Source organism: Aegilops tauschii, chromosome 6 (assembly GCF_002575655.3).
Source record: "Aegilops tauschii subsp. strangulata cultivar AL8/78 chromosome 6, Aet v6.0, whole genome shotgun sequence".
NCBI lineage: Eukaryota > Viridiplantae > Streptophyta > Magnoliopsida > Poales > Poaceae > Aegilops > Aegilops tauschii.
In genome coordinates, this window is record NC_053040.3 from 281,967,889 (window position 1) to 282,039,977 (window position 72,089).

The following is a 72,089-nucleotide window of genomic DNA, read 5'->3' on the forward strand; positions in this document are numbered from 1 at the left end:
GATGATCGTGATTGGTTTGAGTTGCATGTTTTATTATTGGTGTTGTCCTATGGTGCTCTCCAAGCGTGAGGGATCCCCACTATAGGGTTTGCAATATGTTCATGATTTTCTTATGGTGGGTGGCGTGAGTGACAGAAGCACGGACCCGAGTAAGTAGGTTGTTTGCATATGGGAATAAAGAGGACTTGATACTTTAATGCTATGGTTGGGTTTTACCTTAATGATCTTTAGTAGTTGCGGATGCTTGCTAGAGTTCCAATCTTAAGTGCATATGATCCAAGAAGAGAAAGTATGTTAGCTTATGCCTCTCCCTCAAATAAGATTGCAATAATGATTACCGGTCAAGTTATCGATTGCCTAGGGACAAATAACTTTCTCGTGACAAAAAGCTCTCCACTGAAACTAATTTAGTTGTGTCTTTATCTAAACAGCCCCTACTTTTTAGTTACACGCTCTTTATATTCTTGCAAACCTATCCAAAAACACGTACAAAGTACTTTTAGTTTTATACTTGTTCTAGGTAAAGCGAACGTCAAGCGTCCGTAGAGTTGTATCGGTGATTGATAGAACTTGAGGGAATATTTGTTCTACCTTTAGCTCCTCGTTGGGTTCGATACTCTTACTTATCGAAAGAGGATACAATTGATCCCCTATACTTGTGGGTTATCACACCCGAGGTGGGCACAACCCACCAGGGCGCGCCTGGGCCTCCTGGCACGCCCTGGTGGGTTGTGCCCCCCTTGGGGCACCCCCCCAGGCGCAGCCAGGGCTCATTGTGTTCCTTCTGGTCCATAAAAATTCTCCGTAAAGTTTCGGAGCATTTGGACTCCGTCTGATATTGATTTTCTACGATGTAAAAAAATATGGAAAAACAACAACTGGCACTTGGCACTATGTCAATAGGTTAGTGCCAAAAAATGATATAAAATGACTATAAAATGATTATAAAACATCCAAGATTGATAATATAATAGCATGGAACAATAAAAATTATAGATACGTTGGAGACGTATCACCCCCTATCGCAGTCACTCACTTGGTGACGGTTCCAAATACCGTTATGGAAAGGGGTTAAAAATTGTTTGTATAGCACCTCGCTGTACGAGTGATGACCTTCACGGAACGTCCATTTATGCCCGCTTTGGTGTGGAAGATGTGGCAACGTTGGTCTTCGTCTTGTTGGTGTTGAAGTGTCAAGACCTTCGAGATAACGAGAGCGGGGCTCGAATCATTGTCACAAAAGACTTGGTCATCTTCGTTCACCCGCTGGTGCATGGCCACGTGCTCAAGCGCTTCCATTTCTTCCTCACTCATCGAGTCATAGGTGTCGTCGTCGTTGGCGATCATGGTGCGCCGAGTGGGGCACTCAAATGTCTTGTGGCCTTGGCCTTGACATGTGAAGCATTTGATGGAACTTGTCTTGACGGTCTCATCCGGTGGAGTTGTAGATGATGAAGCTCTCGGCCTGAAGTTGCTTGTAGTAGGAGGACGACTAAAAGATGTCGAAGTTTTCTTGTAATTTGACTTGTTGCCATTGCTTGTAGAAGGTTTGGTTGAGGTGGAAGGTGTCGTAGTCGTTGAAGCTTGAGTGTATGAGCCATATGTCTTGGATGAGTACTTGGCATACTTGTAATCATCTTGAACTTGTCGCTCCGCCTTGGTAGCTTGGTGCACTAGCTCGACGAGGTTGGAGTAGGGTTGGAAGTCAGCGATCTTCTTGATAGGATGGTTGAGTCCATTCAAGAAACGTGCCATAGTTTGATCATCGTCTTCCGTGACATTTGCTCTTATCATGGCAATCTCCATTTCTTTGTAGTACTCTTCAACAGACTTGGTGCCTTGCTTGAGGAGTTGTAATTTCTTGAAGAGGTCGCGGCTATAGTACGTGGGTACAAAGCGCACTTGCATGACATCCTTCATTTGATTCCATGTTGTGATGGGTGGGTCACCTCTTTCCGCTCGACGCTCAGTGACTTGTGCCCACCAAATGAGGACACATTCTTGGAACTCAAGAGATGCCATGGCCATCTTCTTCTCTTATTCAATTGTGCAAGCGAAAGATCTTGTCAACTTTCAATGCCCATGAAAGGTAGTCTTCGGGATCGTTTCTTACAGAGAACTTAGGCATGGTGAACTTGAGCTTGTCGTAGCGTTGCTCTTCATTGTGTTGGGGTCGATGGTGATGACGCGCTTGCCGTGGTGGAGGGTCTTGAGCTACTTGCTCCTCGTGCTCCTCTGGATTATTTTGTCGTTGAGGTCGCGGAATTCTTGCACGGTCCTCATTTCTTGGCGTTCCTCAAGACGTGCGACTTCTTCTTGGAGCTCTCGGCAGATGGCCTCGTCTTGTTCTCGGTTGCGTGCACAGACGGCTTGTGTTGCTTCATTGAGGGCACATTGTGCTTCAAGAGCTTGTTCTTCATGGCGTAGTCGCTCTTGTCGAAGGGCATCGCCATCTTGTTGATCTTGTTGTAGGGCGTCACCAGCTTGTTGCTCTTGGTGTATTGGAGCTTGCTCTTGGGCCGGAGGATCATTTGCTTAGCGACGTAGTCGTTCACGTTCCCGGAGGCGGCCTTATAAACCATTGTCGTGAAATGGGTTTTGTGGAGCTTGATGAGATTCATGATCTTGACGACGTTGTGAACGAGATCGAGGAGGACTTGCATCCAAGAAAGATTGCGAAGAATGTCGACTTGAGTGGCTCCGTCTTGAATAGGATGCTAATGTCAAAGAACGGCTGAGCAACAAGGTACGAATCTCGTGCATCCTTGCATCATTCTCCTCCTTTTGTGCAGCAAGCTTGTTGTCAAAGTAGTTTCTTGTACATTGCTCAGATTGTCACAAGTCGGTGGCGAGTAGGTCGATGCGGTCACTCAATGCTTCATTTTCTTGGTGCAAAGCTCTTTGCGCACCGAAGAGGTGGTTCTTGGTGACGTAATTGTTCGGGTCCTCATCTTGCTCGATGAAGAGTAGGTTGGTAGAAGTAGTTGGCCTATCCATCATCTCAAGCAAATATGTGAGTGGAAGAAAGGACAGAACTAGACCAAATGTACCTTTTCCGATGTTGAAAATGGATCAATGATCCCTCAATAGTGTAGCAAGGAAATAGCACAATTGATACCGGATCTTGTCGATTCTCACACCTACACAAGTAAAGCTTTTGGTGGAGCTTGGTTAGGATGGTAGCACAAACTTTATGCAATTGTTAGCGAGACTCAATAATGTTGCAAAAGATTCACAAATTTGCAAATGCAACAAGTAGACCAATAGCAATATGGTAGAAGGAAACACACGCATGGATAGGTAAATGGGGTCGTGCAACCAAGGAACAAGCTCAAAATGTGGAATCCACGGAAAATGCTCTTGTTGCACAACACAAGAGAGACGCTAGCACGATTGCTGAATAGGAGGATACGGTAATTGTGCACGACCTACAAAGCAAAAATGCAACGACTTCTATCCCAAGTATGCTATATATGTATGATGTTCCGGTGATTAGATCCAAGATGATCGAGTATGACAATATTAATGTAGTATGATGCTATGGTTCTTGCTTAAAAGCTCTTTGCTTATGTTTCTCTTTTGCTTAAAAGCTTGTTGGCTCTTTCTCTTTTGAGCTCTTTCTTTGACCTCTTATGCAAAACTTCACAAACCAAGATATCAATTGTCTATATGCGGTGACACGCTTGTCACACAAGAGATGATATCAAGATGCTTGTACCAAGATGATATAGTATGTATGCAAAGGAAAAAAAGATCACTAATGTGCACAAGTAACATTGCCGATAATACTCAATGGCTAGTCCCGATAGGCAAGTGACGCAAAACGTAGGTTCGGGGGTTCACAATGTAATGGCAAGAGATGCACAAAGTGTCGTCGAGGTAACCGTTCTTGCTTACGGTTGGGTATCAGAGGTGAATTGGATGTTGTCGATGACGAGTCCGTGGTGAAGATGAGTGGCGGTGATGTCGATGTCGAATCGTCCTTGAGTAGTTGAAACACGTTAGGAAATAGGAAACCGCAACTCAAATTCTCAAAGAAGAAAACATGTCAAAATTGTCGGAGTTTGTAGCGAGCAAGCGATGGTGGTTGCGGAAAACGGTGGTGGTACGCGGAAAACGGTGGAGGCATACAACTTTCTGTCAAGGCCGAAAGTTCCGGGTGGGGGCCAGAAGGTCCAGGTGTCGAAAGTTTCTGGTGGTCGGTACTTTTCCAAGAACAGAAAATTGGGGATCGGAAATTTGGGCGGAAAAATTTCGGGGAAAACCCAAATCAGATGGGGAAAAGAAAAAATTTTGGGTGGATGGAAGGGTGGGGAAGCTAGATCTACGTGCTACACACGAAATCGATGGATCAATTACAACAAAACTTCATCCAACCAACAAATCACAAAAAATTTGGGAGGGCTATTTTTGTGGGGATTTCCAAAATTGGGACAAAACACAACAAAATTACGCTAGAAAATGAAAGGAGAGACTCCAAAATCATGATAAACCTTGGCTCATGATACCAAGGTGATGTAGTGTGGAATCCTAGGGGCCGATCTTTCATGATTTGAAGGGGATCTCACGAGGAACACGACAAACACACGAGCGAAAACACAAGGGGAAACGAGAGGAAACACTCAAATCAACATGGAAAGGTCACACATGTGCTAGATTCGAGAACACAAGGAGGGATACATGGTTCAAATCCAACAAAGGGGGTACAAACGGTAGCAAGTTCTTCTCCTAGAAGGAGGTCTTGAATTCTCTAGGGGATCTTCTCCCTAAGGAGGTCTTGAATCCACTTGGGGGACCTTCTCCTAGATGGAGGGCTTGGCCTCCAATGGAGAACGTATCAAGTGGATGATCAAAGCTCTATCTCTCATATGAGCTAAACTAATGCTAACCCTAAAACTGTCGGGGAACGTTGCATGGAAAACAAAAAAATTCTATGCACACGCAAGATCTATCCATGGAGTTGTACAGCGGAAGTGTTTATCAACAAGGGGGAGAGCATCTGCATACCCTTGTAGATCGCTAAGCGGAAGTGTTTATCAACGCGGTTGATGTAGTCGTACACCTTCACGATCTGTCCCGATCAAGTACCGAACGTATGACACCTCCGCATTTAGCACACGTTCAGCTCGATGACGCCCTCGCCTTCTTGGTCTAGCAAGAGAGGCGAAGTAGTAGATGAGTTCCGGCAGCACGACGGCGTGGTGGCGGTGGTGGTGAAAACTATTTTCACAGGGTTTCCCCAAGCACAACGGATTTAGGACGGATGGCGAACTAGAGGGAGAGGGGTCGCCGGCACATGGCTTGGTGAATCGTGGTGTGTCCCCCAGGGGCTAGCCCTGCTCCTCTATTTATATGTTGAGCCCTGGGGTCGTTTCTTGGAGAAAGAGCCCCCTCAAACTCGGTTTGGAACACAAGGAAGAGTCCTTCTTGGTTTCCAGTACCAGACGCCAGGGTCCCTGGAGTCTGGTCCCTGACCTCCGCAAAACTTCCTTTTGCCCCGACCTAAAGCCCCGTGGGCCTTACCCCTTGGCCCAACCATATCATCCTATATATCAATATTTACCTCCGGACCATTCCAGAGCTCCTCATGTACGTGATCTCATCCGAGACTCCGAACAACATTCGGTCACCAACATACATAACTCATATAATACTATATCGTCAACGAACGTTAAGCTTGCGGACTCTACGGGTTCGAGAATCATGTAGACATGACCGAGACGCTTCTCCGGTCAATAACCAATAGAGGGACCTGGATGCCCGTATTCTGCGAAGATCTTTATCGGTCGAACCTTTATGAAAAATACGTAGTTCCCTTTGTCCGTCGGTATGTTATTTTCCCGAGATTCAAACGTCGGTATCTTCATACCTAGTTCAATCTCATTACCGGTAAGTCTCTTTACTCGTTCCGTAATAAATCATCTTGTAACTAACTCCTTAGTCACTTTGCCTGCAAGCTTCTTGTGATGCTGTATTACAGAGAGGGCCCAGAGATACCTCTCTGTCATACGGAGTGACAAATCCCAATCTCGATTCACGCCAACTCAATAGACACCTTCAGAGATACCTATAGAGCATCTTTATGATCACCCAGTTACGTTGTGATGTTTGATAGCACACAAGGTATTCCTCCAGTATCCAGGAGTTGCATTATCTCATGGTCGAAGGAATATGTATTTGACATTTAAGAAAGCAGTAGCAATAAACTGAACGATCATATGCTAAGCTAACGGATGGGTCTTGTCCATCACATCATTCTCCTAATGATGTGATCCCGTTATCAAATGACAACTCATGTCTATCGTCAGGAAACCTTAACCATCTTTCGATCAACGAGCTAGTCTAGTAGAGGCATACTAGGGACCTGGTATTTGCTTATGTATTCACACATGTATTTAAGTTTCCAATCAATACAATTCTAGCATGAATAATAAACCTTTATCATGATTAAGGAAATATAATAATAACCACTTTATTATTTCCTCTAGGAAATATTTCCAGCAAAAACGTAGGTAGAAGAAGAGTAAATATAGTCTAGGGGGCGAAAGGGTACATGCACTACAGGAATCAGCTATTTTGCCGTCTGCCATGGCGGACGGCAAAGGCATGAACGGTGGACGGCAAAGGCCTTTGCCGTCAGCCGCGGACGGCAAAAGGCTCCGGCAAAGTAGGCTACGGTAAACAGCTACTTTGTCGTCTGCTTCCTGGCGGCTGACGGCAAAGGCCCTTTGCCGTCTGCCGCGGACGGCAAAGAGGGCGGACGGCAATAATTGTGCTCTCAGTCCGTTAAGTGGCTAACGGCAGGCCTTTGCCGTCCGCCGCGGACGGCAAACTTTCTAGTGCCTTTGCCGTCTGCCAGCGGACGGCAAACTTTCTACTGTCTTTGCCGTCCGCCGTATGATGTCATCTACACATCACTACATGGCAGGCCTTTGCCGTCCGCCGCTGACGGCAAACTCTTTGCCGTCTGCCACTGTAGGCAAACTGACCAAATGGGTCAGCTCCCAGGAAGCACAGCTGGATGCCACGTGTCCTCTTTGCCGTCCGCGGCAGACGGCAAAGAGCCCTTTGCCGTCGGATGCAGACGGCAAAGAGCCTGCATATTGGGTCTTTTTTCTGTTTTTTATTAAATCCAACAATTTTCACAGAAAATATATATGACATGTATAGATATATTTCACAAGGCAATTACAGAGCAAACATATAAGATATCCAACATGCATAGTTCCATCATACATAGTTCCATCACATAACTTCATCACATATGTTCCATCCAACTACCAAGTTCCATGCATAGTTCCATCCAACTACCAAGTTCCATGCATAGTTCCATCATACATAGCAAGTTCAACATAGAGGCATCCAACCATATATATTACAATAGTTTCATCCAACGATACATGCATAGTTCAACGATACAAAAGAAACAGAGAAAGGGATAAGGAGCACTCCATCTATGCAAGCTTTCGTCAAGTGAATGAAATCTGCAAAATGAAAAATAAGAAAGTTAGAAATAGGTGACTAGAATAAGAAGACTAGAACAAGAAGAGTAGAACAAGAAGAAGACTAGAACAAGAAGAGTAGAACAAGAAGAAGACTAGAACAAGAAGAGTAGAACAAGAAGAAGACTAGAACAAGAAGAGTATGTCATTTATGAGCTAACTTACGTGAAATGGATCATATATGAGCTAACTAAGTTGAAATGGGTCGTTTATGAGCTAGCTAAGGTGAAATGGATCATTTATGAGCTAACTTAGTTGAAATGGGTCGTTTATGAGCTAACTAAGGTCAAATGGATAGTTTTTGAGGTAACTAAGGTGAAATGGATCGTTTTTTAGCTAACTTAGGTGAAATGGATCATTTATGAGCTAACTTAGTTGAAATGGATCGTTTTTTAGCTAACTTAGGTGAAATGGATCATTTATGAGCTAATTTAGTTGAAATGGATCTTTTTGGGCTAACTTAGGTGAAATGGATCATTTAAGAGCTAATTTAGGTGAAATGGATCGTTTTTTAGCTAACTTGGTGAAATGGATCGTTTATGAGCTAAATTAGTTGAAATGGATCGTTTATGAGATAACCTAGGTAAGATGGGTCATTTTGGAGTTAACCTAGTTGAAATGGGTCATTTTACAGCTAACGTAGGTAAAATGGATCATTTAGGAGCTAATCTAGGTAAAATGGGTCATTTTTGAGCTAACTTGGATGAACTGGATCATTTATAAGCTAACCTAGGTAAAATGGGTCATTTTAGAGCTAACTTAAGTAAAATGGATCGTCTATGAGCTAACTAAGCTAATTATGCAATTTTTTACATAAGTAAGCTAAGTACATATCGTTTTAGAGCTAACTTAGGTAAAATGGATGGTTTTGGAGGTCAGTAAGCTTATTAAGTCATTTTGGAGGAGAAGAAGCTAAGTCTAGGTCATTATGGTAAGCATTGGAGGAAATAAAGCTAAGTCTAGGTCTTTATGCATGTGTTAAGCAAAACACTAGATAAACTTACCAAGATCCAGGAGGTGTAGGAGCGGGGTGGCTCGTGTCGGTAGCTGGAGAAGGATCATGCGATGCTTGTCTGGAGTTACGCTGCACCAAAGATCATTTCCAATGTCTTGTTAGCATGATGACACTCAAATGTTAAGACTAGCAAGTAATGTCCATTCAAATAAAACTCACCGTGGTCCCAGGAGCAATCACTGGCATCGGCGGAGCGGTCTGACCTGTCTTCTCGCACACAGACTGCACATTTGGTTTTGACGACTCAGTCATACTAGTTAGTAATGAGACAAACACTACATGAATGTTTTGGCTAATCTGCAGAAGAAACTTACCACAAGGAGCTCGTACATGGCCCTTGCCTGCATGTCATTCCGTGCCCTCTCCTCCTCCATCATCTTTGTCGTCCTCTCCTCCAACTCCCGCTGCCTCTCCGCCGCCTCCGCCAGAAGTTTCTCCGTTCTATCTCTCTCACTCTGTATAGCAGCCTACAACACCACTCACATGACCATTTTTAATCATTTATGGAAGCGCACACAATGTAATGGAGAAAGATAACTGAGTACGTATCACTAACCTTGATGGCGAGTTGCACTGGCCGTTCACGAGGCCTTATCTCAGGAGCGGAGCTCGACTGGCGCGCCTTGATCTCCGGGAGAGTGCTAGGACAACGGATAAGTCCATCTCCAATGGCTATGGAGCCATGGGACCTCCCGCCACCAGATATCATCACCAGCTCTGGATCAATGGGACCCTGGCTCGGGTTAAAGTCCTCCCCTTTCCTCGCCTTCCCCTCATCTCTATATCTCACGAGCTTGTTGTGGGAGGAGATGTTGGTGAAGTTGTTTGCATCATCGAGGTCAGACTGAGAGAAAGCCTTGACTTTCTTGAAAGAGGCAGTGTGGGCCATGGCATACAGGTCGTACACCTCTAGCACCTTATCCACCTTATTGTGGCGTGCCTGAAAGAGAGAAACAATGAAAATTAGTAATTAAAGGGCTCAAGCTAGCATGATGAATGAATTGCATGAATCATGAAGCAAACCACATACCCAGTTGCGCCCGAACTGATATAAGTTGGAGCTGCCTTGATGGTGTGGCACACCTTCCATTTGGGCACGTTTGTCCTTGGCCTCGTTGTGGAGGTCTAGCCATTCTTTTGAGCACCACTCATCGACCAACACCTCCCAACAATCCATCCGATCCGCACACCATCTCGGAGGCGCCTAAGTTAGCAAATAGAAACTTGAGCGCTACGGCTAAGAATTACTAAATGAAGGAACTTAAGTAGAAGGCCTTAAGAATTACCTTCATGTACTGCTCCTTACTCAGGAACTTATCGCGGCACGCCGGCTTGGTCTTCTTGATACCACGCAAGGCGTAGTAGTCTCGAACAGCCTGCACCCGAGCCTCGTGCCGTAAGTTCTGGAGTAGGCGCTTGCAAACGTTCTCGATAACATGTGCCGCGTCCTCCTCGTATCCCTCCTCACACCTGTAGAATGTCTGCAATCAAATGAGACAATATTGATTAGTACAATTAATAACTAGCTAGTTGAAGATTTTTAAATGTGTAAAGGAGAAATTACCCAGAACTTTCTGATCACCATGTCTGCCCTTGTGTCGCACACTACACCGTCGATAATCTCATCCGGCGGGGCTGGGGCAGCCACGTAGTGCTCCCAGCTCAATCCAAGCTCTGGAAGCCGACCCTCACCAGGCAACGTGACAAACCCCGGGAAGTTTTGCCGGCAAAGAACTCCAAGGACGGAGTTGGGCCGGCGGACACTATGATGGTGGTCCCAACCCCTGCAGCATGACAAGGCCAACGCATTAGTTATTTGAAGAAACGTGAATGCACAAGGTACAAAAATATTAAATGCACTTACGTACCTCTCCCCATCAGGGAAAATCAACCACCTCTGCTCGCGGGTCGCCGGCACGGACGGGAGCCGTGTAGCACCACGCTGGTAGACGGTGCCCCCCTCCTCCTCAAGATCAGTCGGCTCCCCGCCATCATCGGCATGGCCACTTGGCTCCTCGGGCTGATCCGGCCAGGTACCCCATCCGGACGTGTGCTCCTCCGGGGTCTTGTGGGCCGAACTCTCGTGGGCCGAAGGCCAGTCGACCCGAGGCTCGTGGGCCCAAGACCCGTGGACCGGAGGCTCGTGGACCGGAGTCCGTGTAGCCTCGTCCTCGGACGAGTCCACCCTAGCAGTCACGTGCTCGGGTGAAACAGCTGGGGGTGGCGGCGAGGAAGGCGCCGTAGCAGTCACCCTACCTCCTCTCCCACGACCACGTGCCCCACCTCCTCTCTTCCTACCTCGTCCCCTGCTGGGCACCGCGGTCGACGAAGAAGGGCCCGGCGGTGTGGCCATACTGTCCAGCAACGCTCGGCGGAGAGGTGCGTCTGGAATGGAAGACCTCAGACCACGCGCCGACGAAGAAGGGGCCTTGGCGCGCTCCCGACCAGCGCCCACCATCTTTCAACACCTGCCATGACAAACAGTAAACGAAATTAGTACAACATAAAAAAAGACCGACATGAATAATAATATGTGTATCACTTAAGTGTATCATCATCAAGTACAACATAAAAAAATTTAATACCTGACACTACTAATAATCTCGATCAGTATCATCAATAAATGCATAATCATCATCATCACTATAATCAATGACGGGCTCATAGGGTTCAGTGGAATCAACATGTGGAAGGCCACCTTGACGTAATCGGTCAAGCAATGACAGGTCATCCGCAGCAGTAACCTCTTCTTGTTCCGGCTCTTCTTGTTCCTCCTCTGGGGTGATGTCGGATTCACTGTCGCTGTCTACTTCAATGTTTTGGGGTGAAGTATAGTGGTTCTTGAAACGCTTTTTGGAAAGACGTGTCTCTTGGAAGAATTCTCCTTCATATGTGTCTGGGTTAATGTGAGGTTCATAATCCTCTTCCTTTGGGGGAGATAGTCTAGCACGTGGCGGCACTTCATAAACGACATCCCAACCTTTCAGATTTGGATTAGTTTGGCAGGCCCACGGTAGATAGAATACTTGGGTCGCCTGTTGAGCCGTAATATAGACATCAGGAACATCTAAATGGGTGCTTTGGTTGATTTCAACTAGCCCTATATGTTCATGAGTCCTTCTAGTCTCCTTCGGCTGAAACCAATAACATTTGAAGACTACGACATTCGGTGGGTTTTCACCATAGAATAGAAGTTCATAAATTGCTTCAACTCTCCCATAATACTCGGTACCTCCTTCGCCGATAGCAGATACACAACAATTTGTAGACTTTCGGTCGGCCATAGATAGCTCTTTGCCATAGGTACGAAAGCGATACCCGTTGATGTCGTATTTGTCAAATGAGCGGACCTTATAGTCAAAACCATTAGCGACTTGTCTCAGTTCGGCGTCCATAGACTCTGAATTAGCCTACAAGTTTAATATGAAAGGATTGTTGCATTACGCACAAATTAGCGAATGAAACCGGGATAGCCGCCTACAAATTAGCCTACAAGTCTAATAGAAATTACCGTTTGTTTGAACCAAGAGATGAAACCGGGATAGCCGCCTCCTTGCTTTGCGAGAAGCTCATACTCTTCGACAGAATCCTTTTGGATCACCGCTCCATACGAGAATAAGGCGACGTATCGACTGTATGAAATATCCAGGAATAAGAGCAGTTCAAAGGAAATAGAAGTTGCGAAACTATGTACCGAGAACTTACTTGATGTACGGCTGCACTTCTATCAGGTTGTTGAAGATATACAACGAAATGGTCCGCCATTGTTCGTTATCCAAAGATACTGGATTTGAAACACTGGCTGGTGCGAGATTCCCTTTGAATAGGCTGAGGTTGGATCCACCCTTTTTAGGGTCGTCAGCATTGTACCGAGGCTTCGGATTATGCAAATGACGATTTTTGGCTTCGTAGTGTGCTGTCACGAAGTTTGCCGCCTCCTCAGTGATGAATGCCTCAGCCATCGATGCTTCAATTCTACGTTTATTTTTACATTTTTGTCGAAGCGTCTTCTGCATCCTCTCGGTTGGGTAGCACCAACGATTTTGCACGGGCCCCCCCAATCTTGCCTCGGTCGGGAGATGCAAAATCAAATGTTGCATTGGATTAAAGAAGCCCGGTGGATAGATCTTCTCTAACTTGCAAATCAACTCCGGCGCCAACTCTTCCATTTCTTCTAGCACGCCAGGCGATAGTTCTTTCGCACAAAGAACACGGAAGAAATAGCTGAGTTCTGCCAGTACTAGCCAATCATCCTTAGGGATGAAGCCACGCAACATCACCGGCATTACCCGCTCAATCCATATGTGCCAATCATGACTCTTGAGACCAAATATCTTCAATTTATCAAGACTGGCTCCCCTCTGTAGATTCGCTGCATACCCATCGGGGAACATCAACTGCATTTTCACCCACAAGATAATTTCCCTCATAGCTGGCCTTCCAAGATTGAACCATGCCTTTGGCTTCGTCCAGTTCTGCTTTCCTTTCGGTTCTTTCATGTTTTGTAACGGCCTATCACATAGCGCCTCCAGATCGACTCTAGCCTTAGTATTATCCTTTGACTTCCCATCTATGCCGAACAATGTACCAAAAAGTGCCTCGGCGATATTCTTCTCAGTGTGCATCACGTCGATGTTGTGTGGGCAAAGGAGGTCTTTGAAATAAGGCAGATCCCATAAGCATGTTTTGTGAGTCCAGGCGTGCTTAGAATTATACCCCTTGAAGTACCCTGGACGCTCTGGATCTGGCTCGAGAGCGTTTAACTGATCCAGGGTCTGTTGGCCTGTCAATGCAGGTGGTGCAGAGTTTTTGACAACTCTACCTCTGATGAAGTTCTTCTTGTCTTTCCTGAACTTATGGCGAGGATTCAGGAACTGTCTATGCATGTCGAAGCAAGAAAACTTGCGACCGGCCTGAAGCCAACGAAACTCAAGAGCTCCCTTGCATGTGGGGCATGGGAACCTTCCATGCACACACCAGCCAACGAATAGCGCATACGCCGGCAAGTCATGCGTCGAGTACATGTACCAGACATGCATTATGAAGTTCCGTTTGCTATAGGCGTCGTATGTCTTGAACCCATTATCCCAGGCTTCTTGCAATTCGTCCTTAAGCGGTTGCATGTACACATTCATATTTTCCCCCGGATAGTTGGGCCCTGGAATTATCAACGTCAGGAAAATGTTCTTTCTTTGCATAATCTGTCCGGGGGGAGATTGAGTGGAAAGACAAATACGGGCCAACAACTGTATTGGGCTGCCGTCATACCAAACACACTGAACCCATCTGTGCTGATGCCGACTCGAGGATGCCTCGGATCTGCCGCTTTGTCACCATGTAATTCATCAAACTTTTTCCACGCAACACCATCCGATGTGTGTACAATCATCAGATTCCCATCTGCATCTAGTTCGGTTTTTTGCCCGTTTTGTGCCATGTCATCTGTCTGGCCGTCTCTTCGACCATGAAAAGACGTTGAAGTCTTGGTACGATTGGCATATACCGAAGAACACTAACGAGGATTTTGGTCTGTGTCTTCTCACCCATACCATTGTCTACCACAACATACCTGGAAGACTTGCAAATGGGACAATAGTTCAAGTCCGCATAGTCAAGCCTAAACAAGACACATCCTTTCTCACAGGCATGTATCTTATCATAGGGCATCTTCAGTGCATGGAGGATTTTGTCCGACTGGTACAGGTTTGCAGGCATTACATGGCCTTTGGGTAGAAAGCATCCAAATACTGTCATCATTGCATCGTAGCATTCTCTGCCCAAGTTGAACTGAGCCTTCAGAGCCATTACTTGTGAGATGGCATCCAACTGACAAAGCTCAGTGTGCTCATGGAGCGGACGTTTTGAAGACTCCAACATTTCATTGAAGGCCTTTGCAGATTCCTCCATCTCCTCGTCCGAATCCCGAGCATCATCGAAGTCTTGCACCATGTTTTCCATCCCGGTACCATGCTCGTCGGTGCGACGACGATCCACCTCAGCTCGGTCACGTTGGGCAGACTCACCATGAAATGTCCACACCGTATAATCGGGCGTAAAACCACTCTTCTGCAGGTGTTTGCCCATTTCAGCCTCTGTCCTCTTTTCCCAATTGCCGCACCGTAAACAGGGGCACCAGGTTTTCCTCTGGCCATTTGCAAATGCGGCTCGCACAAACCCCTTGGTTTTTGTGAACCATTCAGTGCTCCATTTGTTCTGACCAGTGTGACTGGTGTACATCCACGCACGATCACTCATCTTGACTTTCAGAGCTACTAGACACACAACAAATATATATATATATATATAATTCACCATGTATATATTCATCAGTTGATCTACTTTGTCAATTTTATTACGTCCATGCAACCTACACTCTAATAGGTAATGATAGGTCCTAATCCCACCCGAGTATGTTTAGATTGGGTTCATTTTCCCATGCTATGCTCCGGATCCTACGCAAAATTTCGGCAGCACCTCCCCGCTGTTCTCCTGATACACATCTCTGCAATAAACAGAGAGGATGTGTACCCGGAGAACAACAGGGGAGGCACTGACGAAATTTATGCGTCGGATCCAGAGCAAAGCATATGGGAAAACGAACCCAATCTAAACATACTCGGGCTGTCCATGGATAGCGTTGGACAATTCGAAAGAATCAAGGTTATAAATATGCAAATGCATGCATATTTATAACTATGACGCTTTCGAACAGGAGACACATATTGGTTACGCATACTGATGATTCAAGACACATATATAGCTAGCTATCAAGTTTCATCGGAATATATCAAATAATTAATGGGGGAGGAGGACATGTCATTTGTGCTCACCCACGAACGAAGGGGCAGAGCTCGTCAAACGCACGGCGAGGTCGTCGAACACCAAACCTCGCAGCGATGAAACAACTGCACATTTAAAACTACCCGATCAACACAATTATATATGATGTTTTTCATAACAAAATCGAAAAATATATGACCTAACTAATAATTCACAAATATATGACCCCGTCGGCTTCTGGAAGGCCAAAGAACACCTTTTCGGGAGGTGTCGGGGATCGGGGTGTCGTGTCGGTGTCGGGGTGCCGTGTCGGGGTCGGGGTCTCGGGGTCGGGGTGTCGGGTCGGGGTGCCGGGTCGGGGTCGGGGTGCCGTGTCGGTGTCGGGGTCGGGGTGTCGGGTCAGGCTCGGGGTCGGGGTGTCGGGGTCGGGGTCTCGCGGTCGGGGTGCCGGGTCGGGGTCGGGGTGCCGTGTCGGTGTCGGGGTCGGGGTGTCGGGTCAGGCTCGGGGTCGGGGTCTCGGGGTCGGGGTGTCGGGTCGGGGTGCCGGGTCGGGGTCGGGGTCTCGGGGTCGGGGTGTCGGGTCAGGCTCGGGGTCGGGGTCTCGGGGTCGGGGTGTCGGGTCGGGGTGCCGGGTCGGGGTCGGGGTGCTGTGTCGGTGTCGGGGTGGGGTGTCGGGTCAGGCTCGGGGTCGGGGTCGGGGTGTCGGGGTCGGGGTCTAGGGGTCGGGGTGTCGTGTCGGGGTGCCGGGTCGGGGTCGGGGTGCCGGGTCGGGTCGGGGTGCCGTGTCGGGTCGGGTTTTTTTCCTCTTTTTTCCTTTTCTTCTTCTTCCTATTCTTCCTTTTTTTCCTTCTTCTTCTTCTTCTTCTTCTTCTTCTTCCTCCTTTCCTTTTTCCTCTTCTTCTTCTCCTCCTCTCCTCTTTTTTCTTCTTCTTCTTCCTCTTCTTCCTTTTTCTTCTCCTCCTCCTCTTCTTCTTCTTCCTTTCCTTTTTCCTCTTCTTCTTCTCCTCCTCTCCTCTTTTTCTCTTCTTCTTCTTCTTTCCTCAAACTAAACTAAACCTAAAACTAAACCTAAAACTAAACCTAAATCTAAAACTAAAACTAAAACTAAAACTAAATCTAAACTAAACATACCTAAAACTAATAAAACAGAAAAAAAAAGAAGGAAAAAACTAAATCTAAACCTAAAACTAAACTAAAACTAAACCTAAAACTAAAACTAAATCTAAACTAAAACTAAAAAGGAAAAAAACAGAAAAAAAAAAGGAGGGGGGCTCACCTGGGGCAGGGCCGGTGGAGGAGGGGGGCGGGGCGGTGGAGGAGGTGGCCGGTGGAGGAGGTGGCCGGGGCGCGGGGGCGGCCTGGGGCGGTGGGGCGCGGGGCGGCGCGGGGCCGGGGCGCGGGGGGGCCGGGGCGCCGGGGCGGCGGGGGGGCGACGGGGCGGTGGGGCGGCGGGGCCCCGGGGCGGTGGGGCGGCGGGGGCGACGGGTGGTGGGGTGACGGCGCCGGGCGGCAGTGGTGACGGGGCGGGGGGCGGTGGGGCGGCGGGGTGGTGGGGCGACCGGGCGGCGGCGAGTGGTGGGGGCGGCGGCGACGGCGGTGGGGTGGGAAGTGGTGGCGGGGCGCGTCGGCGAGGAGAGAACAGAGTAACGGGCGGGGGGTACGGGCCGTTAGGTAGTGTCCTCTTTGCCGTCCGCCTCTCTTTGCCGTCCGCCCTTTTGCCTCTTTGCCGTCTGCTGGCAGACGGCAAAGAGGTGGCCCGTTAAGTTTTTTCCAAACGGGCGGGGGGTGGGGGCCACCTCTCTCTTTGCCGTCTGCCAGCGGACGGCAAAGATTCTTTGCCGTCTACTGGCAGACGGCAAAGAGCTCGCGGACGGCAAAGAGCTTCTTTGCCGTCTGCATTTCTTTGCCGTCTGCTTTTGGGTAGCTGATGGCAAAGAGCTTCTTTGCCGTCAGCTAGCAGACGGCAAAGAGCTGGCAGATGGCAAATTAGCTGATTCCAGTAGTGATGGGCCTCGGCCTGAGTCACTACGCGCAAGCAGGGCCGGAAGTTCTGGGCTAGGACGGAAGTTCCGGGCACCGGAGGTTCCAGGCGAAGGACCGGGCAGGGTGGGCTATCCAGAGAGTGGCACAGCGTGAGCGAGGCTGGAGTCCGGGGGCCGGAATGTCCGGGCAGACCGGAAGTTCCGGGGGCTGGAAGGTCCGGGTGAGGTTCCGGGCTAACCAAAGAGTTCGCACGCCCGGGTTCGTCTGGGTCGTCGGAGGCCGGAGGTTCCGGGCGCTGGCCGGAAGGTCCGGGCTGACCAGAGAGTTGGCGCTTGTCCCTTCTTCAGCTCTCGGCTCCGTAGCTTGTGTGTTGTACCTGATCACACATAGTGTTTCTTACTTAGGCAGCAACCATGTCTCACTCGAATTTAAGGGAAGCTCAAGTATGAGAGATGTCACCTCGGATTGAATAGCAGGTGCCCAAGCTCTAGTCATGGGTCCACTTGGTGAGACGATGGTAGGTCCATGGGGATGATCTTGGGATGCTCCGCATCACAAATTATCTGCGTGTGTCCGTTTGGGTCAAAACGGACAAAAGCGTCGGCCCAACGCGCAGATCCATTTTTCCATTTTCGTGTCCGTTTTGTGTCCGCTCGGACACATTTCCATCCTAAATTTGGGCCAGAATTGGGTCGGAGGCGGACACAAAGTGGACGTTTTCCGCGCCTGCCTCGTCCACCTGTGTTCGGGCCTGACCCACCTATCACCTGCCCACCCACCTTCTTCTCTTTAATTTATTCGCTGGCCCACCCCACCCCATCCCACCTATCTTCTCCTCTGCGTCGACGCCGAGGCGCGCCTCGAGACGCTCTGCTCTGCTCCGATGCGCCTGCCGCCCTCGCCACCCCGCTCGACCACCTCCTGCTCGCCGTCGACTGTTAGGCTGCTCGCATGTCGTTCTGCATGGGCAGAGCAGCGGCGAGCTCGCAGGGTGCGGCGAGCGGGGGCGCGGCCGAGTTGCGGGATGCGCGAGGCGGGCAAGGCGAGCGGGCGCGGCCGAGCTTGCGTTGCGGCCGCGGCGCGCGAGTGGCCGAGCGGGGGCACAGCCGAGCGGCCGCGGTGGACGCGCGCGGCTAGCTGGCAAGCGGGGCGGGGATGCCGTGGCGAGTGACGCGGCACGCGAGCGGCCGAGCAGGCGCGGCGAGCAGCGGGAAAGCTGGCGCGGCGACCGCGGCGAGCTGCGGTGCGGGAAGCGGCCGAGGTGCGGCGCGGAGGCGAGCTCGCGGGTGCTAGGGCCGGGTCGAGGTGGCACGGGAGTTCGCCACCAGGTGTTCGACCGAATGCCGATGCGGACATGCCCAAAATGCGTCTGCACTTCGTTGGACGCATCGACGGACCCTAAAGAAAAAAACCGACACAGACGCGCGGACGGACAATCCAAATGAACAAAAAACGAACAAAATCGGTGTCTGTTTGGATCGGCCGGTTAGAGTTGCTCTAAGTAAAATAAAAAAAGATTGACCTCTCTTTTTTCTTTGGTAGCATATTTTAATAGCAAACGAGAGTTAGCTCTTGGATTGGTCTCATTTTTTTATTTTTACAACAAACGGAGGGGGTACTTCTCAACCGTCTGGACCAACCTGTACTTGTGCCGATCGAATAATCTTCTTTAGTTGCTCCTTTAAGTAGTCCATTCTTTTTGGCAAACTTTAATTGGTCCGCTGGATCGGCAAAGAAATGGAATTCCCGACCTCCTCGGCCAACCCGCCTCACTTTCCTTCTCTATGAACGCACTCTTGGGGTTGAGGAGTTTTGCCTTATTTTCTTGTTCGAATCTCTCTGTCATGTTCTTGGAAAGTTAGAAGGTTTCTTCTTAATGCGGTTTTCTAGCAGGTGGAGACCGCGGGCTCACCCATTGCATCCGCGCAGCTGGAGCGATGTGCGCGCGCGACCTAAACATGGCACCCCTTGTGATCGAGGTTCGAGGAATATGATTTACTCCAAGGTCTTGTCGCATGATCAAATCAAACACCTAGGGGAAATTACAAGCCGAAGCCGATCACCAATCCACTCACAAATGTTCAGACTGTACGGACACTTTCACCCATCTAACTTGGCTCACTAAATACGTCTATACTGTTCTAGACGTCCGAAATTACACAAACCAACTTTGTGTCCGCCTCCGACTACTAATTTGCCTCCGATGCACTCTTTTAGCCCTATTTCGATGCCGATTCCGGATGCATCGACATTTGAACACATCTACTATGGTGGCATGCCGCGTGATGATTACTTCAAGCTGAAGAAGGATATTGTTGGTCGCGTTGGGTTCTCTGGTTAAAAAATTGCTTTGCTGCACGACAAGAAGGTGCAGTGCTTCAAGTCTATTTCGTAGTTGTACGCAAACTTGTTAAGCAATGACATCTACAGACATTGGGGGGGGGGAAGAGGTGATGACAGTTTATATGGTCATGCACAACATAACTGTGGAGGATGAGGTTGTGGAGTTCTCCATGGTCTACAATTTAAAGGGATGGGTGATGTTGATGATGGGTTCACCGATATTAGGCATAAGGGCGATCGCCATTTATTTGTTCCATCAGGGGCTAAAGCACTCCAGAAATTTTCACACGGAGACAGGAGATCTTTTGCCGAGGTTCAGGTCACCTAGAAGGTGTAACACCCTATGTCCTGCTTCTAGTTATTCATCTGTTTATACTAGATGACCGATTGCATCATTGTCACAAATACCAACTACAACCACGAAGCCATGCAATGATGAGTCCATGTAGTAGGAGCCGGAGCAGATCCAACCACTCGAGGGGGAGGGTCCCTAATGCGTGGGATGAGGGCGTGCTCGGAGGTGCCTCGTTTGCCGCCAGCTGCCCTCTCCCTATGTCTACCACCCCGTGCGTCGGTGTTGGGGCTCGATGTTTGTTCCACCGGGTAGAGGCCATGAACAACATGTTTTATGAATAATGCACAAAGGGCCAAAAACGTATAACACCATAGGTTATAATTGGCATGTAGCTGTAGCTATTAATGCACCTACCAGTCCTTGGACTTACAGAAAGCCCGAAAAACTCCCTAGCCTTTTTCTTTTCTTTTAGTGCTCACAGAATTATTCTCGAATGCGTTTCATTGATCTTGATGCTTGGGGAAAAGCGAGCGGTCGGGAGAGGGGCCCATTCACCCCAAGACTTCTCGTGTTCCGTGATATCTTGATACTCGAAGAGCCCTGAGTACCAACATCTTTGATCCCTGGGCCACAAAGAGCCCAACCAGTCCCATCTCTAGTGGACACGGGGTACCCTGTATCCCGCCATGCTGACAGGTGATCCTATCTAACTTCTACAGCAGAATCCGACGACATTTGGGGATTTTTTTCAAATGCATCATCAGATTTGCAATCGGGTAACTCATACACAACTTTAGAATGATCTGCTTGAGCATCCGTGAGCGTTTCATATGGACAAAAAGAACATATGTCCACATAAGTTGAATTCAAATTGAACTATTTTTATTTTATAACTTTATGTTTGGATTGTACTATTTTATTTGAATTATTGTTGCATTGAAATAGTTATGGATAAATTATGCTATTTTATCTTTGATTATTTTCAGCACCCTAAGTATATGAGAAAAATATCTATGGGACATACATTTTGTGACTACGACTGGATGGCCGACATTTGGCCCGCTGTCCGACACGTCCGGACGTATCCGCGGACATTTGATAATGTTCAATAAACGATCCACATTAGAGTTGTCCTAAGTGTGTCCTTTCCAACCATTGATGATGTCGGCATACATTTGATGATGTCCAATGGGTGCTCCAAGTTGGAGTTACCTTAACTGTGTGTCTTTTCCCAACTAACATGACCCAGCTACTTCATGAATGTGATGTATAATATTGTACATTTATGTTAACGGTATACCTCCAAATCAAATTTCTTTCATTTTTCTCATTTTCCTTTTTGCGGGAGTTTCTTCATGTAGAGGTTCTTATTTTGTACTCGCACGGTAACCAAATAATTTTGGAGCAATCCAGTCAATAAAAATGTCTCAGCCTCAGTATCGTCCTTTTTGAAAGGAAAAATAAAAGAATCTACCTGTTGGCGGTGGAGAAGAATATGCAACGAATTGTCGTTGAAACTGACTGCCAAGTGGTGTGCAAGATGTGGGAGGCGAATGATGATAGATCCACTGGATACTTGTTTACTCCGTGAGATGAAATCGTATCTCACAAACTTAGAGAATTCCTTATTTGGCCCTTTATTAAATTTTGCTTCTTTTTTGGCCCAAAAAACCTTTTCCTTCCTTTTTTGACACTCAAAGTTCATTTTGTTCCCTACTAGAACAATGCTCGTGCGTTGCAATGAGATATAAATATTCTAGTGCATTAGCTTGTGATTTACCTGTCCATAATAATGTGATTGTGTAAATAAATGTACATCAAATTCTGCCCGTGAATTACCTCATAATTTGATTAGATGTTTAGTAAGTAATTTAAAATGAAATTGGTTCAAAAGATAAGTGAATTAAGGTGATTGATTATCATATACATGGAAGGTTGGACGAAGGGGTAATGGGAAGAAAGGTGAAATGTGAACCTTACATTCTTTTTAAGTAGTAGAGATATGACACTTCCATCCATTTTTCCATCCAAGGGTGTTAAATGGCATGTAGAAAGACAATTTTGCCCCTGATGATAGTATGAACAGAAAAGAGGAAAAGAAGGGGTGTGAACGACCAAAAAAAAAATATGAGGCGGAATCTACACTCTTGCCTCTTTTCCTCCTCACCACGGCTCGGGCGCTAAGCCGAGTGTTGAAGCGTGCACATAGGTAGATGTACGAAAGCTAACTTCCTAAGAGCATTTCTAGTAGTACCCCTAAACTCTCAAACCCTCAAAAATAACCGCTTTTTTATGGGTTGAGACGAAAAATTTCTAAAGAATAGAACCCCTTAACCCTTAAACCCTCAAAAAAATTTAGAGGCTCAACCCCTATTCTCCTTCCCAGCCTGTAGAAACAGGGGTTGGCCAGCCCAACCCCTCCCCGACCCGATTCCATCGCCAACGACGCGCGGGAGGGAATTTTCAGCTCCCCCTCCCCGGATCCGGCCTCCGGCCGCCCTCCCGCCGCGCCGCGCCCCGGCGCTCCATCCCCGGCCGCCCCTCCGCCTCCCCGCCCCGCCGCGCACCGCCCCGCCGCCTCCCCGCCCCACCGTGCGCCCTCCTCCCCGCCCCGGCCGCCCTCCCGCCGGCCGCCCCTCCCGCCTCCCTTCCCGCCCTGACCGGCCGCCCAGGAGCCGGCATCGAGGAGCCGCGCCGCCGCCCTGCCCTCCCGCCGGCCGCCCAGGCCGTCCAAGCCGCGCCGCCGCCCTGCCCTCCCGCCGGTCGCCCAGGCCGTCCAAGCCGCTGTTTTTGCCCCTGTTTGAGGGTTCTAGTCTTTGCCCCTGTTTTTTAACCCTTAAATGTGTCAAAAACTAGCACTTCTCAACCCTTAAAACTGCTATAAGGGTTTGAGGGTTCTACTAGTAATGCTCTAAGGAGGCAGGCATGCACCTTGATTGATTCTGGAGCACGCTTAAAGCTAGCTAGCTTGGCACTAGCCAATGACACGCACGTCAGGGCAGCTAGTAAGGGCAAAGCCGACGGGTTGCTAGGTGGACAATGGCATGAGCGTGTGCAGCAATTTAATCGTGTATATATGGGTAATGACTCGATTCATGTAAGTAGTTTAGATAATTATTTGGACTCGATGGACACATTTTTCGGAACGAGTCAATGTGCTCTTGACTTCTTGCAAATTGCAATTAACGCAATGGCATGAGCGTGTGCAACAATTGAGGTGTGAACACAGCTCAGCCACATCACCTGTTGATATGTCACGGTCTAATCTATCGCCCGTAATATTAATCTCTACAGATTTATATGCTACAGTAGAGCACGAATGGGTTGTCATTGTTCCACTCATCATATTATTTATTTATCCCCGCAAAAAAAAGATTCATCATATAGTACTGTTTTTTATTTAACCACGACAAAATATATCGCATTACTTCTGCGCTTGCACGTAAATAATCTGGTCACATACTATACTAGGGGTAAAACGGTCTTCTTAGGTCAGACTTAACACCGTTACTAGACAAAACTAACGGAAGTGTCACATAAAGCCCAAAATGAAGTTTGAGTGTCAAAAAAGGAAGAACAAAAAATTTAGGGCCAAAAAGGGAAGCAGACTTTAAGAAAGGGCCAAATAAGGAATTCTCTCCACAAACTTTTAGGAATCCATACCAAGATTTGTAAAGAGAGTGCTAATGTACCGGCACATGTCTATGTTGGGAGACACTAAATTTAGTTTTTTTAAGGTGATATTGAATCCATTAAAAAAGCGCTTCGTTCGCTCCCCAGGTGACGGGCCAGGAGCCAAACCTAGCGCCGCCGCCAGCAGTCCCCGCCATCGTCTCTCCCATGCCGCGGGCCTGAGCCACGGTGGCAGCGGACCCGCCACTGAAGGGTGGCCGAGTGTTCTTCTGCTAGCGGAGGTTGCCTCGTGTGAGGCGATGGAGGCCATGGGCGGAGGTTTCTAGGGCGGCGGCCCTGCGGCGAGTTGGTGGAAGACGGCGATTGGACGCTGCTGGTGTGCGGTGCGCCCGCAGGTGATGCCGGCAGCGCTCGTTGATTCTTCTTCTCCGACTCGTGACCCTAGATCGCATTGGCGATCCTATCCAAGATCACTCGCCCATGTCATCGCCGAACCTCAACGGTTCCGGGCGCGACTGTGTTGACTCTGCCGGGCCTAGTGGCGTCATCACAAGGTTCCGGTCTGTAGAAGTGCATGCTCTAGTCAATGCAACCAAAAAACCGATCTGATGGAAGAGACTAGGCAACACATTATACGTCAACACTCCCCCTCACATGTGGCTCCCTCATGCCTAAACGTGGACCGAAAGTGGGCTGCAATTTAATTGCGCCAGCCGGGTCTTGAACTCAAGACCTTTTGGCTCTAATACCATGTAGAAGTGCATGCTCTAGCCAATGCAACCAAAAGACCGATTTGATGGAAAAGACTAGGCAGCACATTATACGTCAACACGGTCTGCTCGTACTACACAGGGACACCGCCTCCTGCCCGGATCTGCCACGATGTGCTCCTCGAATGCGGATGCAGTGCCGACGCCGTAGAAGGCCGCATGCTGGTGTGTTTGGTGATTGTCAACCGAAGATTGTTGCCATCCTGGAAACATCGGCATCGGCAACTCCATGGACCCGATTCCAGAGTGTATACATGGGGATTCAAGGCGGTCGCGTTTGAAGATCAGTTGGGTTGTGAAGGTATTATCTCGCATGCTCGTGTTGAGTCCAGATTGGCTACTATCGGTGGCTGTCCCAGGGAGTACTTGCAGTGAATGGGAAGATGATGACGATCCACTACTCAGTGTGTGCATACGGTTTGCGGAATCGTGCACGTGATGACTATGAGTCAGACGACTGGCGAATTGCAGCAGCTCGGCAAGTGGGGGCGGCGACAAGGATGACTTCATTCTTGGTGGTGCTCTTTGAGCTCAGCGTCTCGGTTTCCAGGGTGAAAACCCTAGGTCTAGCCTTCATTGGTTGTACCTGTCAATTATGGCTCTCTAGTCGTTTCCTTGTTGAAGGCATTGTCTGGTGATCGGACCTCTCCGGGGTGAAAACCCATGTTCTGACTTTTGCGGTTAGACATGGCGACGACAGCGCTTATGCATTGTTACCTTCTTGAAGACGTCGCTTCAGAGAACCCTCCTTATATGTAGTATAGGTGTCGTTAAAGGTGGTGGTTTGTTCATGTTGCTGCGAGACTCTGATCGCTCCGGCGGGGTTTCTTTAATTTTCTCTTTCCTTTCTCTTTTTCTTTTTGGCTGTGTGTTTCCTACTTTTCTTCATGTCTAGACTAGTTCTAGACATTTTTATTGTTGCAGAGACCGGGTGTATGTGATATCTTTTTGATATTAGTATATTCCTTTATAAAAAATAAATTTATCATGCAATCACAAAATCTTGGGAGTATATGCAATCATGCCTTAGTATGTTGATCATGCTGTGCAATCGGATTGATATTGTTCCACCTGTTTTTTATAAATAAATAAAGTGATTAGATGACAGTTCTAAAAAAAGCTGCTGGCCAACATAATGCAAATGTAGAGAAGAGAACAGCTCGCCTATCTTTTTTGAGAAGAAAAAGAAAGACGGAAATAAAAATAAAAACAAAAATGTTTTTTCTCAAAAGTTACGTGAGAAGACCAACAAAACAGGCCGCCCACCACGCTCCCCGTTTCAGAATTTCAGACAGCTAAACAAACTCGGCCAGCCCAGCTTTCCTCCTCCTCCCCCTCGACCTGCTGGTGACCGCCGTCTGCCTTCTCCGACGAATCTCCGCGCGAGTTCGGCCTAGCTCCACAGGGAGTCTCGAATCTCCCCTTTGCCGCTGAGTCGAGGAAGAAGGTCGGCTCGGGTTCGCTTACTCGTTCGCTCGAGGACGAGATTCAGCGGCGGGACTGATTGATTGATTGGGCGCGAGCGAGAGCCGATGAAGGGGAAGGGCGGGGCGCTCGACAGGAGGTCGTCTGCGAGGTGGAGGCTGCTGCTGCTCTGCGCCTTCAGCTTCGGGCTCGGCATGCTCTTCACCAACCGGTGGGTCTCTCTCACTCTCTCCCTCCATGCCCTTCTCTATGTCCGCAGGAGCCATTAGATCTCGCCGCGCGCTCCTCTCTTATTGGAGGGATTGCTGGGGCTAATGACGGCGAGGCTCGGACGGCTGTCAAAAGCTTGCGCGATTTTTCTCTTGGTTTTTGACCGCTCCAGGTTGACCAAGTTTGTTTTGTCCCACCTCTAGCCAATGGCGTGCTGAGATTTGTTTTCTGGAGGGAGATTGGATTTTAATCTGTCTCTTTCTCTTTGTTCTCTCCTCTTGAGCTCATGGGGATCCGGGGTTGGTGGAAAGCTCGCATTTCTTATTTAGAACACCGGAGATCGCGTTCTGATGTGGACTGGTGCATGTTACGTTTTGGGAACTCATGTTTCATCATCGAACTAGTAGAAGATACCTCGCGGGTTGCCGCTGAATTTCTGGTTGATAAGTTCCTAAAGATTATGTGAATACTAAATAGATGCTTCTCAAACATTTGAACAAATCAAAACACTCCACTTAAGTACTTGTGGTGCCATTAGGAAGAAAAGTGCAAATATCTGTGTCAAATTCATAAATCGCCTAAAGCAGGCGAATCTCAAGAAGCATGCCAACTTGTTTATCTACCTGTGGGTCAAAATGGTATAGCATATTAATTGCCAGCTTGTTCCTGTAGGCCCTCAGCTAAGAAAGGAAAACATGTTGACAACATGAAGAGAGGAGCAACACCTGCAACTGCCGCCATATATAGGCAGTTCCCTAGAATTGAATCGCAAAAGGAACATACTCCCTCCGTTCCAAATTACTCGTCATGGTTTTAGTTCAAATTTGAACTAAAACCACGACGAGTAATTTGGAACGGAGGGAGTAGTATGCAAGATAAAACAGATACGACAAAAGGTCAAATGGGTTGACGGTATTGGATCTTATCATAGAAGTTTAAAACATGAACATGAAAAGAAAATTGCCGCATATATTTGACCTTTTAATGGAAAAAGGGGCATCCCTGTGTGCGTGCTCCCGCTTGTGCAGGGTCCGGGGAAGGGTCCGACCACTTTGGGTCTGGAAGAAAGTGAAAAATACATTTAATTTGAGACCACATGAGCATGAACAGGGAGGTAAATTGTTTCTTGCAACCTGATCATGTCGTAGTTGGATACTTTGATATTGAACAAACAACAAAGAAAGCACCTAATAATGGACTATTTAATTAAGGGAAGGGCTGTTTCGTGACATGGACATGTAGATTAGATTAAATTTGAATTCTTCACATCGATACATATGGGGACCAAGAGAAACAAAAAATAATAATATATAAACATATAACTGCACATGTACAGATATGACAAATAGTACAATGGTTCATAGGAACAGACCTGAAAATAGAGAAGTTACTAACTTACTATAAAGAGGGCACCAGGCATGGAGGATGAGGTGATAATCAGTAGCACTAAGAAAGACATAAAAAAGAAGCCCGTACAGAATTCGTACTCCGTTATTGCAGTATCAATGATAAACATCTGGCAGGAAAATATGTATCGGTAATACATTTGATCTTGGAGGTTTGTCATTGTACAAACACTTGGTGAGCGTGCCACTAGGCCAGAATGATATTGCTGAAAGGCAAGGGAAATAACATCCATCTATTAGGAATAAATCAAATATACTTTTTTGCACAAAAGGATCAACCACAACTGGGAACAATACATCTGAACGTGAAGTGGTAACTGTCGAGGGCTGTTTCATCGATCCTAATAGCGGTTCAAGGGGGAGTACGTGGATTTTGTTGTCGAGGGGACGCCACGTCAGGAGACCAGGGGGTCTTTGGACACGGATCACACAAACATACAATATACCCAGGTTCTGGCCCCCAATGTGGGTAAAAGCTCTACTTCCTGCCTTTCTCTTTACTTATATATATGGAGAGTACAAAAGATTACAATGTCGAGAGAGGATCTCGATGAGACGGAGTGCCTTGTCGAGATGAGATGGTGGAGATTCGGACGATAAGCGCCGGAGTCCTTTCTAGGTGGTCTAGACTACAATGGTGCAGAGAAGGTCCCCCTCTATGATGATCCTGGTGGCCCTTACATAGCACAACTTGAAGGCCTCCATGTCGGTGCATAGGGCGTGTAGAGCTTGGAGTCTGGCCCTTACGTGGGTGTATGACACGTGCAGGGTCTTTTCTTCCTTATTTGTAGAGTCCTTCCTTACTCTGATATGTGACATGGCGGTATTCCTCCTCCTGAGGCAGTGGCGAATCTTCTGATGTCCCGAGGGTGTCTTGGGCCCTTGGGGGCCTGTCGTGGCAGGGAAGGGAGACAAGCCGACACGTGGTTTAACCTATCGTCTACCACAACTAATTAGAATTGCAAATGAAATTGAGACAGCAAAATTAACTCCCCCAAGTCCGAGTGAAGATCCATGGCAATCAAATTCATATACAACTAGAGGAAACCCCGCGCGTTGCAGCGGGACTTTGTAGAAATTAACGATAGTGCACATGGAAAATCTTATGCAAAAGCAATCTCTAAAAGGATAATAATTTTAGAAAAATATTTAGATTCAGGATCACAAACATTAGGCTCGTGCATGACTTATTTTTTTTCCTGCTCTACTAACCAGTGACCACAGACATAGTTCACTAAACAGTCAAAGTGAGGCTTCATGGGTGTAGCCATGCAATATTAAATTTATTAATCCTGTCACAATATCTAAATGCACATAAAAGTGTTCACACATATTTTGGCATTAAACCAATGGTGTCACCAAAAATGAAGATTGCAGTTTTGAAGAAAAATATCAAATATATAATCCGGATTACACAGATGTAGGTGCACAAATGACTAAATGTGCTCCACTGTAGAAACGTTTGGCAAACAACAGCGAATGGCTGGAAAATAAATCAATCCAGTATGAATCATACAAAAAGGGTTAATGTATAGCTCATTGCAAAAGAAAAAAGGTATAGTTACCAATCTAGAACTGCAGTACCTGGAATAAGAAAATCAATATGTTTTCCATTGCATAAAAATACGTGAGCAGATAAGAAAAAAGGTCAGAAAACATGACCCTCTTTCAGTAAATCATAAAATCAGTACAGATACTATTGAGCAATACCCAGGCCAGGCAGGGGCACTCACGCCCGGCGTCACCCACCCATGCGTATGGGTCTACCCGTGCCAGCGTCCGCACCATGGAGGCCGTAGGGCGCGCTGCAGAATCCCTTGGCGACCACGCACTGGTCCGTGAGCACCACCATGAGGGCACCTTTCTTGGAAGCACACCAGCCGCGAACTGGATGATCTAGACCAAGGTCGGTGACTTGCCGTGGGAGTGGTGCTCGTCGGAGACCTGACCGGCCAGGGACGCGGGTCGCCGCATTCAAGGCCGCGGCGCTGCCACCGCTCACCATGGCGGTCGACTGCAGATGTGAACAAATCGGTGACGCAAACAATTAAGTATTATCACAGCAGGTAGCAGTGTGCAGGTCGAGAGAGAGAGATCGAGAGAGAGAGAGAGAGAGAGAGAGAGAGAGAGAGAGAGAGAGAGAGAGAGAGAGAGAGAGAGAATAGTCGGTGGGATTTTGTTAGAGAATCGGTGGAGATATATTTGTCCAGGGAGATTAAGGGACCTAGTGGTCCGACTCTTAATTTCATCGTTATCAAGTAGTTTCCTCATTCACCTCCCGTGTTAATAGCTAGGTAGATGTATTTCGATCCTATATTCACCGCATGCAGTACTAATTGCGGTTTATGGGGCATGGCTAGCGATGGGAGTTTAGCGATAATTTTTCTTTTGCTTATTATCTGTTGCATTCGGGAGACTGTTGAAATTTAAGGTCGCAATATTCAACCTCCGCACCAAGTGTATGAGTAGGGATAAATGTCATCGCCCTATTAACTGAATTTATCGGTAGGTTCAGCAGCAAAATAGCAAGCAGAGGAGAGAGGATCAGCAGCAGCAACAACATAGCAAACAGAGGAGGAGCAAGTGGGCAGCAGCGGCAACATAGCACCATCACCATGTAGAAGTCCTAAAGCAGAGGAGCTTGCTGCTTGGGGAGGCTATGGCGAGGGCAGCAGTGGAGGCAATGTTCTGGTGGCTTGGGGAGGCAGCGGACGCAGCAGCGTCGGAAGGGAGGGGGGCGATGCACTGCGGCTGGGGAGGTGGCGAAGGTCAATGGTGAGTTGATGCATGGCGGTCAGGGAGGCGGTGGACACAACAGCAGTGCATGTCGGACGGGACACGTCACACGACGGTTTGAGGCGGCGACGGAGACTGCAGCGGTGCAGGCGATGGTTCCGGCCAACGGGAAGGCAAGCTCATGCTGCCGGGGGGGGGGGGGGGGGGGGGGGGAGCACGCCCAAATCCCACAGCCCTAGGCTTGGGATTGCTGGGAGAGTCACGGGCAGAAGATTTTCGGTTTTGTTGACCCCACCAGCGTCAGTTAATCGGAGATGCCCCATTTCTTGGTCTGACACCCGATTAATGGGCTTGTCAGACCGGTTAATCCCCCTGGCCAGTTAACTCACCGTATTTGTCTCAAAAAAAGTTAACTTGCCCAATAGGGTGTATAATCGGTGTGCCTCCAAGCAGCGATTAACTGGTCAGTTAACTGATGAGTCGGCCGATTTTTAGAACAGTTCATAGACGTAGAGTAATTTAGCTGGGTAGTATAGCCTGCGAAACTGAAGGTAGAAATTGAAGTGATCAATATATAGCCTCCAGTGATATAATATATCTGAACCCAAAATAGCATGTGCAAGACTACGGCTACTTACTGGCTTGCATTGGCTTCAATCATCGTGAAGCGGATTGGTGTGATGCATACACATATCAGTACTGGTCTTCACTCCTAAGATCGGATGCATATATAGCAGGAATGAATTTAGGATTTGGAACTTTGGCAGGGATGGTAGGAGAAGAGGACGACACATGAATTGGGGGAGTTGAAGAGGAAATTAAAGAGTTGAAGCATCCATGCTGCGTTCTCGGGAGGCGAGGAGCCCAGGAAGGAGGAGCTAACGGGAGGTACGTGGAGCAAGGGGGGATCAACTCTTGGGCTGCAGACCTGAGCCACTTGTGGTCAATCAAACGGCTGAAAGAATTTATGGTGACGTGGACACGTGAGAGCGCATGAAAATCAGCTAGTGGGGGGCTCCTATTTAGATATAGTAGATACAAGCTCGCCACTGCATTTTCTTTGTTCGAAGAATGTCCTGCTACTTGCAGCCAGCCTAATAATTAAACGCCCGTGTGAGATCTATGCTGAAGAGCTTGCCTTTTTTATAAGTGAATGTTCATTTAGGTCGCGTACTACTGAGCTAGTATACATGTGCAAGACTAGATGGAGTGACGAACACTTTTGGGTGGATTCCTACTCTCTCTCCCCCCCCCCTCTCTCTCTCTCTCTTGAAGTGTGGATTTACTTTCTATTAGTAAAGCTTGGATTTGGAATAAGTACATGTTTGTCCTTGCGCTGTCAAAGTTATTCTCCCTCAGAGATTTTATCTTGACAGAAATTGTAGCTAAATATAAATTTATTGGGATTCAAGTTGAAGGTTGTTCAGTTGATCTTTAGAAAGGGCTGTAATTGAAACAAATAACAAAGAGTAAGGATAATTTTGGTTCCTAATCTCCAAGGGAATTCAAGTTATACATTTTGAAGATGAAATACTTGTTTGTTGTTGCTCTTTGGAATTTATTGACGAATCCTTACCGGTGCTTTTACAGCTTCTGGACAGCACCAAATACCAATAACCACATCATGTCCCAACACAGGAGACAAGACCAGGAGTTGCAACTTGTGTCAGAGGATTGCAATACAAAGAGGGTGGGTTTCCAAATTCAGTAAATTTGCATGATTTATCAAGTTTTATACTGCTTTTTCCTTGAACTGTCTAATTTACAATTGGATTGCAGAAGCATGGGGAGCACAAGGATATAATGGGAGAGGTAACCAGGACCCATGAAGCCATACAGTGAGCTCATTTGACCCCATCCAGTGTTAAATCTAAGAGTTCAACTGTATTGTGGTTACTTGTATCTGATTTTTTTTCTTCTTCGGATTGTTTGTGGTAGATTGTTGGATAAGTCAATCTCAACGCTGCAGATGGAGCTTGCAGCAAAGCGAAGCACGTTGGAACTGGTCCGTTCTGGTGTGCCAGTAACTTCAGAAACTAGTCAATCAAGGAAAAAAGCATTCGTTGTCGTTGGAGTTAACACCGCTTTCAGTAGCCGCAAGCGTCGTGATTCAGTCAGGGAGACATGGATGCCTCAAGGTTGGTAATACTTTGGTGTTAATTGCGATGAATAATAGCATGTTTGTGGTTACTGAATTTGGATGTTGATGATCTAGTTAGCGTATTGTTATTCAATACAGGGTACCATAAAAGAGCTCACCAAAAAACCATTTGTTTGCAGTTAGAAGCAACATCTCTCTTTTTGTTGACTGTTTTATTTCTGCAGTCACCATCGTTTACACTATCATGCCGTGATTGAATACATTTATCAGACCATGTTTCCGCACATGCACCTGATTAAGCATATGGCACTGTGGAACAGCCCCTAGATCTGAGGGCGATCCAGTGGCCTGGAGGTGCTTGGGGGCCGACGGTTCGTCGGCGAGGCGGTGCCGTCGTGCAGTAGCAGAAGGCAGTGGGGATTAGAGATAGAGAACATGGATTAGGGAAACTAGACTTTATTGATTATAATTGGAATATCCTGGACTTTGGCATATCCTGGACTCTAATTGGAATCTGATACAAACTAGATTACCTTAACAACCTGAAGACTACCAAAACAGAGGCATACCCCGGACATCAAACTGCCCTTGTCTAGCTACAGCCTAACCTGCCCCTGCTGCCTTCCGTTTAACATAAGGAACCCACATAACATCTCTCCCTTCATCGACAAGAAGCTCGTCCTCGAGCTGATAATCTGGATATTGCTTGATGAAGTCAGCAGGGGGCTCCCAAGTGGCATCCATTTCCAAAGAACCTACCCATTGAACAAGCACATGCTTCACTCTGCGTATGCTTGAGCTTAGTACTTTGGCAGGCTCTGGAATGACGCGACCATCCTGAATCAATGACAATGGTGGCTGTCACATAAGGAGCAACACCGTGTAATTTCTTCAAAAGGCTCACATGGAAGACATCATGTAGACGAGAGCCTTCAGGGAGATCCAGCTTGTAGGCAATAGAACCAACATGCTCCAGAATCTTGTAAGGTCCATAAAAGCGCTGAGCTAACTTGCCACGTGTATGGCCTGACAATGAAGCAGCTTGCCTGTGGTGAAGGCGCTGCCATGCCCACTCACCAACATCAAAGGAAGGATCCCGATGATGCTCATCGTAGTACTTCTTGCTGCGTTGTTGCCTTGTTGGGCCTGAAGCAGACGCTCACGAACCTCCTGAAGAAACTGATCATGTTCTTGCAAAGCGGTCCCTACTGACTCAACTTTGGCTTCGCCCTTGTTATAAGTCGGTAGAGCAGGAAGGTCATGGCCGTAGACCACCTTGAAGGGAGTGTCATAAAGCGAGGAATGATACAATGGACTATGGAAGCCCATGGAGCTGAACAATACCGTCAAAGAAAGCTCTGGCCATCGAGATAGCAGTGTACAGATGTGCCAATGGTATGAAGTGTGCATATTTAGAGAAGAGATCGACAACAGAAAGGATCACTGTCTTGCCATGGACACAAGGAAGGGCCTCAATAAAATCCATTGAGATATCCAACCAGACCGTTGAGGGCACCATCAGAGGCTGAAGCAGACCAGCAGGGTGAAGAGTCTCGGTCTTGTTCCATTGACAAATCTTGCAGGAACGTACCAATTCTTGCACCAATGGACACTCACTTGGTATGCGCAGTGGCTATGAAGTGTCTTCTGAATGCGCTCATGGGCTGCATTCTGCATGGGCCTCTTTTAGAAAAGATGTTACCAACGACGATGACGTAAGCACATAAACATGTTGGCAGTGCAAGATCAGATCATCAAAACACGACCAAGGGTCACTGAGCTCACTGGACAGAATACGGGCACACAAGGATACTTTTTTTTTTCACCCGCAAAAAAAGGCGAGGAGATGGAAGAATCAGTGGGAAATGGGGGCGAAATGGGTGGCGGCGACTGGGTGGGTGTGATTGGAGCCTCGTTCGCATAGTTCCAATGTTTTCGAGTCGATGAGTCGACGGGTCGCTTGGAGGGGGCGACTCTAGACTAGTCGTGACTAGTCTAGACTCACGGTCGACGAGTCGACATGGCGACGAGTCGACGTGAGTTAAGCAGCAGGCAGTCAGGGGAGGAGCACAAGTGCACAGCAGCAGCAGCAACCAGGGGAGGAGGGGAGGAGCACACCACCAGCAGCAGTAACCAGGGCCAACTGAGAGATGGGCCACTAGTTATGCACTTCCCTGTGGCCCAAAAGCCCATCTAGTAGCTATATACTCCTCCCGTGACCTAATCCACCATCCACACTCCCTCCTCCCTCACCACAGCCGCCACACATTCTGCTGCCACTCTCTTGCCACCAGTCCACCACTCCTCCCAGCGATGGATCTCTCAACTCCCCCGCAGCAGCTCTCTTGCCACCGCTCCTCCCAGCCCGCTCCTCTTGCAGCTGCAGCTTCAGCAGCAGCAGCAGCGGCGGCCAGCGCTGCAGCGGGGGCGCAGAAGCGGCAGCAGCAGCGAGGCAGCACAGCAGCAGCATCAGCAGCACGGCGGCGGGAGAGTGCTCCAGATCCAGCGCTGCCTTGAGTCGTTCGACCCAAAAACCGCGACTAGTCGTGACTAGTCGAGACTAGTCGCGCGAGTCGCTCGACTCATCCCAGGAGTCGAGTCGAGAGGCTGAGTCGGCCCTGGAACTGTGACTAGTCGAGCGACTCGAAATCCATGCATAGTTCCGCCCTGAAGCGAGGAACCCCTGGCGATGATGTGCCAAGTGGAGAGCGCCAAGATTTGTGCGTAGTATCAAACGGCTACGAAGACGTCGCTCGAACTTGGTAAAAATGTGACATTTGTTTTTTATCTGTTCGCACACGAACACGTTACCGTGTACCCTCAACGCCGGGGGTGATGCACAGCAGCTCACGTCGAAGGAGACCCGTCCGGAAGCGCGGTTCGCAAGCAATCTGGCGGGCACTTTTGTAGACCCGAAACCTCACACGCCCGGGAGGGACCCCGTCAGGGCGCGCGGTGGCTATGGGCTGCCCTAGGATCGACTTGATCGCCCCTAGGGCCTTGTGGATTGCCGCCCTGCAACTAGAAGAACAGACGAAGAACGAGGAAGAAGAAGAACAAGGGAGAAGATAAAGGTAAAGGTAAAAAGTGATAGATTGATTTGTTCGATTGTGTGTTGTTTAATCGGCCGTCACCCTTTACATATATATGAGGCGGCTGGACTTCCTGTACAAGAAAAGGACTCAAATCACGTCCAAATCGTCAAAAGTTACCCTAACTCGGACTACGAGGGCCAGAACTTCCGGGCTCATATTATATCAAGTAGCCCTCTTGCACTGAAACTGCAGGTCGCATACCACTTCGGATCACGATGGTCCCAAAAACAAAGTTGTAGATCTTGCAATGGAGAAAAACTCTTCAGTTGATCACTTTTTCATCCGAGGTCACATTGATGTTGAATTCGGACCCGCAAATGTGCAAATAATGTTAAAACTCCAGTTTTCGGGGCGCACCATGTGCAAACTTTCGGTTTAGCCCGGAGCCTCCTCGGAAGTTTTGCCCGGAACTTCCAGGGCAGACTTCTGCAGCACACCGTTTTGGCTCTAACTTATGCATACGGACACCGATTGAGACGTTTTTTATATCAAAATCGTTCGTTTCGACGAGACGAAGACAATCCGTGTAGAAACTTTTCTCATAAGAGGCCGTCTTGGAGGCTTAATTGGCCGAACAATACTCTGAATACAAAATCTTAGTAATTTGAGCATAGTTTCGGCCCTTGAGATGAGATCGGATGATGATGGCCCAAACTTGAAAGACGTCCATGTCGACAAGACGAAACTTTTTCATGTAGATCACTTCTCCATTTGAGGCCATCTTAATTAAGTTCTTGACCATGTCAAAATTGGGTGTCAACATTATCATTTAAGGATATAATTCCCATGTATCTTTTTTAGGCCAATGATTCGTCACATAGGTCTAAGCCGGGCCAGCAAGCTCTAAATTGATGGTTTTTCCTTGTAGCAAAAGTTATTCAAGTAAATGTGCATACTGTATATACTTTTCCTTTTCTTCTTTGTTATGTCAACCATAACCTTTATAACATTGTTATTGAATTCCAAATGTTGTCATAGTCCACTATTTTGTTTTTACTAAAGTTCTCTTCTGCATTTATTACATTGTTATTGAATAATAACTTTTATAACCACCTTGATATTCATTACATTGTTATTGAATTCCAAATGTTGTCATAGTCCACTATTTTGTTTTTACTAAAGTTCTCTTCTTCATTTAGGTGAGAAGCTGCTGCAGCTTGAAGAACAGAAGGGAATAGTTATACGCTTCACTATAGGCCATAGGTAAACAAGTGGTTCTTCTTGCCCCCAGGTCATTTTTACTGTTTAATCATCTCTGGTGTTGCAAAATTCTCTGCCTAGAGCCTGCAATCATATAATTTGGATGATTCTTTCTCGTCTGTTTTAGAAAGCATTCCTGCAGGCATCTATGACAACAAAACAACAACAACAACAAAGCCTTTCAGCCCAAAACAAGTTGGGATAGGCTAGAGTTGAGACCCATAAGATATTGAAACCAAATCATGGTTCCATGGATAGCCAACTTCTACGCACCCCTGTCCATGGCTAAATCATTGGTGATATTCCAGTTCTTCAGATCTCACTTTACAGACTACTCTCATGTCAAGTTTGGTCTACCCCGACCTCTCTTGACATTATCAACATGCCTTAACCGTCTGCTGTGCACTGGCGCTTCTGGAGGCCTGCGTTGTATATGCCCAAACCATCCCAAACAATGTTGGACAAGCTTCTCTTCAATTGGCCACCCCAACTCCATCATGTATATCATCATTCCAGATCCGATTCTTTCTTGAGTCGCCACATATCCATCTCAACATGTGCATCTCTGCTACACCTAGCTGTTGGACATGTCGCCTTTTGGTTGGCCAACATTCAGCGGCATACAACATTGTAGGTTGATTTGCCGTTTTATAGAACCTGCCTTCTAGCTTTTGTGGCACTCTCTTATTACACAGAACGCCAGAAGCTTGGCGCCACTTCATCCATCCAGTTTTGGTTCGATGGCTGACATCTTCATCCTTTTGCAACATTGACCCAAAATATTGAAAGGTGTTCTTCTGAGGTACCGCTTGCCCACCAAGGCCAACTTCCTCCTCGTGCCTAGTAGTATTGACACCACACCTCATGTACTCAGTTTTGTTCTACTAAGCCTAAAACCTTCCGATTCTAAAGTTTGTCTCCACAACTCTAACTTTCTATTAACCCCCGTCCCACTATCGTTGACTAGCACCACATCATCCGCAAAGAGCATACACCATGGGATATCTCCTTGTATATCCCTTGTGCCCTCATTCATCACCAAAGCAAAAAAGATAAGGGCTCAAAACTGACGCCTGGTGTAGTCCTATTTTAATTGGAAAGTCATTAGTGCCGCCATCACTTAGTCGAACACTTGTCACAACATTATCGTACGTGTCCTTGATGAGGGTAATGTACTTTGTTGGGACTTTGTGTTTCTCCAAGCCCACCACATGACATTCCGCGGCATCCTATCGTAGGCCTTCTCAAAGTCAATGAACACCATATGCAGGTCCTTGTTTACTCCTTGTATCTCTCCATAAGTTGTCGTACCAAGAAAATGGTTTCCATAGTCGACCTCCCATGCATGAAACCAAACTGATTTTTGGTCACGCTTGTCATTCTTCTTAAGCGGTGCTCAATGACTCTCTCCCATAGCTTCATTGTATGGCTCATTAGCTTAATTCCACGGTAATTAGTACAACTTTGAACACCCCCCTTGTTCTTGAAGATTGGTACTAATATACTCCACCTTCATTTTCTCTTTCTAAAGAGGGTGTTAGCTACTATCCGTAGGCTAAGGCGAAGCTTAAAATATCCTCTCTTTTTTGATTCCTGCTGCCATATCCAAAGCCCCCATGCATCCCTTCAAAACCTATGTTAGATGTACCCGCGTGGTCATTGAGGTCTCCTCCTATGAAGAGCTTCTCGCCAATAGGTACACTCCTAACCATGTCCCCCAAGCCTTCCTAGATTCCCTCATGGTGCTCTCATTGTGGCCTACTTGCAGGGCATAAGCCCTGATAACAATGCGAACTAAGTTTCCCCCAAGCCTTCCCAGAACTCCCTCTTGGTGCTCTCACTATGGCCTACTTGCGGGGCATAAGACCTGATAACAGTGCGAACTAAGTTCCCAACGACCAGCTTGACCAAGATAATCCGGTCCCCTTGCCCCTTGATGGCTACCACTCCATACTTGAGGCTCTTGTTGATCAAGATGCCTACTCCGTTTCTGTTTGTAGTTGTCCCCGTGTACCACAACTTGAAGCTGGTATCCTCTACCTCCTTCGCCTTGTGTCCCTTCCATTTGGTATTTTCGACACATAGGATGTCAACATCCCTCCTCACCGCTGCATCCACTAATTCCCGTAACTTACACTCCCTACATTCCAGCCATCTATGTGGATCCTACTAGGCTCGGCTAGCTGTCTTGCTCTTCGCACTTGTCGAGCCAAATGCGAAGACCCTTGCTCATTTTTTCACTACACCCGGGCGTCGATATAGCGTGCCACTAAGGATGCGACGACGCGATCCTTGCTCACTTATCACCGTATCAGATCAAGATATGGCGCACCACCAAGGGGGTGACGGCCCGGGCCTTGCCGTTTAACATTACACCCGGGTTCCGATATGGCGTCTCGCTAAGAGGGTTACGCCCCAACGGTGTTCTTCTAGGTTTCATCTCCGTAAGAGTGGCTGCGTTTTGACGTTGGCTCGCCAAGCCTATCACAATCCTCCTCCTTTACCCAGGCTTGGGACCGGCTACATTGAGACAACATAGGTGGAGTTGCAGGCATCCATGAATAAGCTATAATAATTTTCACCAAATTTGGGGTAAGACATGCACAAGTCTCTTGCTAAGTTGCTAGTTGTCAATTTGCCATCAGACACCTCACCTCCCTTGGTTGCAATGGATGATTCATCGACACAACTCTGATTTAATCCATCTTCCTTATCTTTTATATCTAAATAGCTAGCCCCCACTAACTATTTCTCTCAACATGCAAGCATGCCACATCATCGCACAACATGCATGAGAAAAGGCCCACCTCCACTACCATATGTCTCTCAACATGCAAGCATGCCACTTCATCATGAAACATGCATGAAAAAAAGTCTTATCTCAACATGCAAATATACATGAGAATTTTCATTCTATTATGTTATTTATATTTAATACACATTCTACAACTATATAGTACTCAAACATAATAAATTATATGTATTTTCAGTTCTGGCCTTTCATATTATTACTTCAAATATTCATGTTTCATACAACGAATCACATTTAAATATGTTGCAATATTTCCGCAACAACATGCGGGGTATCATCTAGTTCTATAGAACAGAGGTGTTAATATTAGGGTTGTTCTATGTTGCTATTCCTGTCCGCTTGAAAATCTGGTACTAGTTCCTTGCAAAATGTGAACGGTTTTGGTGATTGTGCAGTGCTACATCCAATAGTATATTGGACAAAGCAATAGATGCAGAAGATGCACAACATCATGACTTTCTTAGACTGGTAAGGCTGTATCCTTCAGTGATGTTATGACACCGATCAAACCATACTTCTATTAGAAATTTTTAGTAGCACTGACCATGTTACCTGTTGGTGTTGTTCATTTATCATTCAGGACCATGTCGAGGGGTATCATGAACTCTCCGCAAAGACAAAAATCTTCTTCTCCACGGCCGTGGGCATTTGGGATGCTGACTTCTTCGTCAAGGTCGATGATGATGTGCATGTGAACTTAGGTGCATTTTATTTCTTTGATGTTATTGCCTTCTTTCAGAAAAAAAACCCGACTTCTGTTTATCACCTTACTGGTACGCTGCACATGGAAAAACAGGAATGCTTGCCACTACCCTTGCGAGGCATAAAGCGAAACCAAGAACTTATATTGGCTGCATGAAGTCAGGCCCAGTTCTTGCTGACAAGTAATGTTAACTAGACTGTCTTGCAATTAAATTCTAGCTTTGGGGTACAAACTACGCTTGAACCTGCGCTTGTCATGTAGGAATCTGAAGTACCATGAACCTGAGGCCTGGAAATTTGGGGAGGACGGAAACAAGTATTTTCGCCATGCTACTGGACAGATATATGCCATCTCAAAAGATCTTGCGACCTATATCTCAATAAATCAGTATGTTCCATTGATGGTCATGTCATAAAATGGTCCTCCAGATAAAAATTAAAGTCAATCTGATGATGCCTTTTGATTTTGTCAGACCTATCTTACACAAGTATGCGAACGAAGATGTATCACTTGGGTCATGGTTTATTGGGTTAGAGGTTAATCATATTGATGAAAGGAACATGTGCTGTGGAACTCCACCAGGTCTGTCTCCTCACCATAAAAAACACTTATGTATACTTCTCTAACCTCTTATAATTGTGCATTGACATCTCTGCAGATTGTGAGTGGAAAGGGCAAGCTGGCAATATCTGTGTGGCATCCTTTGATTGGAGCTGCAGTGGCATATGCAAGTCCGTCGAGAGGCTCAAGGATGTACATGCTCGATGCGGCGAAGGCGATTCTTCTGTTTGGAGTGATCTAATCTAGCTAATACTCTCCCTGGCGTAAATATGTAGCATTTTCAGTAAACCCTGACGATCGTGCCTCAGTGGCTACAACTGAAATGACTGAAATTGCACAACAGGTCCGCAGATGGACTATATTTCTGGTAGTTCGGCCTGAGGCAACAGATGTAGTGTAGATGATACTTGTTCAGTCGTCGAGAGATCTCAGTAGATGGGAATTGCTTTGTGCCATCACCGGTGACTTCAGTAGTGTTAGAAGAGAGACCAAAGCGAGTGAGTAGCTGCTGTGTACCACAGATTAGGGAAAAACATCTAGTACAAATTTTGATCAATTCTTTTGATGTCGGTTCTTTTTGTTATCCTTTGCAGGAACACCTGAAAATAGGATTCAATCCTCAATTTTGTATTGAAAATCCAATGCAACATACCGTAAAAAAGTCCATGAAACTTGACATCACTCTTGTAGACCAGCGCTTGGGTTAATTTGCTTGTATGAACCCCTCCCCCCCTCCCCCCATATTTTTGAAGGCAGGAGTATCCCGCCGACACAAGCACAAATTCTTCAGCAGCGGCATAATGTAAGAGAGGGCGAGGAAAAAACTAGGTTGGCTCGGTGAAGACAACCAGTTCCAGGGTTGAGACGGCTGAGTCGCAGTTCAGAGAACACACAGTCCTCATCATATTCCTCTTGAGCTAAGGTCTGCAGACCTCTCTCAATCGCTCGTGGTAAGTTTTCAAGGTAGACTTCCAAAACCTTCACAGACTTGTTCACCGGTGCACCACAATGACTTTTGGTGTACTCAGAACTTCACGCCTAACCGTCTGGAAAAATGACAGTCTTCAAAGGTAACAGGCGTCGGATCACACACATCAATCTCTTCAGTGATGCCCAATCACTTTGGCTCTGGGCTTTTCTTCACTTAGGATTCTCTCAAAGTTGCCAGAGGATGGGTTGCTCTCAAATGACAAGTGTCAAGTTCTCTCGGAGCAGCCAACCAACAAATGGTTGTGGGGGCGGCTATTTATAGCCAGGGTGCAGCCAACATGAATTGTCATAAATGCCCTTCTCTGATTCGACCGTGCGGGTCAAATAGGAAGAACGTAAATCTTTCACCTCTGGAAAGCGCCTACACCTAATGGCTTAAGCCGCTGTTCCCATTTCCTCGCTGACCCATCATGCGAATGTCAGGATAAAAATCCACTCGACAGCTGGCACGCGGTGCATCAACGGTCGGAATTTGAACTCTCAAATTTGCTGCGGCACTCAATTTCCTAACTCCTCAGTGTGAACAAATTCGTCAACGACCAGATGAACTTTGTCACTGTCACTAGCAAATGCGTCAGCTGTACTGGAGATTTCCAAAGACTTCACTCGAAGTGGCTTTTGTGTATGGGTTTGAGTAGGTTTGAGCATCACTTTGGAAATGTGAAATATGTTTCAACTAGACCCCCCTAACAATACGGTTTTTCTTGTGACTCAAAGAAGAAAAGAAACTATGAAAACAGAAGTCTTCAAGCTTCAAAGTCTTCACATCAATTTCTTCAAAGGCCGTACCAATTTCATCACCAAATTCTTCACTTGAAGAAATTCATTTTTAGGGGTCGTCTTTCATGTGTTAAACCAAATCTTCTAGGAACCTATTTGTCTTCAATACTCCAAAACCACTAAGAGGCACTTGATGCACTTACAATCTCCCCTTTTTTGGTGATTGATGACAAATTGGTTATGATTTCAACGGGAGTAAAAATAATTGAAGTGTAAGTACATAGTTTGAAGAAACTGGTTACAAGATATTGAGGAACTCCCCCTGAAGATGTGCATATAAGGAATTTACTTTGGATTGCAAATGCACATGACAGGTTGAAATTGTGGAGATCTCCCCTTATATCTTGAAATCCAATCATGCATGCTCATAAGATATTTGAAGAATATGGATGCATGATGAAAGTTGGTGTCTGACGAAATTGTGCATGCATGAGCAGATATATTTAAGATCAGAGCATGCGCGTCAAATGTAGCAAAAGAGTCATACGACCAACAGTTATTAAGTTACAACTCATTAAAGAGCACATCTAGAAAAGTTCAAGAGTTGCAACTGAAGCAAAAACAACCCATATAACGACCCGCTTGAAGACTAACTCAGATTTCTCCCCCTTTGTCATCAAATGACCAAAAGTTGAGGAATTTGAGGACTAACACCTCTGAAGAAAAACATCAAGGAGAGGTCGAGGGAGCGCCAACATTGTCGGGATCGCGCGGTGCAGAAGGACCAGCAGCAGTGTCTTCAACATCTTCATTTTCATCAATGGAGCGTGATGAAGATTCTGAGCTCGGCATCAGAGGAGGAACTTGAGTTTTCTTGAACTTCTTCCTTGGCGGTTCAGCCCAGTCAAAGTTCATTTGAAATTCCTCAACAACAAGTTCTTCATCGGATCTGAGGTGCGAGAGTATGGCCCATGATCTGTCGAATATCTCATGAAGATAGTAGCGGTTTTTGTGCACGGCGTTGTGCGTCACAGTCATGTTGGCCTGTATAACAGCAATTTGATGCTTAACCCAGCGATGGTTGTCAACTTTCTGATGAAGACTGATAAGCAGCTCACGGTCAATCATGACACGTGGTGCTTTGGGAGAAGTGGATGGCCTTAGCTTTTGCTGCAGTATCCTGGCTAGCAGATTCATCAGCATTGGAGCTAGAAATAAGCTGACGGAATTGTCCATCAAGGGGACGAATTCCTTCATCAATGACATTCTTGCCTTTGCCAGGTACAGTGGACAGAGTGCTTTGAAGAATTCCAACTTCAGGTAGAAAGCTCAAGTGATTCTGACGATCAACCTTGTAGTGGATTGAAGACCGGGATCTGATGAATCTCATAATCCATGGTGCATATGGCTTTAATTGAAAAGGAGACTGAGCGACAGTGAACAAAGTCCTAAAAAAGAAATCATGAATGTTGATGGGAGTTCCATGAATGATGTGGAACAACAGGTTCTTCATAACTCCCACAACTTCTTCAGTGTTGGAATTGTGGCCTTTGATTGGATTGAGGGTCTTTGCCAAAATGCGATAGACAGTCTTCGGTATATAAAGCAGATCCTTCACTAGGAAGGTTGTCCTTGGAGCATTTCCTTCAGGCATTGGCTTCATGAGCATGTGCATCAGATTGTTGGGCATCTCAGTGATGGCAGCTCGAACTACGTCGGTATTTCCTCGGAGAGGGAGGGATGATGTAGCACAGCGACGGTAGAGTATTTCCCTCAGTTATGAAACCAAGGTATCGAACAAGTAGGAGAACCAAGCAACACAACGTAAACAACACCTGCACACAAATAACAACACCTCGCAACCCGACGTGTTAAAGGGGTTGTCAATCCCTTTCGGGTAACGACGCCAGAAATAGGCGAGATGACGGGAGAAAATTGTAATAGTTTGAAGTAATAGATCACAAATAAAATAAAGTGCAGCAAAGTATTTTTGGTTTAATAGATCTGAATAAAAATGCAAAGGAAAAGTAGATCGCAGGGCAAATATATGAGAAAGAAGACCCTGGGGCCATAGGTTTCACTAGTGGCTTCTCTCGAGAAAAAATAGCAAACGGTGGGTAAACAAATTACTGTTGGGCAATTGATAGAAATTCAAATAATTATGACGATATCCAGGCAATGATCATGACATAGGCATCATGTCCAAGATTAGTAGACCGACTCCTGCCTGCATCTACTACTATTACTCCACACATCGACCGCTATCCAGCATGCATCTAGTGTATTAAGTTCATAGAAAAACGGAGTAATGCAATAAGAACGATGACATGATGTAGACAAGATCCATTTATCTATATGGCGGTAGATATAGATCCCATCTTTTTATCCTTAGTAGCAATGATACATATGTGTCGTTTCCCCTTCTGTCACCGGGATCGAGCACCGTAAGATCGAACCCACTACTGGGCACCTCTTCCCATTGCAAGATAAATAGATCAAGTTGGCCAAACAAAACCCAAATATCGGAGAAGAAATACGAGGCTATAAGAGATCATGCATATAAGAGATCAAAGAAACTCAAATAACTTTCATGGATATAAAAAGATATGACTGATCATAAACTCAAAGTTCATCAGATCCCAACAAACACACCGCAAAGGAGTTACATCATATGGATCTTCAAGAGACCATTGTATTGAGAATTCAGCGAGAGAAAGAGAAAGCCATCTAGCTGCTAACTATGGACCCGAAGGTCTACAAGGAACTACTCACGCATCATCAGAGAGGCACCAATGGAGGTGGTGAACCCCATCCGAGATGGTGTCTAGATTGGATCTGGTGGTTCTGGACTCTGCGGCGGCTGGATGAATATTTCGACGCTTGTTCTAGGGTTTCTGGAATATTGTGGTATTTATAGAGCAAAGAGGCGGTCCGGGGGGCACCCGAGGTGGGCACAACCCACCAGGTGCAACCAGGGCCCATTGCCTTCCTTCTGGCCCATAAAAAATCATCGTGGAGTTTCGTGGCATTTGGACTCCGCTTGATATTGATTTCTTGCGATGTAAAAAACATGGAAAAAATAGCAACTGGCACGTGGCACTATGTCAATAGGTTAGTACCAAAAAATAATATAAAATGACTATAAAACATCCAAGATTGATAATAAAACAACATGGAACATTAAAACATTATAGATACATTGGAGACGTATCACTCAGGTTCTTCATATATTCTCCTTGCTTCTTCTTGGGGTGGATCAACTGGAAGAGCACGAAGTAATTCGTCAATCGATGCTTTGTAGTGAGTGTCTTCACTCATCCAGTCCAGAGCCCACGTTGTAGTGTCGTCAGCGTTAACAGAAAAGTGTACAGTTGAATAAAATTGAAGAATTAGCTCTTCATTCCAATTGCAAATGTTAGTGCAGAAATTGAGTAGACCTGTATCGCGAAGAACAGCCAGAACTGGCCGGAAGCATGAAATTGACTCCATATCCACATGAGGAATATGGCGATGAGGGAATACTTTCTTCTTGTCGAAGAGGAGCGAAGCATATAAATTCATCTGCGTCCTTGTCTAGAAGCGCAGGCACCTTATCTTGGGTGAGTCATAAGGAGACTTGCCAACACTTTCCATGCTAGATATGCGATAGGCGGTTCCCAAACAGAAAATAAAGTTTATTCCTTTTTCCACCATTCTTTCACTTTCCATGGCTAGCCGTATCCACGGGTGCCCTCCATACCAACACTTTCCAAGGAATTTATTATTTGACAACATAAAGTAAATTTATTTTTTTGCATTTCGGGACTGGGCGTCCCTAAGACCTTTGTCTTACTCTCGTGCAATGACAAGTGAATAAACACTCATCTTGAGAATAACACATCCAACATGGAAAATATTAGCCACCCGTTACCATTCAGCGAGCGAAACAAACACACAAAAGAGAAGTTAATTTTGAAAATTAGAGATGGCACATGCAAATTTGCTTAGAACGGCAAAAGAATACCGCATATAGGTAGATATAGTGGACTCATGTGGCAAAACTGGTTTAAAGGATTTTGGATGCACAAGTAGAGGTCATACTTGGTGCAAAATGAAGGCTAGCAAAAGATTGGGAAGTGACCAACCAAGAAACGAATAATCTCATAAGAAAGCATTAAGCATAATTAACACCAAATAATGCACCACAAGTAGGATATAATTTTCATTGCATGATTATTGACTTTCGTGCATGCATAGGGAATCACAAACCTTAACACCAATATTCCTACTAGAGCACAATTACTCATCAACATAACTCACATATCACATCATCATATCTCAAAACTATTACTAAGAATCAAGTTTATTTTGTCCAATGATCTCCATGACATTTTCTTTTCCTTTATCCTTCTTGGATATCTATCACTTTGGGACTAATTTTCATGTGTTACTTTTCATAAGCTCAAACAAATATAAGTGAAGATCAAGAGCATAACAAATTTTCTTTCTCTCAAAATAATTTAAGTGAAGCAAGAGAGAAATTTCTTCAAAATTTACTAACTCTCAAATAAATCTAAGTGAAGCAAGAGAGCATTTCTTCAAAAATAACAAAGCACACCGTGCTCAAAAATATATAAGTGAAGCACTAGAGCAAGTCCTAGCTCATAAAAGATTTAAGTGAAGCACAGAGAGCAATTCTAACAAGTCATGATATAATTTTGGCTATCTCAAATAAGTGTGTCCAGCAAGGATTGATGACTTAAAACACAAAATAAAACAAGCAAAAACACATATCATACAAGACGCTCCAAGCAAAACACATATCATGTGACGAATAAAAATATAGCCTCGAGTAAAATACCGATAGTTGTTGGAAGAAAGCGGGGATGCCACTCGGGGGCATCCCCAAGCTTAGTTGGTTGCTCATTCTTGGATAATAGCTTGGGATGCCGGGGCATCCCCAAGCTTAGGCTCTTACATCCTTCCTTCATCCATCGTAAGATAACCCAAAACTTGAAAACTTCAATCATACAAAACTCAACAAAACCTTCGTGAGATCCGTTAGTGTAAGAAAAATAAATCACTACTATAAGTACTGTATCAAACCAATTCTTATTTGGTTTTTTATTATATCTACTATATTCCAACTTTTCTATGGAAAAAACTCATCAAAGAAAACCATAGAGCCATCAAAATAAGCACACAACACAAAGAAAACAGAATCTATCAAAACAGAACAGTCTGTGGCAATCTGATTTGTTCGAATACTTCTCGAACTCCAAAAATTCTTAAGCACTAGTACAACCTGGATAATTTGTATATTGATCTTCTGCAAAAAGAATTAACATTTTATCACGTTCTGGTGAATTTTAACAATTGTTTTCGTGAGCACAAATTTTCTATCTTTTTCAGCAAGATCAAACAACTATCACCCAAGAAGATCCTATTGGTTCTACTTGGCACAAACACTAATTAAAACACAGAAAAAACACAATAATAACAGTAGCATAATTGTGTAAACACTCAAGAACATAAAGAAAAAAGAAAAAATAAATTTTATTCATTGGGTTGCCTCCCAACAAGCGCTATAGTTTTACGCCCTTAGCTAGGCATAAAGCAAGGATCTAAGTTTTGTCTTCTTTGTCCAAATCTTCAATCAAACACTTAGAATCCCTCGAAGATTTAGCATAAAGATTTTCAATAACAACACTCCTAGGAATAAATTCAAAGATTTCATTCTTGCAAAAAGGATCTCTTATCACTTCAACAAAATCAGGGTGGATACTAATCATCTTAAGATCTTCTTTATTGCCACTACTAGAAATTGCACCCTTGTTCTTGGTAACTTTGCCAAATTTTATAGGAGTTTTTTCGGTGGTTTTAGCAGAAGCAAAAGCCGTGCTTAGATTACTAAAGATTTCCTCTAGTTTATCAATCCGTGATGGGCTTTCTTCTATTCTTTCATGGATTAAGGTACCCTTTTCTTTTAGCAATTTAAAAATTTCTCCCGCTTTTGAATCTTAGCGTGGCAAAATTATGCATATTTTTATCTAAAATTTCCATATGATCTTTGGTGAGCATTTTCTTTTCAATAGCATCTAATCTTTCCATAACATGCTCAAGAGTCAAAGATGTTTCATTAATCATAAGAGGTGGTGATCCCACTAAATTTCCCAAAGCATTAAAGGCATCAAGAGAGGGACACATCAAGAAATTTCCACCGGTAATCGTATCAAGGACGAATCTATACCAAGTGGTGATGCCAACATAAAAGCAACGAAGAAGAATAACGGTAGATTGCTTACGACTAGATCTATTATGAGCGTTGCAAATTCTATACCAGGCATCTTTTAAATTTTCTCCTCCCCTTTGTTTAAAGTTGAGAACCTCATTCTTGGGAGTGCAAGCACTAGAGGAAGAACTATCCATAATGATAGTAACGACAAACAAGATTGCACATAAAGACAGATCCGACAAGAAAACGGCGAACGGAAAAAGAGAAGCGAATAAAATGGCAAATTTTTATGAAGTGGGGGAGAGGAAAACGAGAGGCAAATGGCAAATAATGTAAATTGCGAGGAGATGAGAGTTGTGATTAGGAACCTGGTTATGTTGAAGATCCTCCCCGGCAATGATGACCCACAAGTATAGGGGATCTATCATAGTCCTTTCGATAAGTAAGAGTGTTGAACCCAACGAGGAGCAGAAGGAAATGATAAGTAGTTTTCAGTAAGGTATTCTTTGCAAGCACTGAAATTATAGGTAACAGATAGTTTTGTGATAAGGTAATTTGTAACGATTAACAAGTAATGAAAGTAAGTAAGGTGCAGCAAGGTGGCCCAATCCTTTTTGTAGCAAAGGACAAGCCTGGACAAACTCTTATATAGAGAAAAGCGCTCCCGAGGACACATGGGAATTATCATCAAGCTAGTTTTCATCATGCTCATATGATTCGCGTTCGTTACTTTGATAATTTGGTATGTGGGTGGACCGGTGCTTGGGTACTGCCCTTTCTTGGACAAGCATCCCACTTATGATTAACCCCTATTGCAAGTATCCGCAACTACAAAAGAAGTATTAAGGTAAACCTAACCATAGCATGAAACATATGGATCCAAATCAGCCCCTTACAAAGCAACTCATAAACTAGGGTTTAAGATTCTGTCACTCTAGCAACCCATCATCTACTTATTACTTCCCAATGCCTTCCTCTAGGCCCAAATAATGGTGAAGTGTCATGTAGTCGACGTTCACATAACACCACTAGAGGAAAGACAACATACATCTCATCAAAATATTGAACGAATACCAAATTCACATGACTACTTATAGCAAGACTTCTCCCATGTCCTCAGGAACAAACGTAACTACTCACAAATCATATTCATGTTCAAAATAAGAGGGGTATTAATATGCATAATGGATCTGAACATATGATCTTCCACCAAATAAACCAACTAGCATCAACTACAAGGAGTAATCAACACTACTAGCAACCCACAGGTACCAATCTGAGGCTTTGGGACAAAGATTGGATACAAGAGATGAACTAGGGTTTGAGAGGATATGGTGCTGGTGAAGATGTTGATGGAGATTGACCCCCTCCCGATGAGAGGATCGTTGGTGATGACGATGGCGATGATTTCCCCCTCCCAGAGGGAAGTTTCCCCGGCAGAACAGCTCTACCGGAGCCCTAGATTGGTTCCGCCTCGTGGCGGCAGAGTTTCTTCCCGAAAGCTTGCTTCTGAGTTTTTCTCGAACGAAAGACTTCATATAGTAGAAGATGGGCACAGGAGGCCTGCCAGGGGGCCCACGAGGCAGGGGCGTGCCCAGGGGGTAGGGCGCGCCCCCACCCTCGTGGCTGGGTGTGGGCCCCCTCTAGTGGATTCTTTCTCCAGTATTTTTTATTAATTCCAAAAATAACTTCCGTGAAGTTTCAGGACTTTTGGAGCTGTGCAGAATAGGTCTCTAATATTTGCTCCTTTTCCAGCCCAAAATTCCAGCTGCCGGCATTCTCCCTCTTCATGTAAACCTTGTAAAATAAGAGAGAATAGGCATAAGTATTGTGACATAACGTGTAATAACAGCCCATAATGCAATAAATATCGATACAAAAGCATGATGCAAAATGGACGTATCCACTCCCCCAAGCTTAGACCTCGCTTGTCCTCAAGCGGAAGCCGATAACGATAAATATGTCCACATGTTTAGAGATAGAGGTGTCGATAAAATAAAATACAGACATGAGGGCATCATGATCATTCTTATAACAACAACATTTATGGATAATGTCATATGATTTCTTATGCTCAAGTAATAATCTATTCACAACGTGAAGTATGAATGAGAAAATTCATTGAGAACGAACAAACTATAATTTCAGTCATTGAAGCAATTGCAATTTATCATAACATCGGAAAGAGTCAATATAAGAGCTTTTCAGCAAGTCCACATACTCAACTATCATTTAGTCTTTCACAATTGCTAACACTCACGCAATACTTATGGATATGGAGTTTTAATCGGACACAGAGAAAGATAGGGGCTTATAGTGTTGCCTCCCAACCTTTTACCTCAAGGGTAATGTCAACAATAATGATTCATGCTAACTTACATCCAATTGGATATATATATCAGGATCTTTCCAACACAAGGCGGTTGCCAAAGGATAAAATATAAAAAGGAGAGGCGAAAATCAGCATGACTCTTGCATAAGGTAAAAGTAAAAGATAGGCCCTTTGCAGAGGGAAGCAGAGGTTGTCATGTGCTTTTAGTTGGATGCACGAAATCTTAATGCAAATGTACGCCACTTTATATTGCCACTTGTGATGTGGACCTTTATTATGCAGTCCGTCGCTTTTATTTCTTCCACATCACAAGATCGTATAAAGCTTATTTTCTCCACACTAATAAGTCATACATATTTAGAGAGCAATTTTTATTGCATGCAACGATGACAACTTACTTGAAGGATCTTACTCAATCCATAGGTAGATATGGTGGACTCTCATGGCAAAACTGGTTTTAAGGGTATTTGGAAGCACAATTAGTATCTCTACTTGGTGCAAAGAATTTGGCTAGCATGAGAGGGAAAGGCAAGCTCAACATGTTGGATGATCCATGAAAATATACTTTATTTCAGATATAAGAAAACATAACCCATTACGTTGTCTTCCTTGTACAGCATCAACTCTTTAGCATGTCATACTTTAATGAGTTCTCACAATCATAAAAGATGTCCAAGATAGTATATTTATATGTGAAAACCTCTCTTTCTTTATTACTTCCTATTAATTGCAACGATGACCAAAACTAAGTTTGTCAACTCTCAACAACTTTTAATCATCATACTCTTTATATGTGAAGTCATAACTCTCCATAAGATCAATATGATCTCTTTACTTCTTTTTATTCTTTCCCTTTTTTTCTTTTATTCCCTCACGATCATACCAAGATAATAAAGCCCTTGACTCAACACTAATCTTTATTATATATAGCTCACGGACTCGATCACATAGAAGGATCATAAAGCAAAACTCAAAACTAAATCATACTAAAACTTTATTCTACTAGATCAAGATATTACCAAAAGGATCGAACTAAGAAAAACGGTAAAGATAGGAGTGTGATGGTGATACGATACTGGGGCACCTCCCCCAAGCTTGGCAGTTGCCAAGTGGAGTGCCCATACCCATGTGATTATATCTCTTTCTTCGGGGGTGGTGATGTGATATTCTTGGCTATGATACCCCTCAGGATACGATTCTCCTCCTCGAGCTTGTTGACTTGCCGCTTAAGATCCATTATTTCCTTACGGAGCTTACCCGCGACGGTTAAAGCTCCTTGCACCCATGGATGCTGCATAGCTGCGGAATAACAAGTAACACTCCTTTTCATATTTTCATAAGAGAGAAATTTAACATTGGAGGGGATGACCGAGTTTGGGATAGCTGAGCTCTATAGTCCCCCCATCGTGAATCCTGCCCGGAAACGAGAAGTAACTTCTTGATCCTCCTCCATGGCATCTATCTTTTTCAAGTCAGCTTCCATCTCTTCCTACGCTGAGGGCCCAAAGTGATAGGCATCGCTGTTTGCCCCTGGACATGGTGTCGGATGAGACACCCGACTCTCCCTGACTGACTCTTGAGAAGACATCTTGCTCTAATCTACGGCAGAAACAGCTCGAAACAAAAACAGAGGATATTTGCGTGGTACGGTGGTCAAAACCTTCGGGAGATTATATAATGAATTTTTACCGACCAAAACAAGTATCGTGCAAGAAAACAGAGTCCGGAGAGCACACGAGGTCCCCACGAGGCAGGGGGGCGCGCCCTCCACCCTCGTGGACGCCTCGTGTCCTTCCCAGACTTCTTATTATTTTCCTATTTTCTTAAATATTCCAAAACGGAGAAAAATTGCCATTAGAGCTGTTTTGGAGTCGGTTTACTTACCGTACCACATACCTATTCCTTTTCGGAGTCTGAAACGTTCTGGAAAGTGTCCCTTATGTATTCCTCCGGAGTTAAGGTTTCAATAACATTAGTTTCAACATTTATAGGATTACCTGAGATATAATGTTTGATTCTTTGACCGTTCACCACCTTCGGATTTGTGCCTTCGAAGTTGTTGATTTTTATGGCACCTGAACGATAGACCTCCTCGATAACGTAAGGACCTTCCCATTTGGAGAGAAGTTTTCCTGCAAAAAATCTTAAACGAGAGTTGAATAGCAACACATAATCACCTACATTAAACTCATGCTTTTGTATCCTTTTGTCATGCCATCTTTTAACTTTTTCTTTAAACAGTTTGGCATCTCATAGGCTTGGGTTCTCCATTCATCAAGTGAGCTAATTTCAAATAACCTCTTCTCACTGGCAAGTTTGAAATCATAGTTGAGCTCTTTAATGGCCCAATATGCCTTATGTTCTAGTTCGAGAGGTAAGTGACATGCTTTCCCATAGACCATTTTATACGGAGACATACCCATAGGATTTTTATATGCAGTTCTATAGGCCCATAATGCATCATCAAGTTTCTTGGACCAATTCTTTCTAGATCTATTAACAGTCTTTTGCAAAATTATTTTGAGCTCTCTATTACTCAATTCTACTTGACCACTAGACTGTGGGTGATTTGGAGATGCAATTCTATGATTAACATCATACTTAGCAAGCATTTTACGAAAGGCACCATGAATAAAATGTGAACCACCATCAGTCATTAAATATCTAGGGACTCCAAACCTCGGAAAAATAACTTCTTTAAGCATCTTAATAGAGGTGTTATGATCAACACTACTAGTTGGAATAGCTTCTACCCACTTAGTAACGTAATCAACATCAACTAAAATATGTGTATACCCATTGGAGGAAGGAAACGGTCCCATGTAATCAAAGCCCCAAACATCAAATGGTTCAATAATGAGTGAATAATTCATAGGCATTTCTTGACGTCTACTAATATTACCAATTCTTTGACATTCATCACAAGACAAGACAAACTTATGGGCATCTTTGAAGAGAGTAGGCCAATAAAAACCGGATTGCAATACCTTATGTGCAGTTCTATCTCCAGCGTGGTGTCCTCCATAAGCTTCGGAGTGACACTTGCGTAGGATCTGTTCCTATTCATGCTCAGGTATACAACGTCTAATAACACCATCTACTCCTTCTTTATAAAGATGTGGGTCATCCCAGAAGTAATGTCTTAAATCATAGAAAAACTTTTTCTTTTGCTGGTATGTGAAACTAGGTGGTATAAATTTAGCAACAATATAATTGGCATAATCAGCATACCATGGAGCAGCACGAGAAGCATTTATGACAGCTAATTGTTCATCAGGAAATCTATCATCAATAGGTAGTGGGTCATCAAGAACATTCTCTAACCTAGACAAGTTGTCTGCAACGGGGTTATCAGCTCCCTTTCTATCAATAATATGCAAATCAAATTCTTGTAGTAGGAGAACCCATCTAATAAGTCTAGGTTTAGCATCTTTCTTTTCCATAAGATATTTAATAGCAGCATGATCAGTGTGAATAGTTACTTTAGAATCAACTATATAAGGGCTGAACTTATCACATGCAAATACAACTGCTAAGAATTCTTTTTCAGTAGTAGCATAATTTCTCTGGGCATTGTCTAGAGTTTTACTAGCATATTGAATAACATTTAATTTTTATCAACTCTTTGTCCTAGAACAACACCTACAGCATAATCACTAGCATCACACATGATTTCAAAGGGTAAATTCCAATCAGGTGGCTGAACAATAGGTGCAAAAATCAAGGCTTTCTTAAGTATTTCAAATGCTTCTACACAATCATCATCAAAGACAAAAGGAATATCTTTTTGTAAGAGATTAGTTAAAGGCCTGGAGATTTTAGAGAAGTCCTTAATGAACCTCCTATAAAAACCGGCACGACCAAGGAAACTTCTTATACCTTTGATGTCCTTGGGACACGACATCTTTTCAATGGCATCAACTTTAGCTTTATCAACTTCAATACCTCTTTCAGAAATTTTATGCCCCAAGATAATACCTTCATTAACCATAAAGTGGCATTTCTCCCAATTCAAGACGAGATTAGTTTCTTCACATCTCTGCAAAACTCGATCAAGGTTGCTCAAGCAATCATCAAAAGAGGATCCATAAACAGAGAAATCATCCATGAAAACCTCACAAATCTTTTCACAAAAGTCGGAGAATATAGCCATCATGCATCTTTGAAAGGTAGCAGGTGCATTACATAAACCAAAAGGCATACGTCTATAAGCAAAGGTATCGAAAGGGCAAGTAAAAGTGGTCTTTTCTTGATCATCAGCTGACACAGGTATTTGTGAGAAACCAGAGTAACCATCTAGAAAGCAAAAATGTGTATGTTTGGATAATCTTTCTAGCATTTGATCAATGAATGGCAAAGGGTAATGATCTTTTTAGTAGCTTTATTTAAATTGCGGAAATCAATCACCATCCTATAACCTGTAATAATCCTTTGCGGAACCAATTCATCTTTATCATTAGGAACGACAGTAATACCTCCCTTCTTAGGGACACAATGGACAGGACTTACCCACTGACTATCAGCAACGGGGTAAATTATACCCACTTCAAGGAGCTTTAATATTTCCTTTCTTACCACTGCTTTCATCTTAGGATTTAGCCGTCGTTGGTGATCAATAACTGGTTTGGCGTCTTTCTCCAAATTTATTTTGTGTTGACATAGAGTGGGACTAATGCCCTTAAGATCATCAAGAGTATATCCAATAGCAGCACGGTGCTTCTTCAGAGTTTTCAACAATTTCTCTTCTTCATGCTCTGAAAGGTTAGCACTAATAATAAAAGGATATATCTTCTTTTCATCAAGATAAGTATATTTAAGAGTATCAGGTAATGGTTTAAGCTCAAACACGGGATCACCCTTGGGTGGAGGAGGATCCCCTAGGATTTCAACAGGCAAGCTGTGTTTCAGAATAGGTCCCTGTTTAAAGAATACTTCATCTATTTCCCTTCTTTCATTGATAAACGTATCATTTTCATGGTCTAGTAAATATTGTTCTAAAGGATCACTAGGGGGCACGACAATAGAAGCAAGACCAATAATTTCATATTTACTAGGCAATTCCTCATCACGGGGTTGTCTACTAAATTTAGCAAAATTAAAATCATGAGACATATCACCCAAACCAATAGTAACAACATCCTTTTTGCAGTCTATCCTAGCATTAACAGTGTTCAAGAAAGGTCTACCAAATATAATGGGACAAAAGCTATCTTGTGGGGAACCAAGAACAAGAAAATCAGTAGGATATTTAACTTTCCCACACAAGACTTCAGCATCTCTAACAATCCCAATTGGTGAAATAGTATCTCTATTGGCAAGCTTAATTGTAACATCAATTTCTTCTATCTCAGCAGGTGCAATATCATGCATAATTTCTTTGTATAAGGAATGAGGTATTGCACTAGCACTAGCACCCATATCACACAAGCCATGATAACAATGATCTCCTATTTTAACAGAAATAACAGGCCCGCCTACCACAGGTCTATGTTTATCTTTAGCACCAGGTTTAGCAATTCTAGCAGTCTCATCACAGAAGTAAATAACATGCCCGTCAATATTATCAGCCAAGAGATCTTTAACCATAGAAATTTTAGGTTCAACTTTAACTTGCTCAGGGGGTTTGTGTGTCCTAATATTACTTTTGTTGACTATAGTTAAAGCTTTAGCATGATCTTTTATTCTAACAGGGAAAGGTGGCTTCTCAATATAAACAGCAGGAACAACAGGATCATCATAAGTGATAGTCTTTTCTTCAACTTTAATAGGTGCAACTACTTTTACTTCAATGGGAGGATTATATTTAAACCACTTCTCCTTAGGGAGATCAACATGAGTAGCAAAGGATTCACAGAAAGAAGCTACTATCTCAGAGTCAAGTCCATATTTAGTGCTAAATTCACGGAAAACATCGGTATCCATAAAAGATTTAACACAATCAAACTTAGGTGTAATACCTGACTCCTTACCTTCGTCGAGGTCCCTATCTTCAGAGTTGCGTTTGATTCTTTCCAATAAATCCCATTTGAATTCAATAGTCTTCATCATAAAAGATCCAGTACAAGAAGTATCGAGCATGGAGCGATTATTGAGAGAAAGCCGAGCATAAATTTTTTGAATAATCATTTCTCTTGAGAGCTCATGATTGGGGCATGAATATAACATTGACTTAAGCCTCCCCCAAGCTTGAGCGATGCTTTCTCCTTCGCGAGGCCAAAAATTATATATATAATTACGATCACGATGAACAAGATGCATAGGATAAAACTTCTGATGAAATTGCAATTTCAATCGTTTGTAGTTCCATGATCCCATATCATCACATAGCCTATACCATGTCAATGCCTCTCCCTTCAAAGATAAAGGGAACACCTTCTTCTTAATAACATCATCGGGCATACCTGCAAGCTTAAATAATCCACAAACTTCATCCACATAGATTAAGTGTAAATCGGGATGCACTGTTCCATCTCTTGCAAAAGGATTAGCTAGCAGTTTCTCTATCATACCCGAACGAATTTCAAAGTAAACATTTTCAGTAGGTTCAGTAGATTGAGGAGCTACTCTTTGCTCTACTGGTCGGGGTGAAGATACCCCGAACAAGCCCCTCAAAGGATTATGTTCCATAGTAACAAGTGACAGTAAATTTCAGCACACTATATAATTTTTTCCTTACCAAATTCCACTTACCAAAGGCGCTTCACTCCCCGGCAACAGCGCCAGAAAAGAGTCTTGATGACCCACAAGTATAGGGGATCTATCGTAGTCCTTTCGATAAGTAAGAGTGTCGAACCCAACGAGGAGCAGAAGGAAATGATAAGCGGTTTTCAGTAAGGTATTCTCTGCAAGCACTGCAATTATAGGTAACAGATAGTTTTGTGATAAGGTAATTTGTAACGGGTAACAAGTAATGAAAGTAAGTAAGGTGCAGCAAGGTGGCCCAATCCTTTTTGTAGCAAAGGACAAGCCTGGATACACTCTTATATAGAGAAAAGCGCTCCCGAGGACACATGGGAATTATTATCAAGCTAGTTTTCATCATGCTCATATGATTCGCGTTCGTTACTTTGATAATTTGGTATGTGGGTGGACCGGTGCTTGGGTACTGCCCTTTCTTGGACAAGCATCCCACTTATGATTAACCCCTATTGCAAGCATCCGCAACTACAAAAGAAGTATTAAGGTAAACCTAACCATAGCATGAAACATATGGATCCAAATCAGCCCCTTACGAAGCAACTCATAAACTAGGGTTTAAGCTTCTGTCACTCTAGCAACCCGTCATCTACTTATTACTTACCAATGCCTTCCTCTAGGCCCAAATAATGGTGAAGTGTCATGTAGTCGACGTTCACATAACACCACTAGAGGAAAGACAACATACATCTCATCAAAATATCGAACGAATACCAAATTCACATGACAACTTATAGCAAGACTTCTCCCATGTCCTCAGGAACAAACGTAACTACTCACAAATCATATTCATGTTCATAATCAGAGGGGTGTTAATATGCATAATGGATCTGAACATATGATCTTCCAAATAAACCAACTAGCATCAACTACAAGGAGTAATCAACACTACTAGCAACCCACATGTACCAATCTGAGGCTTTGGGACAAAGATTGGATACAAGAGATGAACTAGGGTTTGAGAGGAGATGGTGCTGGTGAAGATGTTGATGGAGATTGACCCCCTCCCGATGACAGGATCGTTGGTGATGACGATGGTGATGATTTCCCCCTCCCGGAGGGAAGTTTCTCCGACAGAACAGCTCTGCCGGAGCCCTAGATTGGTTCCGCCAAGGTTCCGCCTCGTGGCGGCGAAGTTTCTTTCCGAAAGCTTGCTTTTGATTTTTTCTCGGACGAAAGACTTCATATAGCAGAATATGGGCACCGGAGGCCTGCCAGGGGGCCCACGAGGCAGGGGGCGCGCCCAGGGGGTAAGGCGCACCCCCACCCTCGTGGCAGGGTGTGGGCCCCCTCCGATGGATTCTTTCGCCAGTATTTTTTATTAATTCCAAAAATAACTTCCGTGAAGTTTTAGGACTTTTGGAGCTGTGCAGAATAGGTCCCTAATATTTGCTCCTTTTCTAGCCCAGAATTCCAGCTGCCGGCATTCTCCCTCTTCATGTAAACCTTGTAAAATAAGAGAGAATAGGCATAAGTATTGTGACATAACGTGTAATAACAGCCCATAATGCAATAAATATCGATACAAAAGCATGATGCAAAATGGACGTATCAGGCAACGGCGCGAGAAATTCTCCTAGATGGCAGCTGGAACTACGTCGGTATTTCCCCGAAGAGGGAGGGATGATGTAGCACAGCGACGGTAGAGTATTTCCCTCAGTTATGAAACCAAGGTATCGAACCAGTAGGAGAACCAAGCAACACAACGTAAACAGCACCTGCACACAAATAACAACACCTCGCAACCCGACGTGTTAAAGGGGTTGTCAATCCCTTTTGGGTAAAGGTGCCAGAAATTGGCGAGATGACGGGAGAAACTTGTAATAGTTTGAAGGAATAGATCGCAAATAAAAAGCAAAGTATGTTTGTATTTTTGGTTTAATAGATCTGAATAAAAATGCAAAGGAAAAGTAGATTGCAAGGCAAATATATGAGAAAGAAGACCCGGGGGCCGTAGGTTTCACTAGTGGCTTCTCTCGAGAAAAATAGCAAACGGTGGGTAAACAAATTACTGTTGGGCAATTGATAGAACTTCAAATAATTATGACAATATCCAGGCAATGATCATTACATAGGCATCACATCTAAGATTAGTAGACCGACTCCTGCCTGCATCTACTACTATTACTCCACACATCGACCGCTATCTAGCATGCATCTAGTGTATTAAGTTCATAGAAAAATAGAGTAATGCAATAAGAACGATGACATGATGTAGACAAGATCCGTTTATCTATATGGCGGTAGATATAGATCCCATATTTTTATCCTTAGTAGTAATGATACATACGTGTCATTTCCCCTTCTGTCACTGGGATCGAGCACCGTAAGATCGAACCCACTACCGGGCACCTCTTCCCATTGCAAGATAAATAGATCAAGTTGGCCAAACAAAACCCAAATATCGGAGAAGAAATACGAGGCTATAAGAGATCATGCATATAAGAGATCAAAGAAACTCAAATAACTTTTATGGATATAAAAAGATATGACTGATCATAAACTCAAAGTTCATCAGATCCCAACAAACACACCGCAAAAGAGTTACATCATATGGATATCCAAGAGACCATTGTATTGAGAATTCAGAGAGAGAGAGAGAAAGCCATCTAGCTGCTAACTACGGACCGAAGGTCTACAAGGAACTACTCACGCATCATCAGAGAGGCACCAATGGAGGTGGTGAACCCCATCCGAGATGGTGTCTAGATTGGATCTGGTGGTTCTGGACTCTGCGGCGGCTGGATGAATATTTCGACGCTTGTTCTAGGGTTTTTGGAATATTGTGGTATTTATAGAGCAAAGAGGCGGTCCGGGGGGCACCCGAGGTGGGTACAACCCACCAGGTGCAACCAGGGCCCATTGCCTTCCTTCTGGCCCATAAAAAATCATCATGGAGTTTCGTGGCATTTGGACTCCGTTTGATATTGATTTCCTGTGATGTAAAAAACATGAAAAAAACAGCAACTGGCACTTGGCACTATGTCAATAGGTTAGTACCAAAAAATGATATAAAATGACTATAAAATGATTATAAAACATGCAAGATTGATAATAAAACAACATGGAACAATAAAAAATTATAGATACGTTGGAGACGTATCACTCAGGTTCTTCATATATTCTCCTTGCTTCTTTTTGGGGTGGATCAACTGGAAGAGCACGAAGTAATTCGTCAATCGATGCTTTGTAGTGAGTTTCCTCACTCATCCAGTCCAGAGCCCAAGTTGCAGTGTCGTCAGCGTTGCCAGAAAAGTGTATAGTTGAATAAAATTGAAGAATTAGCTCTTCATTCCAATTGCAGATGTTAGTGCAGAAATTGAGTAGACCTGTATCGCGAAGAACAGCCAGAACTGGCCGGAAGCATGGAATTGACTCCATATCCACAGGAATATGGCGATGAGGGAATACTTTCTTCTTGTCGAAGAGGAGCGAAGCATATAAATTCATCTGCGTCCTTGTCCAGAAGCACATGCACCTTATGTTGGGTGAGTCATAAGGAGACTTGCCGACGAAGAAATTCTTCTCTTCAAAGAATTTGGCGTTGTTGAACTGAGGCCGCTTGAGGACTCTGCCAATCTTTGGCATTTGAGGCATTGGTTTGAGGTTGTGCTTCTTTGGGCGAACATCAAATACTGGTCGTGGGGACCCAGTTGAGTCATTTGGATCTGTCACAACAAGAGCTCAAGCAACTTCCTCAGCTGTGGTAGTTGGAACTGTATCAGTATCAGTTGAAGGAATAGAGTCTGCATGCGAAGGTGATGTATTGATGACATCAATGACTGGTTCATCTTGAGCAATTTCATCAGCAGCTGCAGCTGGAATTTCTTCAGAGATGTTTTGCAGACATGGTTGTCTTTCTTCAGAGTCGGTGTGAATTTCTTCAGTGCGCACGGGCGACTGAGGCTCTCGGGTGAGGGAAGTGGTGAGGGGAAAATTTGGGTGAGCTGCTTCCCAAAATTTGTCATGGATTGGAGGAGTTGTCTCGCCATCAATGTCCACTTCATCCTCATGTTGTTCACCCATTGATTCTTGCAGAGGAGTCTGCATAGTTTCAGTAGGCATTGATACATCAACATCAACCTCAATCTCTTCATCCATTTGCTTTGTGGTAGCGGCATAATGGCATCTTCATCTTCTTCATCAACCCGAGGGATTTGATAACCCACCCCATAAGGAACCATTTGAAGGTTTTCAAGATTACGAGACGGGGGCGCTGATGAAATTGGTATCACATCTATTGGGATGAAAATTGAAGATAATGTTGCCATCTTCAATTTCTTCACAGGTTCAGGCGGAGATGGAGCGGACGCCTTTCTCTTCTTTGCTTATCTCTCAGCAGCCTTGGTCTTATTCACTTCTAATGCAGAAGGAAGGGTAATGAGCTTCAAAGATGAAGTCAGTGTTGGAGCTGTTGCTGAGGAACTGGTTGGAGCAGTTTCATCAGGTGTGACTAATGCAGTCACCCTGGCGGGTTCTTCAGGCACGACATTAGCAGTCGCCCTGAGAATTTTTTTCAAATGCAACGTTATCAGTTGCCCTTTCAATTTCTTTAGGCACAACTTCTTCAGTTGCCCTGCCAGTCTCTTGAGGAGATGGAGGCGCAGTCTCACTAGCCTGTGCTTCAGGGGTTGGAGCTGAGGAACTGTATGGTGTTGCCATGCCAAACTTGGTAGCTTCTCTCTTGTTGTGGTCTTCAACCACCTTGGTTGAGGCAGTGATGAATCACTCTTTCACACCACAACAATGATTGTCCTGTCTCTCATATTCTTCAGACAACTGATGAATTTCAGATTGCAATCGCACAAGCTGCTGAGGGTATATAGACATCATCTTCTTCCCCAGTTCCTTCTCCTTCTGGATTTGTTGTTTCTTCACAAGTTTCGCCTATGAAATCTTGTGCTTCTCAGTCAAGATGAATGAGGAAATCATGTGGCTCGGGCCAGGAGGCAGATTCAAATCATGAAGAGGTGTATCTGGCTTGGTGCATCAGATGTCAATGAAATCAAGCAGCTTCTTCGGGTCCAGCAACAAACGAAATGAAGAATTCGTTGCAATGGTAGCTTGCTCTTGTTTCCTTCTGAGGAACTCAGCAAGTTCATCTTCATCTGCCAGCCCGTGTTTGTCAACCTAAGGCACTATGGCTTTGCTCTTTGGACTAGGCCTAGTTCCATGGCCTGCAGTGACTTTCTGTTTCAGCTTGGGTATAGAGGAAGATGGTTACCCACTGGGTGAGGCGCTTGATTCAACACAAGCCCTCGGTGAGCTGGCAAGATGCAAGCACGATCGATGTTGAAGCTCTAGTTGCTGCCATTGATGAACTTGAAGCAAGAGGAGGCACTAAAGATTTTGAAATCTTTGGTGCTAAAGCCTTTGATGCAGCTGGCTGGGCCACTGAGGGCATTGGGACAGATGGCTTTGGCTTGATGGTAGGATTTTTCTTCATTGCCTTCTTGGGACCACTTGCGCTTCCACTTCCACCAGCTTCAGTTGAAGCCTTTGTGGCTCCGTTGAATTCATCAACGACTTTCTTGGCTTGTTTTGCCAACTTGGCTTGACGCTTTTCCTATTCCTTGGGGAATTCTTCACCCCTTCTGACACTTGTGGGATCAGCCTTTTGACTGGGAGCGAGCGGAGGTCTTTTGCAAGGAGGCTTAACAGCGAATTCCTTCATGTCCTTGGGAGTGACATATCTGTAAGCTCTCCACTCATATGCCCATATGCGTTTTATCCTTTGCATACGAGTCCCGCGCTGCTTGTCAGTTTCTGGGCTATGGATATTTTCGTCAGGCGTGCAGTACCCTGCATATAAGTCGTCAGGGATCTCAAAAGCTGTCTGTTATGCTTTCCTTTTGCCTCCTTTCTGAGACCTCTTTTCTGCAACTGTGGTTTTTTCACTCGTGAGGACTCTGAAGATGTTTGAAGGTTTTCCTCAAGCTGTGCTACAAATGAATTAATTTGATGAGAACATAGAGATTCATCGGCATACATTGTACCTATGAAAAGAGTATAGTTGCGAGGAAATAGGAAAGAGTCACATGCGTTCTCAGAGATTTTCAAATAAACCAGTTGAGGAAATTGACCCTTATCGTCTTGAAGAATTGCATCAAGTGTTCTTGACTTAGGTTCCAGAGTTGTACAGATTGAAGCATTTGCACAATTGAGGAATCTAGTAGTTAAGCATAACATTGATGAAATACACAAGACTGGCCAAAAGGAAGTGCTGAAGAATTGAAAGAGTGGTAAAAACAACACTTGAAGATTTTTGAGTAGAGTGAAGATTAAAGCGGGGCAGTAAATTACCCCCAGAGATGAACTCAATGAACTGGACAATGAGGCAATGAAAATCGTCAGCTCAGATCTTCTGCGCCCTAAATTGGCAACGAAAGACGTCTACGGCGGAGGCGGAGGTGAAGAAATCTGCGTCCGGCATGAGTATGTTGACGGGGAAGTCGAGGTAGTGAAGCTCTTATTCTCTGGTGGCGATGAGATCCAGCGGTGGCGCTAGGGTTTGAGGACTGTGAGCAAAAGGATCTTGGAGGAAGTGAACTAACGTTGATAGGGTCAAGGCTATTTATAGCCGCAGTGAAAACTGAAGGGTCTGAAATTTTTGGACGGATAAGCCCCTGACCATTCGCACTTCGGTGACGCATGTCACACATGCATTTTCTCACTTATCCATGCGTGTGAAGCGCGGGATGAAGTTACTGTGGCAACCACCAGATTTTTTTTGAGAATTTTAAAATGTGTTCGCAATTTCTTCAGCCGTCAAGGACACAGTGAAGACTTTGAATGGTGTCAAGTAGAACACATATGAAGAATTTGTGAACATAGTGGGTTGAGCTTAGCATAGAGGGGAGCAGGTCGATCACATCCAAATAGATGAAGAATTGAAGAATTAGCTATGTGTGGATGCTGTTGAGGACATGAAAAGCTAGATCAAAAACATAAATAGTAAGCAGTGAAGAATAACCTTAAATGAAGAATTTGAAAAGTTTGACGAAATTGCAAATGACGAAAAACTCAAATTTGAAGAATGTCATACAGAGGTGGTGGCATTACTCACCGTATAAGAACTGTGATGACTTCAGACACCGCGTAGAATTGTCTTAGGGTTCTGAGAGTCAAGTTCTTCATTAATGTCTTCACACTTAGAGGTTTAGTCTTCATTGCTTGAAGAAAAACGTTACTTCATGTGTTGTGCATAAAATTCATCAAGAATGCATAAGCGTTAGGATGTGTGTCCACTTTAGAGGACATTTGAAGATTCTAGGATGTCTAGCTCACATCGCAACTTGCAGAACCTCTTTCCATCCAAGGGCTTAGTGAAGATATCGACAAGTTGGTCTTCAGTCTTCACGTGGTCGATGACAATGTCTCCCTTCATCACATGATCACGAAGAAAATGGTGACGAATCTGAATTTGCTTCGTCTTGGAATGTTGCACAGGGTTGTGGGCAATCTTGATAGCACCCTCATTGTCTCAGAAGAGAGGGACTTTATTCATGTGGATGCCATAGTCCTAGAGGGTTTGCTTCATCCATAGCAACTATGAGCAGCAGGCACCAGCGGCAATGTATTCAGTCTCAGCTGTGGAAAGTGCCACGCTAGTCTGCTTCTTTGAGGACCAACAGACAAGAGATTGTCCGAGGAAATGGCATGTGCCTGATGTAGACTTGCGATCCACACGATATCCAGCGTAATCAGAATCAGAAAATCCAGCTAGATCAAAAGATGAGCCCTTGGGATACCATAATCCAAGCATTGGCGTGTGAGCTAAATATCGAAGAATTCGTTTCACAGCCTGGTGGTGTGATTCCTTCGATGTCGCTTGAAATCAGGCACACATGCAAACGCTAAGCATAATATCTTGCCTAGATGCACATAGGTAAATAAGCAAACCAATGATGGAGCGATATACCTTCTGATCGAAATCTTTACCATTTTCGTCAATGCCGAGTTGACCATTAGTAGGCATTAGAATTTTGAGGCCTTTGCAGCCTTGCATGCCGAATTTCATCAGGTAATCTTTGAGGTATTTCTCTTGAGAAATGAAGATGCCATTGGGCTGTTGACGAATTTGAAGACCAAGGAAGAAATTCAGTTTTCCCATCATAGACATATGATATTCTTCACGCATCATATATGCAAATTTGTCACTGAAACGCTTGTCAGTGCAATCGAAGATAATATCATCAACATATATTTAGCATATGAACAGTTCACCATCATAAGACTTAGTGAAAAGAGTAGGGTCAACAGAACCGGGTTTGAAACCCTTTTTCTTCAGGAATTCCTTCAAAGTATCATACCAAGCCCGTGGGGCTTGCTTGAGGCCATAGAGTGCCTTGTTTAGTCTGAAGACTTTGTCAGGATGCTTTCTATCCTCAAAACCTGGTGGTTGAGCAACATATACTTCTTCCTCAAGCTTACAATTGAGGAATGCACTTTCCACATCCATTTAATATAAGAGAATATTATGATGGTTAGCATATGCAAGCAATATACGAATAGCTTCAGCAACATGTGCAAATGTTTAACCGAAATCAATACCCTCAACTTGTGTGTAGCCTTGTGCTACAAGACGGGCCTTATTTCTTACCACTTGGCCATTTTGTCTTGCTTGTTGCGGTAGATCCACTTAGTGCCGATGATATTGCGCTTGCGTGGATAAGGACGATTCACAAGCTCACATTGTTGATCTCGAATTGTTGCAATTCTTCTTACATGGCTTGAATCCACTCAGGCTCCAGAAATGTGTCATCAACTTTGGTGGGCACTGTGATAGAGACAAATGCAAAATGCCCACAAAATTTAGCTAGATGTGAAGCTGTTGAGCGAGTGAGGGGACCAGGTGCATTGATGTTGTCGAGGATCTTCTCAATACGCACTTCATTCACCACTCGTGGATGAGCTGGACAAGGGCCTTGTTGAGGTTGAGCATTTTCCTAAGAGTCATTTTCTTCAGCAGTAGCAGTTTCTTCATGATGGGGAATGATCACTTCTTCTTTAGCTATTTCTTCACTGGACACTATTTCACCAGTGCCCATCAGCTTGATAGATTCCTCAAGAGGCATTTCATCTAGCACAGTAGGCAGGTGCTCTCTTTGCGAGCCATTAGTTTCATTGAACCACACATCTACAGTTTCAACAACCCTGTTGTGATAGGTATTGAAGACTCTGTAGGCGTGCGAGTCCTTTTTGTAACCAAGCATAAAACCCTCATGTGCTTTTGGTGCAAATTTGGAATTGTGATGTGGATCTCTAATCTAGCATTTAGCACCGAAGACTTTGAAATAACTTACATTGGGCTTTTTATCAGTGAGGAGCTCATATGAAGTCTTCTTGAGGAATTTGTGTAGATATACCCGATTGATGATGTGACAAGCAGTATCAATTGTTTCAGGCCACCATCGACGAGATGTCTTGTATTCATCAAGCATAGTGCGGGCCATCTCAATGAGTGTCCTGTTCTTGTGCTCAGCAATTCCATTATGCCGAGGAGTATAAGGAGCAGATAACTCATGAGTGATACCAAGTTTGTCAAGATAGTCATCAAGGCCTGTGTTTTTGAACTCGGTGCCGTTGTCTCTTCTGATATGCTTGATCTTGATGCCATAATTCGTCATGGCACGGTTAGCGAATCGTCTGAAGACACCTTGCACTTTAGTCTTGAAGGTAATGATATGCACCCAGGTGTAACGAGAATAATCATTAACTATGAAGGATCCATAGAGTGATGCTGCATTGGTTAGTGTGGCATAATGAATAGGACCAAAGAGATCCATATGAAGTAATTCAAAGGGACGAGTAGTGGTCATGATTGTCTTCGCGGAGTGCTTGGATCAGGTCATCTTTCCAGCCTCACAAGCACCGCAAAGGTGGTCTTTGACGGATTTGACGCCCTCAAAGCCAATGATGTGCTTCTTCTTGAGGAGTGTGCTCAAATTCCTCATGCCAGCATGTCCAAGTCGTCGATGCCATAGCCAACACTCTGAAGCTTTTGCCAGTAGGCATGTGGCAGTTTGAGGACCAAGAGAGAAATCTACAATATATAAATCACCTCTCCTAAATCCTTCAAAGACTTTGGAGTTATTAGATTCCATTAGCGTAATGCATCTATATTTGCCAAAGATGACAATCATATCAAGATCACAAAGCATTGAGACAGACATGAGGTTGTATCCTAGGGACTCGACAAGCATAACCTTTTCCATGTGTCGATCCTTTGAGACAGCAACCTTACCTAGACCCAATACCTTGCTTTTTTCCTTTGTCAGCGTGGGTGATATGCTTCAGGTGAGACGGAGCAAGGGGAGCATTGGTGAGGAGATTCTTGTTACTAGTCATGTGATTGGTGGAGCCACTGTCCACTACCCATTCAGTAGCTTTTGGAGTACCATCCTATAGAAGCATTGGTCTCACTTACAAATTCATATACTTCAATTGAAGAATATGATGATGAATTTCGTCAATGAATTTCATCATTAAGCATATAACTAGCAGCGTAGGGATGTGTGAAATGAGGAATTCATTTCATCATGATCAGCTTGCATCCCAACAAGCATTATGTCAGGCCTTCAGCAAATTCATCAGACAGTTATTGTGTCTGAAGACCTGACCTTGCAGAAGAGATTAGTTCTTCTTCTTAACCACCCACATCTGAATGGGTGGCTGAGAAGCAATGTAATGCAAGGCATTGATAGAAAGCTTAGGCATTGAACAATATGCATTTCTCTTCACAGGAGGAGTATAGTACTCATACAAATATGCAGAGAAACTCATAGCAGTTTTGTTCACATAGTGATTTGAAGAATAATGCACATATTCATCAGCTCGCTGACGGTTTCCCTGCATAGAAGTGTTAGTACGAGCATGAGTTGGCCTACATCATTTGTCGACTTTGGTCCAGGTGATGAATTTGCCCTGGGGTTGTTCCTTTTCTTCGGTGGTGTCATGACGACATTCACCAAAGATTTTGAAGAACACTTTTGGGCTCCCAGATTTTCTTCACTGGGGACCATTCCAGTAGTTAGTACCAACAAATCTAGCAAATACTTCACCATTCTGATATTTGATAGCTTATAGTTGGAGTCAAATGACTCATCATAAGAATGTGGAGTATCACAGTTGTAGCCAGATAGAGTGGATGGATCAACTGGAGGTCCTTTTGCAGCAACCCATGTGGTTTTGCTAGATTTGTTCAGCTTTCTCTCAAAAGCAATACCCTCTTTCCTAGGGTTACTGTTTAGAATCTGCTTCTTTAGCACATCACAAAGAGTTTGGTGCCGTTTGAGGCTTTTGTACATGCATGTGACGTACAATTCCTTCATACCTGCATGTTCATAAGTAACGCTCGTGGTCTCCTCAGATGAGGGAATTGAAACCACAGAGACATTTGAAGATATAGTAGTAGTTGAAGCATTTCAACATTCAGCTAAAGAATTTGCATTATCACGCTCAAGGCATTTTAAGCATGGAGCAACGAATTCTTCCTGAGAGGTGCTGATCTATTGTGCGAGTAATGAATCGTTGTCTTTCTGAAGATCATCGCGAGACGCTCTCAGTTTTTCGAGTTCTTTCTTCCTTTGAAGAAATTCATAGGATAGTTTCTCATGTGTAGCTGAGAGGGCCACATGATGACTTTCAAGTTCATCATATTGTGACTTTAGGCGTCTGAGATCCTTAGACAAACCTTGACCGCGATCCATTTCCTCATCTAACAGATCATCACTTTTGTCTAGCAATTTTCGAATTCTTTCCATAGCAGTTTGTTGTTCAGTTGCAATTTTAGCAGGTTTCTTATAGCTGGGTTTTGTTTCACATTTAGAGTCATCATCACTCGAGGTGTTAAAGTAGGCTTCTCATGAGGTTACCTTGGCACCTCTTACCATGAAGCAATAGGTGGGAGCATAGTCGTCAGCACAATCTTCAGAGTTGGTGGAGTCGCCTTTTTCTACATGATCGAAGATGGACTTGCTGACGAACTCAGTTGCAAGAGCCAAACTTGCAACCCCAGAGTCAAATTCCTCCTCATCTTCCTCAGAATCCATTTCCTTCCAATGAAAGTGCGAGTTCTACCGGAGGCGCTTTTCTTCTTTGATGAGGACTTTGATGACTTCTTCTTTTTGTCATCAGAATCGTCATCCTTGCTTGACTTTTTCTTCTTTGACCCCTTTTTCCAGAGGGGGCAATCAGCAATGTAATGGCCTAGCTTCTTGCATATGTGGCAAGTTCTTTTGTCATAGTCTCGAGCAGAAGCTTTAGTGTTCTTTGAATAGTACTTTGAAGACTTTTCCAAAATGGTTCCTTTTGGAGAACTTCTGGAACTTCCTCACAAGCATAGCCAGTTCTTTGCCAATTTCCTCAACATCATCAGTGCTGCATTCTGACGTTTCTTCTTCTTCTTATTCAGATGAAGAACTTGCCTTTGCTTTGGCCTTTTCCTTCAGAGCGCGAGGTCGTCCATAGTTGGGACCATACATATCTCTCTTCTCAGCTTGCTGAAATTCATGACTATTGAGTCTCTCAAGAATATCAGCGGGATCAAGGCCTTTTCCTTCAGAGCACGAGGTTGTCCATAGTTGAGACCATACATATCTCTCTTCTCAGCTTGCTGAAATTCATGAGTATTGAGTCTCTCAAAATGTCACATCCCTAGCTTTACCTTGACCTAGACTAGCTAGTCATGTGTGCATCATGTTTAAATTTAATTGAATTTGAAATGGGGACATGTGAAAGCCTCAGAAATCATTTTTGAAAATGACCAAGATAAAAATTGCTTCAAATAGGTCCAAGAAAATGTTCATGTTTCTCTCTGAAAATATTGGCCAGAGGTAAAATTCAAACCAATATTTCTAGGAGCTCATAAATATTTATTTTGGACATTTGAGTTAATTCAATAATTATTTGCATTAGAGTTATATTTGTTATATATTAAATATAACTCCAATAACTCTGAAAGTTTGTAAGTGGCTTTGAATACTTTTTAAAAAGGCCACATAATAATTTTCAGAAGTTTATGAAATGATCTGGTATTTAAGTAAAATCAAAACCAATTGCAGAAAATAGAAAACATAAATAAATAGAAAAACCGGAGAGAGAGAAAACCTACCTGGCGCCTACCTGTGCGGCCTGCTGCTGAAGTGGCCCAGCCAACCACCGCTTCCCCCTCTGTTGTCTTCCTCCCCGCGCCAGTCGGACACCGCGTGTGGCCGACGCACGCGAGCATGCGCCCGGCCACCTCCACCCTGCTAGCCTGCGTCCCCGACGCCCTGGATGCCTCCAACGTCGCCACGCACCCCCTAGAACCCCCTCGCTTACTGCCTCGTCCCCATCCCCTCCTCTGGTTCTCTCCCCTGCATCGCTCGAGCGCAGTCATCGCCGCCGCTCGCCGTAGCCATGACCACCGTCCACCTATCGCCTCTCCGACGTGTCCCCGAGCTCCGCCACGATGTCGATGTCCTCCCCATCGAGCCACGCGGTGCCAGAAGCCCCGCTGCATCTCCAATGCCACCAATTTTCTCCTCGGTCATCTGAGATCGCCGCCGTCCGTCCATCGCCGTCCGGCCTTCCCCGAGCCCGCTTCGGCGCCTGCTGCAACCGCTATGAGCCCCTACGTCGAACCCCCCTCTTCTCTGCTTCGTTTGCTCGCTGTAGACGCCGCCCCCTTGCTCACCGTAGCACGCCGCCGCGCGAGCTCGACGCCGGCGTCACTCCGATGACCATTTGGTCACGCGCGGGTGCCTAACGCACTCACCGCACCTCGTAGCGCCTCGCTAGTGCGTCCGTTTCCCCGCTAGCTCGCTGCAGCAGCAAAACCACCAACGGCCGAGCTCCGGCCGCCACCCGAGCTCATTTCCGACGAGCTCCGGCCACCCCAACTCACCCCGCTTGCTCCACCAACCGCGGCGCACTCCCAGGAACCCATAGGAGCAAACCGCGCATCGAACGGTGCTCCGTAGCGAGCACACGATGCACCTCCGCCGTCGGCCGAGGTCGTCGCCGGTTAACCTCCGGCGAGGATGACGTGGCACCTTAATTAAACACTAATGACGCCACTAACTAACCCCCTAGCTCACTGGCGGATGGGCCCCACGCCCTAACTAATCCCAGTTTTGTTTCTGTTTAGTTTACTTTAAAACCCAGCGGGACCCACATGCCCGAGTTGACCCCGCTGACATGGCCGTTGACTGGGTGAGGGAGTCCTGGACTAAGGGGTCCTCGGGCGTCTGGCCTGTTACCTATGGGCCGGACTGGTGGGCTGTGAAGACATGAAGGCCTAAGACTGTACCCGTGTCCGGATTGGACTCTCCTTGGCGTGGAAGGCACGCTTGGCGACCAACTATGAAGATTCCTTCTTATGTAACCGACTCTATGTAACCCTAGATCCCTCGGTGTCTATATAAACCGGGGGGCGTAGTCTGGATACGATGTACTCATTACCATAGTCATGCAGGCTAGACTTCTAGGGTTTAGCCATTACGATCTCGTGGTAGATCAACTCTTGTAACACTCATATTCATCAAGATCAATCAAGCAGGAAGTAGGGTATTACCTCCATAGAG

General features: G+C 44.9%; 1 protein-coding gene across 2 annotated transcripts; it reads left to right on the plus strand.

Annotated features, from left to right (window-relative positions):
* The first annotated feature begins 25,581 nt into the window (after positions 1-25,581).
* LOC109761444 (beta-1,3-galactosyltransferase 7) lies at positions 25,582-41,135 on the plus strand. Of its 2 annotated transcripts, XM_073501380.1 has the most exons (12): positions 25,603-25,957; positions 30,866-30,986; positions 31,689-31,788; positions 31,878-31,936; positions 32,037-32,236; positions 36,434-36,497; positions 39,702-39,774; positions 39,887-40,007; positions 40,103-40,190; positions 40,271-40,396; positions 40,482-40,591; positions 40,668-41,135. In XM_073501380.1, exons 3-12 carry the CDS (start codon positions 31,723-31,725, stop codon positions 40,814-40,816), a joined length of 1,056 nt encoding a protein of 351 aa, XP_073357481.1. In that variant the 5' UTR covers positions 25,603-25,957; positions 30,866-30,986; positions 31,689-31,722; the 3' UTR covers positions 40,817-41,135. The 2 variants fall into 2 exon arrangements, with proteins under 2 accessions (XP_020175847.1, XP_073357481.1); XM_020320258.4 differs by lacking the exon at positions 30,866-30,986 and having other exon boundaries at positions 25,582-25,957.
* Positions 41,136-72,089: the final 30,954 nt, after the last annotated feature.

Coding starts and splice junctions, on each gene's coding strand:
- LOC109761444 (XM_020320258.4), top strand. CDS start 25,854: ATGAAGGGGAAGGGCGGGGCGCTCGACAGGAGGTCGTCTGCGAGGTGG. Junction 40,008..40,102: donor TGATGTGCATGTGAACTTAG/GTGCATTTTATT, acceptor ATGGAAAAACAG/GAATGCTTGCCACTACCCTT. Junction 40,397..40,481: donor ACCTATATCTCAATAAATCA/GTATGTTCCATT, acceptor TGATTTTGTCAG/ACCTATCTTACACAAGTATG.